This window comes from Periplaneta americana, chromosome 8 (assembly GCF_040183065.1).
Source record: "Periplaneta americana isolate PAMFEO1 chromosome 8, P.americana_PAMFEO1_priV1, whole genome shotgun sequence".
In the NCBI taxonomy this organism is placed as follows: domain Eukaryota; kingdom Metazoa; phylum Arthropoda; class Insecta; order Blattodea; family Blattidae; genus Periplaneta; species Periplaneta americana.
The window spans coordinates 75,687,297-75,759,385 of NC_091124.1; the positions used below are offsets into that span (position 1 = coordinate 75,687,297).

The 72,089-nt window shown below is 35.1% G+C and overlaps 1 protein-coding gene and 1 long non-coding RNA gene across 2 annotated transcripts; both read right to left on the reverse strand.

Moving 5' to 3' along the window:
• Positions 1–26,491: 26,491 nt before the first annotated feature.
• LOC138704303 (uncharacterized) lies at positions 26,492–36,122 on the reverse strand. The gene is made up of 3 exons (XR_011333306.1): positions 35,831–36,122; positions 34,124–34,406; positions 26,492–26,738 (listed from the first exon to the last, which is right to left on the reverse strand). It is a non-coding gene; the product is annotated as an uncharacterized lncRNA (long non-coding RNA).
• A 20,264-nt stretch (positions 36,123–56,386) lies between these two features.
• LOC138704224 (odorant receptor 10-like) lies at positions 56,387–63,791 on the reverse strand. Its single transcript, XM_069832105.1, has 3 exons — positions 63,708–63,791; positions 59,817–59,972; positions 56,387–57,160 (listed from the first exon to the last, which is right to left on the reverse strand). The coding sequence occupies exons 1-3, from the start codon at positions 63,789–63,791 to the stop codon at positions 57,092–57,094; spliced, it is 309 nt and encodes a 102-aa protein (XP_069688206.1). The 3' UTR covers positions 56,387–57,091.
• Positions 63,792–72,089: the final 8,298 nt, after the last annotated feature.

Here is a 72,089-nt window from a genome sequence, read left to right on the forward strand (position 1 = left end):
AATGATAATACAATTATTAACAATTAATTAGTTGGATAATTTCAAGGGAAACATTGTTCCGGGGCCGGGTATCGATCCCGGGACCTGTGGTTGAACGTACCAGCGCTGTGCCAATTGAGCTACCCGGGAACTCTACCCGACACCGTCTCAACTTTTCCCTTTATATCCACACAACTCGCGTGGGCTGACGAAACGCCAGAGACCCACATCGAGTGCACACAAACTCTGTGTGACTTGAAATTATTCAAATCTGCTTTACAGGAAGCTTTACCTGAAAGATTAGATTTGCATAATTAATTAGTTACAAATCTCAATCATAAAGTTAATGATTATGTCTTTTAATAGTTATTTACGTTATTTTCGTTACAAGACTGAGAATGGAATTTAACTAAACGAGCGACAGCGTGTTTAGTTATCCATATGAGTATGTTGAGTTCTTATAACATTTGTGTATTGTACAATGTTTTATAATATTTTGAGTCATACAATATATCTTAAGGGAAAATAAATTAATAATTATATTTTCCATGTTGTTTCAACAGAAATGATTGAGAATTTATAGCTAAAATAATAATTGAGGAAGATCTTATTTAGTTACTATGATAAGAAAAATTTCATAATCTATTACTGTGGTAGGAATATAAAACAAAAGAGTTAACTACAAAAGGTTTTGTTTGAGATTAATTTGTAGAAATGGATTGCATTGAAATTCCTAACGAAATATTGATACAAGCAGAACAAGCAAGCCAAAGAGCTATACTAGGAAAATCGCGAGATCGATAATATAAGGAGCTGTCACTATTTAACGAATGGCGAAAAAAGAAGGCGGTGAGTGGGATGTTGAAAGAAACTGTTGTGTAGCCCGTTAAGTCGTACTTTGGTTAACAGAGATGCATCTATGTAAGTAATCTTTACGATTCAAAATACCATAAAATGTAATAAGTAGGCTACATAGTGAATAGTATAATATTGTGTGAACGGAGCTTCAATTTCCAATTGAGTTCCGATTTAATCGCTGTTAGGCCTACATAAATATATTTTCTCACATTTAAAAATAATATAATTTGAAATATGTGCATTACAGTGAATTATTATTATTATTATTATTATTATTATTATTATTATTATTATTATTATTATTATTATTATTATTATTATTTTCTTTCGTCTTGCAGGAGCACTGTTTCCAATTTATTTCTATTACTCAATAATCCTAATACTAAAATCTAATGTCTCCTAAAAATTGAAAGTTTACTTCCAAATTTATGGCGAATAAATTTGAAGGAAAAAGGAGTGTAGGACGACCAAGACTGCGATGGATGGATGGATGGATGGAGTGTTGGAGGATTTAAAGAAAGTGGGAATTAAAGGATGGTGGTTGGTTGCCAGGGACAGAGATACATGGAAGAGAGTTCTAAGGGAGGCCGAGGCCCAAATTGGGCTGTTGCGCCGACGACGACGACGACGACGATGATGATGATGATGATGACTTCCAAATAGCCATTTTGTTAACTACCTTCACAATAAAGGACAAAGTGCAAGTAAAATAATTTTATGCTCGACCATGCCGAAATGTAGTAATTATACATCTGGTAGCAGTCCTTTAATGCATGTCATTAAAGTACACCTATTCATTAAAGTACAGGTGTTTTCAGCCAATGACAACTCAGCTTACAGGTGTTCAGCCAATGACAAGTTAGCTTTGTACCATTATAAAACCGCAAGTATCGATTATTCTCGGATATTCAATCGAAAGAGAATTAGCGAAAAGTCACGGAGGCTGGAAATCCAATACTGTCGCAGAAGGTTATGTTCTGTTACTCTAATAATTAGCGTTAATTGTAAATAATATTCAAATAAATTCAATTTGTCATCTCGTTTTTCAATGTCGAATTCAATAATCACGGTTATACCAAATTTAACGGGATTACATCAAGGTCAATGACATTATTGTTCCTCGGAAAAAATCAATACCTTCGCGTCTGCGCATATCTCACAATTCACGACCTAGAACAAGGTCACTTCCGATCTTGTCAGATACAAATAAAATGTATACATCTGAATAATTTCAAGTTAGAAATATGGTCGAGCATAAAAAGTCGTATGAAACTCGCCTATAATGGTAATTAAGAAGCTCGTATGAAAATTATGAAACTCGCTTGCGCTCGTTTCATAAACATCCATACTCGCTTCTTAATTACTATCATTATAGGCTCGTTGCATAATATACTATTATAGTATTACATTTCATGATATAAATGAGAAAAGAAATCACACAGTATTACATCCCATAGATAGAATAGAACAGAGAGTGATATAAATATACAAATGTGATATAAAGTGATACAAATGTCCCTGCAGATAATACAGTAAGCGAAACACAATAGTACACAACAAACCTGTTAATATGACTTCAGTAAATCCCTACTCGGAATAAAACTCGTCACAATTTAAAATATTGTAGCAGAGAATATAAAATATTCGAACGTGTGAGAAAATGGTGATATACGTGTGTAAGCATTATCTTTTCCTAGAATTGATGCATACAGTTTTCAGCTCTCCGCGTCTTTCTCTCTCACTTGAAGAACAAATATGAAGAGGGAGATTGATTCTTGTATCATCTACAAAAGAAAGGAAAAGTGTTGATTCCATGATCACCATTAAAGGATATTTTTCTGTTTATATACACCTAACGTTTAAGTACTAATGTATTAATGTCATGCTGCTACTATACCATTACACGAAAAACATATACTCAATGACATTTATACCACGATTCTCTAAGAAATTTTATAGAAATTTCTGCACAAATATTTGGAATATTATTCAGGAGATTCAACAATTGAGACACGGAAATCAAAAACTCACTAATTCCAATCAACCAAATTTTAAAGGGAGAGAGAAAAAACTTGTTATCTATCTTGTTAACTTTAAATATTGTACATTTACTCATTGATATTGTGTAAAATTATATTCTTTATCAATTAAATACTTCAAAACCTAAATTTTTACATTATCTTAAGCTACAATTTGAAATAAACACTGCTGGAGTTAATGGTTTTCTGACTTCCACAGTGTATGAATTAAGAAAAGTGAATAAATATAAGCCATGTCAAGAAAAAAATAAGTATATCATAATTCCGTTATAAAATATTGGAATGTACGAGAAAATGGACGTTTATTATTAATATATATTATTTTAATGTACCGAAGTACATATGATATTTCCATGCAGATATTCTGCGTCATCATACGATGAAAGAGTAATGAAACGGCGAAAAATTCTCTCCGACGCGGGATTTGAACCCGGGTTTTCAGCTCTACGTGCTGATGCTTTATCTACTAAGCCACACCGGATACCCACCCCGGCGTCGGACAGAATCGTCTCAGTTTCAAGTTACAACTCTTGGGTTCCCTCTAGTGGCCGCCCTCTGCACTACGTCATAGATGTCTATGAACGTAGGACCGAAGTCCACACATGTGCTGAGGTGCACTCGTTATGAGTGACTAGTTGGCCGGGATCCGACGGAATAAACGCCGTCTTAAATCACGAAGTGATTTACGCATATCACATATATTATTTTAATGTACCGAAGTACATATGATATTTACATGCAGATATTCTGCATCATCATACGATGAAAGAGTAATGGAACGGAGTGGATAAAGCATCATCACGTAGAGCTGAAAACCCGGGTTCAAATCCCGGCGCCGTTCCGTTCCATTACTCTTTCTTCGTTTATTATTAAGATTAACATTGCTACATTTTTTTTTTAAATTTCAAATATATACTTCTTGATTACACAACTTTTAATACTATATCACTTCGGAAAACGTATTTTGTGTCTTTCACGTGTTAAATTTTATATTACCTTGTTAACATGTTTCGGCCTGCTATTGCCCATCAGACAGAAAATCGCAAATTACCATAAAGCAATCAAAATACACAAATAAAACCACTAACAGTATTAAAATGTTAACACAGTCTGATTCATGTTACAGACTCTGTTTTTTCTCTCACTCTCATGTTCTTCCTGTCAATCTATATTCTAGATTATTACTGTCCGCAAGCAGAGATTGGTAATATACCCACTTTCCTCATAAATAACTGCATTACATTTTTCAAGTCCTTTTACTTTCTTCTTTCAATGGCAATGCTGAATTGTACTTTGGTTGAATGAGGAATGATGCATCTATATTGCGTTTCTAGAAGTTAAACCGACTCCTTATTGTGCCTTTCATAGTCTTACTTACATGGATTTCATAGATTTTTGTGATATTCTGAATACTGTATCACTTTACTCAGCTGGTTGAGCGATAGTGTTGCCACCTACCGAAAAATTAAGCTTGAGATGCAAAAACTCTCTTATTCCACGGAGTAAGTGGAGTTCTGACTTCCAAGATTTCTAAACACCCCCAGAATGCAGATGGATGTCGAAATTAGTGTATTCTTGCCTTCCACGCATACGGGGCAAACTAAAAAGCACCATCCGGCCCATAATTCAATTTTGTCCAAAATTGGGGTTAGTGGGTTTTTTATCTCCCTGTCTCAATTTTATTCATAATATAGGTTCACAGGTTGGTTATTTCTGGACAAATCTAATTTGATACAAATTGGAGTTTGAATAGGTATATTAACTTATTTCTTCATATCCTATTCATATATGCATATAGAGCATTCCAAATTAAAAAAAAATCATAAGTTTTATGGGCCTTGCCAAGTACGTTGTAGAAGCTATGTGGTAGGTAGGCATTTCTGTAACAACTGGTCATTTGTTGGAACAGCCCCATATGCACAATGATTTTTTCTTAACGTGAATTCCTCTATAAAAACTATTTCAGTCTTATTATTAAATTTAGAATGAATTGTACTCGTAGATTGGTTGTTATAAGATACGGAGTTCATTTTGAATTATCTTTCTCTTTTCATAAATACAGGAACGAAGATGTTACTTAAAATTTCAAAAGTTATACAGTATGTATGTATATATATCTCCGACATAGGCCTAAGCTGAAATATATCCGGCTCTTAATGAAACCACATTTTATTATCAATTGTGAAAGTTGAAAGGTCAAATATTTCTAGAATTATCATATCATTCAAAAGTCACTTTAATGAGAAAACACACATGTTAGGTCAATAATACAATGTTCATTGATTTGATGAAAGACATTAAAGGTGATATGTGTCAGTAGTATGAACACTAATATTATTAGTGTTCGTACAACTGTAACCTATCACCTTTAATGTATTTCACTTCAAACCGTTGTAAATATTATAATATTTCAGGCAGAATAAAAAAATGATTGTTTTCATCATTTTTATCTTCAAATTTCCGTTGTTTTAACTTTTTAAAATAAAATACTAACGATTTTGTTACTACTGCTACAAGAATTTTGTCTTTTCAGGCCATGGTTTTATAATTAAATGTCAGACTCAGCTCGTATGATGCTATTTTGAAAACAATAGGAGTTTTTCTCAAGATTTGATAAAATATAGAAAATTTAACAATTTTAAGAGAAGGCCCATGTACCATTCGTAAATATGTGCATTTAATCCGGGGGTTTGAGGAAAATGCCTCTTTTTCTCATTTGAAGATATTTCTAAGTCTGAAGGTAATCAATGATGTCACTGCTGCTGAGGTACATTATATAGGTTATGAAATAAGTACCGTAAACTGGGGTAAAGAGGATCATATGTGGTAAAGTGGATCATATGTGTATTGTTAGATAAGTCAGTGCCACATGGTTCACACATGCAAAGAAAACTATTTTTAGTGGCACTTATAGAAGAAAGGTTTTCTTTTCATGTGTGATCCATGTGGTGCTGCCTTATCTAGGCAATACACATATGATCCACTTTACCACATGTGATCCTCTTTACCCCAGTTTACGGTATAGGTGATTATTGTGGAATTAGTATAGTTAGTCAGGTGTTCACACATATTAAAATGAGTTCTAGCACAGTTTGAAGAATTATTAGGGAACATGTTATTCTGTACTCGTATAAACTGAAACCAATGTTACCACTCAAAATAGTGACAAGCAGAAAATTATGAGTATAATTTATTTGTGCTAGCAGAGATTCTGCTTATAATCATTAGCTGGACAAAATTATCTGAATGGAAGAATTACACTTCCTTCTTAATGGCGGAGTTAACACACGCAATTGGAGAATTTGGTCTTGAAACTGACTCCCAGATTTTAATTCAACATTATTTAATAGTCACTGTATGGTGTTAGCTTCACTTCACAATTAACCATTTTGTCCATATTTCTTCGAAGAAGATAATAATGGAATATTAGAACTGTTCCAAATGGAACTTGCTACAGAACTTTGTCAACCCTAGACTGAGAAATCTCGACCTCAAAACCGTAATATTCAGGTCTATACAACATAGCTTACCGTCTCACATCCACAGCCCCGCAAAACAATTAAATTTCTTTGGCGATCGAATCAACAGGAGGACTTTCCAACAATAAGGTCTTCATGATCTCAAGATCTCAACCCCGTAGATATCTGGTGTGGAGTTATTTTAGAAAACTTATTTTCGTTACACACCAAACAACACTACAGAAATTTTATCTCGAAAAAATTTGGAATATTTCAAGATATTATTTGTAGAATGCTGTCGATTGTGAGGCAGAAAAATGGTGGTGGTTGAACAAGGGAAAGGCTATTATAAGCCCAATATTTTGTGACACTGAAACCCCATTATTTGTCCAGGACCATGATTTTTTTTGGGAAGCGGAATTCTCGTCACCGGAACTCTCATTGTACCATCTAGTCACTGCAATTTTGTCACCCGGTGTTTTGGTCACTTCGAATTTTTGATCACTCGATATTTCGGTCACCAGTACACATTTTCTTAAAAATAAGAATTTATTTTGACAAGTAAAATATAAAAATGTTATGTGATTAATGTTTCAAAATTGTCACACGTGTCCTTTCTATTTCACTCTGCAGTAACTGCTGGACAATATAAGGAAAGATGAGTCTTTCCCATGAGAGTGTTCATGAGCCTATGCCATGTCTCACATATATGGTTCGAGGAAGATTCTCTAACAGTTCCATACTGCGTGGTCGGGGGAAACATTGCTGTCTGTCTATCTCTACCGCGTCTACGGCCCTTCACATAGTTGTCTTCCACATACAGTAGTTAAGGACTGAAATTAGTTCCTAGATAGTAGTGATTTTGAAATCTCCAAAAGCAACGACAGCTTACTCGTTAACAACTGCCAGGACTATACACGAATAAAATTGCGCTCTAAGCTCAGTATTATCTTCTTCCGAGTATTGTTCTGTCAGTTCTTCGGCCTGTAAACAACTCCAAAAAACTTAGCCTAGATGGAACAGACAATCGGGTAAGTGAACTCGTGGAAAATCATTTTGTTTAACTTTGAAAAACAACCTAACAATTGTATTACGTTTAAAAATAATATAATAATAATAATAATAATATTATTATTATTATTATTTTATTATTTTTAAAAGTAATATAATTTTTAGGTTGTAATAATAATAATAATAATAATAATAATAATAATAATAATAATAATAATAATAAAAAGGTAAAAAGGTAAAGGTATCCCCGTAACATGCCATGAAGGCACTTGGGGGGCATGGAGGTAGAGCCCCATGCTTTCCATGACCTCGGCACTAGAATGAGGTGGTGTGGTCGGCACCACGCTCTGACCGCCTTTTACCCCCGGGAAAGACCCGGTACTCAATTTTATAGGAGGCTGAGTGAACCTCGGGGCCGTTCTGAAAGTTTGGCAACGAGAAAAAATCCTGTCACCACCTGGGATCTAACCCCGGACCTTCCAGTCCGTAGCCAGCTGCTCTACCAACTGAGCTACCCGGCCGCCAATAATAATAATAATAATAATAATAATAATAATAATAATATTATTATTATTATTATTATTATTATTATTATTATTGCTAGTGACTAAAATTTAATCATTGACGAAATAGTGCAATGACATCTCCAGGAACGTGAATTCCTAGACCCGATTTTTTCCTAGTTCATTTATTAATATTTACAACGATTTAATGTCTAAAGTGACTTCTGAATGACCTCACACACGGTCAAAGTGAATTTGATAGTGAAATAGTTATAAAAACTGATCGATTACATTTAACCAAGTCTGAGTAATACAGTAGTATATCACCGCAAATTACGGGATCCATACAGCGTAATATAAAATTGAGCAAGTGTAGTAGTTTCTTCTAAGGATTAAAGAGAGAATACATTTATTTATTGATGTGACAAAATGTAAATTTTTAATTTGTTACTATAATTCCGAAACTTACACTCAGCATTGTTTGCTTGGATATAGGCACACATTTTCCAGCCGTCAATATGATCTCCTTGTTGGCGCAGGCAATCATGAATAAGAGAGATCGCTGAAACGATACAGGGGCACCGACCCAGTCACAGGCAAAGGCCGCATCTCGAACTCTTTGAGCCTGAAACAAATGACTCTGAAAAGTGATAGAACGGAGAATATAGGGCATACGAGAGCATGCCAGCAAAAGTTTTAGATATTCCCTATACAGTACACACGCACTATTTTTTTAAAATAGTTTCTCACAGCACAAAATATTTTTCACGAATACATATACACTTTTTCTTCCTGAGAAATCACTTGGAAAACGTTTCTTTCACATCTTTTCTTCAGTGTTACTCACAGCTTCCTTATAAGCCACCAATAGCTTGACCATCCGAAAAAAATTTGCGACCCTCCAGTTGTTCCTTTCCTTTAGGACTGACGTCTCAGTAGGGCCTTCTCGGAGCAACTTCCTCATTTCTCTTTTTTTAATGTAAGAATGGAACAAGATGCGGGAGGAGTTCGTGTATCTCCAGATAATGTCATTGACTGTGATATTTGAATATTCATCTCTAACAGCTGCGATGTAACGGTCAGTCACTGTGTTCATCTCCGAGGAAAAAACCGTCCTTATTACCGCAAATGTATGAACAAATAAAAGCTTTCATATGGAAAGTAAAATTGTTTCAGTGGATAACTGTTACCACTAACTTCATTAATCTAAAATTGTTACCTAATTGAATCAAGACCAGTGTAACAAATATAGTGAAGTAGGCCTACTGAAGGACATGAAAAAAGATTATCTAATTTTATTGTAATGAATATTTATTATTGACATCATAACAATAGGCTACGTACTTTAACAACCAACAAATTTCAACGTAATATTATTATTGTTATTGTTATTATCTCTTATTATTATTATTATTATTATTACTTTTATTATTTTTATTATTATTACTATTATTATTATTACTATTATTATTATTATTATTATTATTATTATTATTATTATTATTATTATTATATCTATTACTATTATTAGTTTTTAATTCAATTTTGTTTTACTTACTTACTTACTAATGGCTTTTAAGGAACCCGAAGGTTCATTGCCGCCCTCACATAAGCCCGCCATCGGTCCCTATCCTGTGCAAGATTAATCCAGTCTCTATCATCATATCCCACCTCCATCAAATCCATTGTAATATTATCCTACCATCTACGTCTTGGCCTCCCCAAAGGTATTTTTCCCTCCGGTCTCCCAACTAACACTCTATATGCATTTCTGGATTCGCCCATATGAGCTACATGCCCTGCCCATCTCAAACGTCTGGATTTAATGTTCCTAATTGTGTCAGGTGAAGAATACAATGCGTGCAGTTCTGCGTTGTGTAATTTTCTCCATTCTCCTGTAACTTTATCCCTCTTAGCCCCAAATATTTTCCTAAGCACCTTATTCTCAAACATCTTTAACCTATGTTCCTCTCTCATAGTGAGAGTCCAAGTTTCACAACCATACAGAACAACCGGTAATATAGGCCTAACTGTTTTATAAATTCTAACTTTCAGATTTTTTGGCAGTAGACTGGATGATAAAAGCTTCTCAACTGAATAATAACACGCATTTCCCATATTTATTCTGCTTTTAATTTCCTCTCGATTGTCTTTTATATTTGTTACTGTTGCTCCAAAATATTTGAAATTTTCAACCTCTTCGAAGGATAAATCTCCAATTTTTATATTTCCATTTCGTACAATATTCTGGTCACGAGACATAATCATATACTTAGTCTTTTCGGGATATACTTCCAAACCGATCGCTTTACTTGCTTCAAGTAAAATTTCCGTGTTTTCCCTAATCGTTTGTGTATTTTCTCCTAACATATTCACGTCATCCGTATAGACAAAAAGCTGATGTAACCCGTTCAATTACAAACCCTGCCTGTCATCCTGAACTTTCCTAATGGCATATTCTAAAGTGAAGTTAAAAAGTAAAAGTGATAGTGCATCTCCCTGCTTTAGCCCGCAGTGAATTGGAAAAGCATCACATAGAAACTGACCTATACGGACTCTGCTGTATGTTTCACTGAGACACATTTTAATTAATCGAACTAGTTTCTTGGGAATACCAAATTCAATAAGAATATCATATAATACTTCCCTCTTAACCGAGTCATATGCCTTTTTGAAATCTATGAATAACTGATGTACTGTACCCTTATACTCCCATTTTTTCTCCATTATCTGTCGAATTGATTTTTTTTATTAAACTAACATATACAAACTTGAAAGACAAGAGAGATACCTAAAATAATTTACTAGAAATGAAGTAGGCTATTGTGCTTAAATAGTGACGTAACATATATTGGTTTTCCATGCTTTAGATTTTTTCTTTCTAATCACCGACATACCATTAGAAAATGAATTACTACTACTACTACTACTACTACTACTACTACTACTACTACTACCACCACCACTACTACTGATTTATTGCAAATACTTAAATTCCTTTCGAAAACTACCGCCTATTTTGCCTTGCATATTAAGTGTTGCACCATTTCTTCCGTAACAGTTACATCTTAGCTCGCTCGCGCTTGTAACATGAATCAACGATCGGCTATCTTCGAGTATTGAACTTTTCTGAGCTGACTACGCTATTTAAACTTGTTTTCTGTAACAACTTCTATGCGTTGGCCTGGAGATGATTGTTTTAGGAAATATAAGAATGTTGCACGGAGCCATATCTGTACAGTACAGTAGGTTTGTGTGACCTTTTTTTTTTGGCTAAAATCAATTAAAAGACCTCGCAACACTGTGTACAGATAATACGTCATCAGAAGTCCCTTCCTGAACATTGGGTATTGCAATAATTTCCAGTAATTAATGAAGATCTTAAGAAAGTAGGACTTTCTGATCTGGCAGTACGTTTATTTTCAAGACGAATGTTTAAATGTGACTCTTTCTCGAGCTGAAAACTACGTAACCATATTCTTTTCTGACAATTGACCCCTTCTTAATTTTGTTGACGGTCCTTTACCTCATAAATACTTGCAGTAAAAATTTCATCCAGATTGATTAATACTTGGCATAAGAAAGTTGGTGTTGAATCAACAAAAATGAACACAGAAAAATTGATTTGAAAATAAAATGAATATTTATGTAAATTAATATTCTCCCCCTCTACATTCATCTAGTAACTTCAGGGAGCCAAGAAAAAGTTACAAAGTAGATTTGTAATCAGAAATTTTAAAAAAGAATTCTTCGATGAAAAACAATTTTGACAACTCTTTAAATTCCATGCCCCCTTCCAGCCTTAATTTAAAAAGTGTAAACATACAAGAATTTTTAATCAGAATTGAGCTGAATCCATTTGGGGTATGAAAATATAAATTCTGGATAAGTGAAATAGCTAAAAAAATTTAGAAAAATTTTCATGATTTTCAGTGGAGTCTTCCTTTAAAAGCCAAGTATCGAGAGATCCATGTTGCACAACACACTGATTGATGCATGACTAAACATCTTGCTCTCTGTAGACTCAAAGATTAAGGCTAGAGCTCCACTAGCTGTGTTTGACGGCTGCTGTGAGCTGCATTCTACTGCCTAGATTTGTACTGCAAGAAGGTGGCTCCACTAAATGTAAATTTTCTGCGTGTGAAAGCCGTAACCTACTGCTCCGCTCGGCTTCACTCCTGTTGTTCAGCTGAAAACAGCGTTGTGATGTTCTTTGTGCACTACAAGATCAAACAAAAATTGCACTGAAAATGAGCACACTATTTATCAAGGTGATTGTATGCTTGCTAGTGGTTCGCAGTCGTTGAAAATTACAAAGAAAATGGCGGACACATCCTATGTATATTTTTAGTAGGCTATTTTACGATGCTTTATCAACATCTCAGGTTATTTAGCGTCTGAATGAGATAAAGGTGACAATGTCGGTGAAATGAGTCCAGGGTCCAGCACCTAAAGTTACCCAGCATTTGCTCATATTGGGTTGAGGGAAAACCCCGGAAAAAACCTCAACAAGGTAACTTGCCCCGACCGGGAATCGAACCCGGGCCACCTGGTTTCGCGGCCAGACGCTCTAGCCGTTAATCCACAGGTGTGGACCATCCAATATTAAGTAACAGAAAACATGAATGTATCTTTGCTGCAATGCATCACAAACTTAGGGAATATCCAGGTAAATTCTTTTAGTTCTACTGGATGTCGAAATTTTGTTCTAAGCATACGAAGTAATTGTTCTGTATGGTTGTGAATCTTGGACTCTCACTTTGAGAGAAGAACAGAGATTAAGGGTGTTTGAGAATAAGGTTCTTAGGAAAATATTTGGGTTTAAGAGGAATGAAATTACAGGAGAATGGTGAAAGTTACACAACGCAGAACTGCACGCATTGTATTCTTCACCTGACATAATTAGGAACATTAAATCCAGACGTTTGAGATGGGCAGGGCATCTAGCACGTATGGGCGAATCCAGAAATGCATATAGAGTGTTAGTTGGAAGACCGGAAGGAAAAAGACCTTTGTGGACGCCGAGACGTAGATGAGAGGAAAATATTAAAATGAATTTGAGGGAGATGGGATATTATGATAGAGACTGGATTAATCTTGCACAGGATAGGGACCGATGGCGGGCTTATGTGAGGGCGGCAATGAACCTGCAGGTTTTTTAAAAGCCATTTGTAAGTAAGTAAGTAAGCATACCAAGTAATAATGCTCATACATAGGGGGTGTTTCGCCTCATGGACAATTGGACAGACGTTCGAAACAGGAGCACGACACATCTAATCAAATCAGAGCTGAAAACTGCAGTCGACTTTAACGATTACGCGAGAAAAATCTGTCTCAAAATACTTGTAATTTAAGCCTAGTTGGCGAAGTGTAGAATAAAGTTGTTTTTAGTAGCTAACTGAACGGAATATTTGTCAATTTTATATGCGAAATTTTGTCGATTTCTTAATCTGACGTATTTTCTTCAAAAGAAGTTTGCAACCCAAATTTGCAGTACAGGATACTTCTCAATTTCAATAATTTATTTGCCCACTATCAAGCTGCATTTTACAAATTGCAAACAATCAATCAACAATACTATTGTGACACAACTGCAAACACTGCGAAACGTAGACTGTTTTACTACAGCTGCCAGCTGACTACTACGGCCAGTGGAGCCAGGCTTCGGCGACAGATAACGGCACGAAAATGGAAATGTTCTATTCCTCCGGCAGTAGACCTTGGCACTGCCGCCGTAATTCTGTTAGGCGCAGTGAAGTACTGCTCATATAGCCACCTACATTGTTTTGCGTATATTCCATTTTCAGGCAGTAGTCTGCAGCTCACAACAGCTGTCAAACACAGCTAGTGGAGCCCTAGCCTAAGTCCAACGACTCCTAGCAGCACAATACTAATTTAACATCGAGCTGTAGGTTACATGATGCATTAAGTAGTAACTAAATATTTTCGGCTTTCTTTTCGTAGTTCTGCTTCTATGATCAACTAATGCCTGAATTCGATGAACGCACATTTACAAAATTTAAAACGAAAGTTAAACTACCCATATAATACATCTCTTCATGATAAGAGTAGCAAAATTAGAATATTGTAGTGAATTGTAAAGATTTTAGTATAAGTATTGATAGTTATTTTACCTGATCATTGAGTTCACTTGGAAACCAGCAGAGCATAAAGATGATTATCAGAAATACGACGTACGTTGCTATGGCTTGCAACATGTTAACTGCATTTCCCCAACGCTGAAATGTAGTTACAAAAGAATTACTAAGCAAGGGAACTGAAGGTAACTCTGTAAATTATATAAATTGCACATGCTATATAGAAAATGTTACACCCATATGTGCAGGGCAACAAAGAATTTGAAAGATTCTTCACTTTGTATGCCCCTTGTTTAATTAGATCCAAACTATCTAATTATTCATATCAATTATCTGAGTCATGTGTTCACAGAAGTCTACTCTTCTATCAAAATCGTCTTATGTTCATTTGTAGCACTTTGTGTATGGAACCAACTGAAAATATTTGTTACAGCAGTTACATTTCGAATTGAGATAGTGGCTTCGTTAATGAAATGGCCTAGTATTTCAATCTGCGAAATTTGATCCAGTTTTCTATTTTGATTATTTGTTTTGTTGCATACAGAAACGGTTTCTTTAAATTTTCATACTAGATTTATGACATATCAGTGACGTTTTTCTCAGGATGCCTCTGGTTGAAAACTCTAGCCGTTCTGCGAGCACAACGATATTCAGCTGCATAATGAAATATGACTTGTGTTTTCTCTTCAATAGTGTACACCATTTTAAATTCATTTAATACACAAACATTACAAATACATGAAATGCCCTATAGTCATAGTAGCTTTATTCTCTTCAGTTATAATCAACAACACCAACAATCCAGTGTAATGTCTGCGATATATGCAATGGAGGGGGAAAGGAATTGGCCATCCTACTTCATTATCTCCTGGTCTAGTTGTCTCCTAAGTTGTACCTTGTTAGTATTACTTGTGAGGTTCAGACCTGTCTTCGAACATTTGATTAAACAGCAACAATAATCCAGGTTTCCAGGCGATTTACAGTGTGCAATAACGCAGATCTAGCAGGACAAATTTAATAACTTCTCTACATTCCAACGGATTGTTATCAATAGACTTCGTTGAATTGCCACACGCAGCATGCAATCAGGTTGCCGACGTATGGTAGTATAGAAGAGGTTAACGACCTCCCGGTCTCGTAGTATCAGCAGTTCATGTTAAGAATTGTGACCGGTCCAAATAGATAGAGCAGCTACAGCTAATGTATATCTATGTAAGCACTTGTTTTTGCATTATTGTGGTTGGAATAGTCAAAGCTTAACATTTGTTCAGTGCAGACAAGAATTAAATCAAACATACTGCAATGAGAGTGTTGATGTTCCAAACAATTGCCCCTGGAATATCCTTACTCCCGCAGCCAGTCGTGACCCGTTGGGGAACGTGGTTGGATGCTGTTAATTACTATGCAAAACATTACGGCAAAATAATGGAGGTAATTGATGCATTGGATAGCACAGACAGTTCCGCTGTTGCAGCTATAAAACCATTGCCTTCTGAACAGCTATTGGAAGATATTCTGTTTATTGATTATAATTTTAAAATCGTGTCCAAAAGTATCATCTTGTTAGAATCGTCTAAGCTACAACTCTCATAAGCTCTTAATATAGTGGATAAAGTATCACAAACCGTTATCCAAAATAACAATTCACTAATTTCAGAAAAAGTGAAATGTAAGTTGAGAAACATTATTGCTAAAAATTCTGCCTATTCACAACTTCGTATTATAAATGATGTACCATCAGGTCACGACAAGACATCTGAAGTTGGTGTACTAAAAAGTAGTGATTTCCGTTCTTCAAATATGTACGTATTACATCGTGTGATGTTGAACGTACATTTTCCAGTGGCGTAGCGTCAATGTAAGCTAAAAAGCTTAGCTTCCCCAGTTAATAATGATTTCATAATAAACCTGTAGTTTATGGAGAAAATTATTTATAAATTTTAATACAATTTATATTTACGCTTTAAATGTTGTGATGCGGCAGCTCAGGATGATTTGAGATGCAGCAGTAAACAAGAAGCCTGAACACACCAGCTTCCAAGCAGACCGGTTTCTTCTGTGTAATCCACCCCGCAGATTTTCCATCCCTTTCTAACTAAACTACCGGTACCCTAGTCGCAAGGCTTCCAAGAAGCTAGCTTTAACATTTAAAATAAGTAGTTTTCCGAGTTATCCCTTTTCGTCAGTTGTGTTCAGTTGAAGTGTTAGTGTGCATTGTGGCTGATATAATAAATAATGAGCGAAATAACAGTTCCTGACACTAATTTACTTGAATTTTTTAGGACAATTTTATTATCAAGACTGACTTACGAACAAAAGTGTGATTAAAAAAACAAATGACCGACTCCCTTGCTGTCAATGAAGGACACAACCAAAAGACAGACGCATACTTAAGTAATGATACTAATATTGTGATTTCTCTAAGTATGACAGGGAGTGAGCTAATTTTATACGTATACGTGTCTATTTGTTAAGAGATATGTGTAAACCGTGAAATCATATTTTATTACGTCTCATTTCAGGTCATGCCTTATTGGTGTTACTTACGATGTTCCAACCAATCTTCGACTGCTGACTTGACATTGACTACTATTTATTTTAAGACTGTATTTTTGTAATACGTTTTCTCATATTGCATGAAAGACAACTTTAGTTAGCTTCCCCTGCTCAAAATTTCATGCTACGCCACTGACATTTTCCCAAAATAAAAAATTTGAGTGACCATCGGAGGAGGTTACTTTGCAGTCGCTCAAAATGAATGTAACACTTCACTGCAATGCACATATTCAAGGATGATGTGAGTACTGTCTCTTACATTAAATTTTAAGAGTTAATATATCTCACTGTAAAATAATTGTGTATTTACATGTTTAGACATTTCCTACTTCAAAGATCATTCATTATATTTCTTGAATGCAGGATACAGGTTTTATCGTAATCGCAGTACACTGCTCAGTGTTTACATCAGAAGTATACTCCATTCTTTGCACGCCCTATTCTCATACAGTCTATACGGCGTGCGCAGTAAACCTTGCGATTCTCGCGGCAATTCCTAGAAATCTAATTATTAAACTTTGTACAGACCTTATGAATAGCACATATTTTCTGTGTACAAACTGTGACTACGTTTGTGTACGAGGAACTACCCATTTATAAGTGATGGTTTTAGACTAAAATAATAACTTGTCTCCTATATAACAGATTTTTATGAAACACTGTACGGAAGTTACAGGTAGAATAAGTTGGTTTGTGTACAAACTATATTTACAGTTCCATAAGAGGAAGTAACTTCTGATTACATCTGTATGCTACCTGTAGGCCTAAATGTTGTACAAAGTTTCATAACAAATGAAAATATATTGTAATAGGAGAGAAGTTATTGATTTCACTATAAAGGGGCAGTTCCACTTATAAAACATAATCAGCCTTTGTAGACAAAAATATAATTTTGTACTTATAACTTCTGTATAAAGTTTCTTAAAACTCTGTTAGATAGGAGAGAAGTTATAAATGCACCCGCTATAAAGGGATAGTTTTTCTTGTGCAAACGGAATCAGAGTTTGTACACAAAACATATGTGCCATCTATAAAGCATGTACAAAGTTTCATAACAATCCGTTAGAATGGAGAGAAGTTATTAATTTTGTCTAGCTAGTGATTTGCGTTTGTTAAGGTTAGATAAAGATGTATCCAATGTATTCTAACCTGTTGTTCGATGTCATATGAATAATGTTGCAGGCCTAAAACACTCACAAGAGATTAAAAACTTCTTTATTCCATGATTCTTTTCTGCTGTTAAGCCAAAAATGGAACAATTACCATATGCCCCACAACTGAAAAAAATTAATTACTGATAAATGCGCAAAAACGCGCAAACTTTAAAACAGGGATTCAACACACTAAATGATGTTGTATTAAATGGTAAAAGAATTGTTGTCACCGGACGTGACAGACTATACCAAAACTCACATTATATTTGGGGAACTTTAAAATAATATTATTTTCGAGGAAGAGGAAAAATACTTTGTGCGAGATCGTGCGTAATTGCTTGCTTTCCGCACAAAACCAATACGCGGTAAATGTGAAATACCACATTCAGTATTCCCAACGTAACACACATATCAATTTCCCTATTCTTACCGCTTAAGCGTCATATTCATTTTACTGCTTTAGGCTTTTAACATATTATTTTCAAAGACGTTCAATATAGTAATAATTATAAATTGGAAACTTACCACTGCAATTTCACCTAAATTGCACTGTTAATTACTGTTTTTAAATATTTGCAAAAATTAAGTAAACTCTACAACTCCACTAAAGTTATTGCATTTCGTGATGCATGTAACATTAAGGAAGCCGTTTGTTTTAAGTTCGCATTTATAGACTGGGGGGAAAAAAAAGACAGACGTATATCACGGCCTGCTGGAGTATAGTAAACACAGAAAACATTTTATAGGAACAATGTTGAAGATAGATATATTTGTTTTCCAAAGTTGCCGTTATTGAACAGAAACCAAGATGGAGATTTCATTGCAACTAATTAGAAATTCCTCTTTCAGGTATGTAATAAACGATCTTCGCACAAAATAATGTACGATACACGAGCGGTATGCTTGTTTTCATGTTCTCGGAAATTAAAAAAGCTCAACTACGTTTCGCTTTTTCAATCTTTTCCTCGAACATGAAAACGTCAACATACCGCTCTTGTATCGCATATTACTATTACAAACTTGTAATTGAAGTTACATTAGTAAAAACATACGTATCTTAACAGATTCCAAGTCTCACAACACAACATATCACTAACAATTCGCTCTTCTTCATCCACATTGTAAGCCCCTCTGCCTACGGCTGAACAGGAGCGAGAAGTATTAGGAAGAACTCATTGTTCATACCCTTCTAAATGTAGCTTGCCGCTGATAAAACAGTAAAAGCTATTTCTTACAATATTCTTCAAATGTTAAAGAACATGAATTCATATTCACCTATGCTTAACTACACAAGTCGAAATTTGGTTTTTGTCCACCTAGATTGGGAAAATTCCACACTGTGCTATGATAGCAAACAAAAGATGCGAACAAATTAATGAATGAAATGTATAAACAATTGAATGATCTTTCAAATTTAAGTTTCACAAAATAGGGGTTCCACTAAAAATTTCAAAGAGTGGGTATGGGGTCAAGAGGTGAAACCTAATATTCAATTAAGACTGTTTTTGAACTTTTTCCTCATTATCTAAATTGGTGTGTTTTTAATTAAATTCAATTGAAAATATTTAGTTACATAGACTGGGAAATTTTGCACTGGAAGCCCTATGTTTATTTTAAGAGCATTATAGGTAAAATATTATGAAGAATAAAAAATAAAACTCACACGGTCATGAAATATTGAACTTCATATCTTCATATACAGTAAATCTATGAAAACATTGTGAATAAATAAATGCTCATTGACGAAATAATCTTGCGAAATTGAACTACATACAATAAGTCTAAGGTTATTATTGTAAATAATATTCTCGATTAATGTAAGTAATAGCTTTCACTTACGCTTTACGTGATCCTACCTACAGAATAAAGGGCTAAAAATAAATATTTCGCTAAATATGTGAATTTCACTCTATTCCACAGAGATAGGTCAGTGTCTATTTTCTATTCCTCTGTTATTCTTTCCATAATATTTCCTCTTCAGAGATCTCTATACGGGTTTATGTAATAATTGTGAACGGGGCAAAACAATACGAATAAAATATTGTAGTTCATGATAATGTTGATAGTGAATTTTGTAGTCTATCATGTATATCAATATGATAATATTCAAAACCTAACAATCCTGCAAATTCGACGCTTTAAGTTTTAAGATAAGAAATTTTTCCTAAAACGTATATGTTCGGATTCTTTTATCACTCCATAAACTTCCATACTTGTACTTACTTACTGGCTTTTAAGGAACCCGGAGGTTCATTGCCGCCCTCACATAAGCTCACCATTGGTCCCTATCCTGAGCAAGATTAATCCAGTCTCTATCATAATATATCACCTCCCTCAAATCCATTTTAATATTATCCTACCATCTACGTCTCGGCCTCCCTGAAGGTCTTTTTCCCTCCGCCCTCCCAACTAACACTCTATATGCATTTCTGGATTCGCCCATACTTGCTACATGCCCTGCCCATCTCAAACGTCTGGATTTAATGTTCCTAATTATGTCAGGTGAAGAATACAATGCGTGCAGTTCTGCGTTGTGTAACTTTCTCCATTCTCCTGTAACTTCATCCCTCTTAGTCCCAAATATTTTCCTAAGCACCTTATTCTCAAACACCTTTAACCTATGTTCCTCTCTCAAAGTGAGAGTCCAAGTTTCACAACCATACAGAACAACCGGTAATATAGGCCTAACTGTTTTATAAATTCTAACTTTCAGATTTTTTGACAGCAGACTGGATGATAAAAGTTTCTCAACCGAATAATAACACGCATTTCCCATATTTATTCTGTGTTTAATTTCTTCCCGAGTATCATTTATATTTGTTACTGTTGCTCCCAGATATTTGAATTTCTCCACCTCTTCAAAAGATAAATTTCCAATTTTTATATTTCCATTTCGTACAATATTCTGGTCACGAGACATAATCATATACTTTGTATTTTCGGGATTTACTTCCAAACCGATCGCTTTACTTGCTTCAATTGAAATTTCCGTGTTTTCCCTAATCGTTTGTGGATTTTCTCCTAACATATTGACGTCATCTGCATGGACAAGCAGCTGATGTAACCCGTTCAATTCCAAACCCTCTCTGTTATCTTGGACTTTCCTAATGGCATACTCTAGAGCAAAGTTAAAAAGTAAAGGTGATAGTGCATCTCCTTGCTTCAGCACACAGTGAATTGGAAACGCATCTGACAGAAACTGAACGTGCTTTTTTTTTATCTAATTTACGAAATAGATTTCAGAAGATAGTATGGCATCAAATAAGTTTTCAAAAATATTTCTTTATAGCATGTTGAACCATATTGCTTTTGTACTGTACGTTTTATCTCTATGAGGGCGGGAGGGAAACATCCCTATGCACCGCTACCTGAGCGCCCTCAGATGAGTTGCATGCCCACCGACTCCACCTATCTGTTAACACCCTGACGACCAGTCTCGCTATCCTTCCAAATCCGTGCACTATTTTACGCCAACAACCCTCTCACATTTCCACCCTCAAACGGTCTGACGTGTAAGCTCCCGCTCCCATCGGGAGAGAGGGTTCCGCTGTTGGTTGCCAACTACCATAGCCTGACACATCCACTGAGACCAGCCGATTTAAATCCTAATCCCTTTTGCTATAAAATGGTAATTTTAGACAATTTATTTCTCATTATTATGACAAAATAAGTAATTACACTTACCAGCACAGCAGATAAAGCAGAGAAGCAAAGCGAGAGCAATATTATTAACAGAACACCAACAAACAAGCTACTGAATTCATCTTCTAGTTCCTTTATAAACCTGCGAAAGTAAAGAACAAATTTGTAGAGGCATATACCCGTAACACTTTGGGTGGATTTCTAAAACACGAAAGAAATCCTTGTTTCGATCTTCGGCTTTTCAACCGCTATCGAAGTCTGAACCCTTATGCGATTTTTAAAACGAAATCACCACGCGGCTTGAGAAGAACCGAGTTTCGCGGATTTTATATATGGGAATGCTGCTAATAAACTATTTTTATTCCAGATAAACAACCGATATTAGAAATAAATGAACATCGGGGTTAATATTTTTTATTGAATTGCTGTAGACTACATTCTCTTGTTCTCAGCTATGTTATTGATATATCGATCGTCCAGTTCAAAAGTGCGACAACTCAAAAATTGCCTTTTTTTAGTTGTTTATACTACTGAAATCCCCTTTCGGAGACTTTCAGATTCAGTATTGAGATAAGTCATATTTACAACCGAAAAGAAAAAAAAACTGCTTTAGAAATGATTATAACTATGGACTTTACTAATCACTATTAGTACATTTCGAAATGTCTTAAAAAAAAGCTGGAAGATTTGATATACTCGTCCTGAATACTGACTCATTTCTAATTCTCGTGGTTATGAACCAGAACTCTGCTCCTTTCTAAGTGATTTATTTGAAACTTTCAACTGAAGATATCTCAAAACTTGTTTTTTTGAGTTGTCGCACTTTCGAACTAGACGATCGACATATTATTTACTAATTTACAGAATATTATTTGTGCGTATAAAATAGTAACATTACTTAGTATTAAATATTGAACGGATTTTTAGATGCGAGAATAAAATTAAAATAATATTGAGCAAATAATTAACACAAATGTAGCGTTTGATGTTCCAGTTTATCTTTTATTCATAACTACTACTAACATTGACTATCTGAAAATCTGGTTCTAAGATATTAATAACCTAAATATTAAGTGGATTAAAAGTTGAATCGAAACTAAAATGTAGTATGATTCTAGAATTACATCAAAATCTTTTTCCTTACATTTTTATTTTACCTTTTTTTTTACTGTACCATGCAGGCTTTGCTTAATGGTAAGTTTTTAGTTGCTATGGTAATATTTTACACTGCATAGGTACAATCAGGAGATTGTTAAAAATGGAAGGAAAAAGTTTCTGATGTCACTTTATTTTCAAATGTAATACTACGTGGGCAGCCACATTACCATAAAATCTAAAATAAGAAGACAAAATCGCGTTTGCTTCATTTGTTGTAAGCCTGCATCAATTTCGAGTTTCAAATAAACTGTCGAAAACTATTGTAAAGCCTAAGACTTAAGTTTTATCGTCTTATAGGCATAAAGGTATAATTAATGTAAAATATTATATCTTACTTCCCTTTCCTTTGAAAACCGAAATATTCGCCTAAAATTATTTTCGTCATATAGTTATAAATGATTATTCCTGTCTCTCATCACTCTAATCAGGAGTTTAATACTCGTAGACACAAATTTTCTTTTGAAAATCACCCAGATGATTAACTACCTCCATCTTATATACATGAAGTCGTGAGTGTTTAAACACTAGCCATGGTATCTGCTTCAGATCATGGTTTCGAGTCTCGTTTTATAAATCTAAACACGGTTTAAAGCCATGGTGGTGGTCTGTACCTCGTTTTAGAAATATAATCTTTAAGTAGTTATTTTATGTTTAAAGTGCATGTTACAGAGAAAACTTAATTTAGCCAATGGAGTAGTTAATCTTTTGTGTTATTACAAAACCAGCACCACGTTGCAGGCATAATCGTCACAATTTGATATTCTTAATCGATAATTTCGAAATTGCAGGTTCTGTATAGTAGAGAGAAATTCTGTGTTGTAGTCTGACGTTGTTGTACAGTATATTCACCACAAGAAAGTCATATATATGATACATTTGTCAATTGTGAAACATATTTCTTTTTGTTTCCTGAAAAGTTGCCAAATTTCTACCTACAGCATTCTTCCAGCCAGGTGTTCAGTTGTTCAAATAGCCGCAATACAATCTAAGAATACAAAAATTATATTGCAACATCGCACATTTAATAATAATAATTATTCCCATTTTCATAATTATTATGAGCACAGTAGCGATATTTTTATAATGATATATATCAGACAGTGAGCTATGTTTTCTTGAGTGAATTATGCAACAAAATAGTACATAAAATATAATATTAGTACTGAACATGACATCCTGGGTAAACACCTCAATCGTCTTGGCATCCTTCCATCAGCATCCTGCATTTTGTGCCATCAACAGGAAGACATGGATAGACAACATCTTGCAAAATGCCCTGCTCTGAAATCCTCCACGGAAGTCGACCGCTACTGGGAAGCCAGAGCCCGAATGTTTTTAATTACTTAATCTGTAGTTTTGTTCACAACTTTCTTGTTTTTCCCTCAGTCTATGATAGTAAATATCATGTACTAGCCATTAGACAAATCTATACTAATAATAAATCTGTAGCCGAAATTTTTCTGGTAATTTTCGATTTTCCTAAAATAATTGGTCCTAACATATATAATTAACCACCCTGAAACCGAAAATCGCATTTTTTAAATTTTTGTTTGTATGTCTGTCTGTATGTTTGTTACCTTTTCACGCGATAGTGGCTGAACCGATTTATATGAAAATTGGAATATAAATTAAGTTCGTTGGAACTTAGATTTTAGGCTATATGGTATTCAAAATACTTCATTTAAAAGGGGGGTTATAAGGGGTCCTGAATTAAATGAATCGAAATATCTCGCTTATTATTGATTTTCGTGAAAAATGTTACATGACAAAAGTTTCTTTAAAAATGATTTTCGATAAGTTTTATTCTTTACAAAATTTTGATAGGACTGATATTTAATGAGATAAATGAGTTTTAAAATTAAAATAACGCCATCTAAGACGGTGCAATGAATTAAGAACAAATGACTTCGTCTATAAGGGGCCTTGGACAACAACAATCGAAACAGGGGCCTTGGACATCAACAATCGAAAGCTATTATACATAGTCTACAGAGAATGTTTCTGTGTTTCTATGAAGTAATATCAGAAGCTAAATTAACCGATTTGTATAATTAATTATTATTTCACCACTGGAAAGTGTAGTTTCTCTAGATGGACATAATGCTACAATATTATTACAGTAACGTCTGAGTAAATAGAGGACAGGTAAGATTAAAATAGCTTCTTATGCACAGAAAATTTGATAGGCTATTTTGTACATTCGTTTCCTGTATTTCTAAAAATAATATTTATTTACACTTATTTTAATCTCAGAGAATTAACGAACAACGAGAGTGTATTGATTTAGTATGTAGTAATAGTACGTTAGCTTAGCAATCCATTATTTTATAATTCAAATTTTAACTATGCTCAATCGAATCGTGTTAAAATACACAAAATATATATGCAATACATGCAATGCAAAAAAAAAAAATTGGGTAATGAGCGAAGCAGATTATCTTGCTCTGTTGTAAAAGTTGTTCCCTGGATCAAACGTCCTATTTTAATTATGTAATTACTTTATATTTATTTCTAACAGGTGCAGCGGAGTGCACGGATACGGCTAGTAAATAAATATAATAGTAGTGACTTAATAAGTAGTCTAATTCTAAATTTCATTGGAAGATAAAGGGTACATGCATATATATATATAGGTAATTGATAGAGTCCTGTGTTTGGTTACTTTGAATACAAGTTAATTATACATCGATCATACTAGCTTGATACGGAAAGCACGTTGCGAGTCAACATTTCACACTTCTAGTCTCCCCGCAATCTCCGCTGTATTTATATCTGTTTATTCGTGTATCTGTGTATATTAGTCGGTGAACACCAGAAATAATATTCATTGTACAAAATACCACATGGAGTTAATAACTAAAATAATGTATTTACTGAAAGACAGCTTGTATGAAATACAAAATAAATTTTACCGGGGTAGACAAAACTAAAAATAAAAATTCAGGAGTCAATCCCTTTATTTTCAGGAGTCGCCACATTTTGTCCATATATGCAACGAGTAAACTATCCGCATCAAGCTAAAGATGTATCTAGTGAAATATATTAATCAATATTAAATATCTATACAATAGTAACACACTATCTGAGAGACGCAATGAAGATACGTATGTAGAATAATATCTTGAGATACGCAACAAACACAATAGAATTTCTCCCTACAACCGCTTTTGTTAACATTATATATATTAGCCGTAGTGACATGAAAGAAGTCGAAGTCTTAAAATGTTTTGAACTCATTAAACAATATTTAGGCGCCACATAAGATTTTTTAATCACCATGGCTACTTGGCTCCCGAAATTTATTTTCTCCTGCTTTTACAAAAAGTATTACGCATCGAGATACTTTGGATCTAATTAAAGTTTCGAATTAATAAATATCAGCACAAACTTAAAATAAAATAAATTATGAGTCCGCATTTTACGAATCCCTACATATTACAATCAATGACTGTAAAAATTGTGTTTTATGTTAAACAATATTTCTTCTTTCTGATAAAATACATTTTCTTCTTTCTTAATAACGTGCTCGCTGCCAAATTCTTCTATTGGAACATTCATTTCCAACCTCCTAGCTTTGATTTGTTTGCGTATGTTCTCTGATCAGCAGACCTGAACGAAGTAACATTGGACTCCGCCGAGCTGTACTCCATACATATCTACACTGTTGCGGGTTGCTTGGAGACTTTAGGTAACCAAACGCAGAACTCTAGTATTTGAAATCAATAAATACAGGAAAGTGAAGAGAAAATAATTTGTGCAGTGTACTGTGTATTCGGAACACGAGGTAGTTACACCTATATAGCTACTTTGGAGATAGTGAGAAAATATAATAAAATGAAACAGAAAAGTAATCACAAATTAGAAAGATTTGAAAATATAGATAAAAATAAAGAGAAACTAAATTAGCAGAAGGTATTGGTTAAATGGATATAGAAAGAAGGATCAGAATGGCTTGAAGAAATAACGAACGAGGAGTATGACACATTTGTTGACATGGCGATTGGATTGATATAGTTACAAAATAAATGTACCTGATTGTCTCTTGATGAAGTCGAATACAGTCGATCAATTGTTCCATCATCTGTGCAAAAATCTCATTATAAGTTGTGACTTTGTTTTCGCCGTCGACTGCAACCAAAGCTTCAGACAAATTAAGTTGCTGTTTAATATTCGACAATTTACTCCTTACTTTTTCTAGCTGAGTGCACGCAATGAGCACCAACGTGGCGTAAAGCGGTGGAAATACGTACAGAATTGTTGCCAAACCAATAGTGTTAATAATCTGTAACATTAATATTAAATTTGTTACTTCTGCTACAAATTCACAGTTGATTGGCATTGTACACGTTATTACGTGCAGCATTAAGTGATTTAAAATTATCCATAATTAGTCTGTAGAATTCACATTGTTATCCTCCTGACAGAATATCTAAATTATATTAAACATAGCATTTACATTTAAGTATTATTATCAAGTCAGTTTTACTTCACTTAATAAAGTTGAAAAAACAATTTAGGAACGAATTGAACGGGATGGTCACTCCAATTACATTACGTTTTATACAGTAAATGTGTTCTGATAGCAATATATATATATATATATATATATATATATATATATATATATATATATACATTTCCTTGTTCAGAATGCTAACAAAAATAGTTATAAAGCAAAAATAAAAAATGTTATTTTTTACATTTTGACGCTTCCCAGGATCCTTATTTGATTTCGTTGCGTCTGTTACAGCGTTATGTGAATAACGAAAGATATGTCAACTTTCGTACTGAACTATACACTTGTTGAAGAATTAATATTTAGTTTCAATTACCATTTCACACTAAATTGATTACACGATTACCAGATTATGACAAAAATAACATCGCTACCATGAATATAATGCATTTCATATAAGATGATGATGTTCATAAAGTAAGATCGTGGATTAATCACTTGTCATCGATGAACTGTACTCGTTTTGGAGGATTCTAATTCAGCTACATTCTACTCTGGAAAGTGGAGTACAGAAGCCCTGCTTCGTCATAGACGCAACAAATTGTTAAATTTCTCTGTAATAAAATACATTTATTAACTACAAGCTGTTCATTATTTTATAACATTAAACGAACTTCAAATAAAATTCTTCTTATTTTATATGCACTTATTTATATACTATACTTCTAGGGGGACACAACACAAAAATTGGAACAGAGTGTATTATTGATTCGAGTAGATGACCAAATTCTAAGACGCGTTGTGAAATTCTCATGTTTATATTTTTAACGATAAGAATGTTATCCTGCTGAATCTGCACACGCTGTGACGTCATTCTGCTCGTCATAACTAGGCTACTGTATAGTACAGTGCATCGCTTGCGTGTTATTCATCACTCATCACAACAGCGATAAATAATGTTTTCAGGTGGCATTCTACAGGGACATCATTTTATTTTTACTAACATTTTTAATATTAACCTGGCTATACCTTTAGAGAACCGGAAACATAGTTTGCTATCCCCTTCCACGACTGCAGTTCGATGATACTGGCGTAAAACACAAACAAATCACTTTACTAGGTATAGGAGGGAAGAAAAGTAGTTCATCCATTTACGTAAACTAGGAAATATCGCGATTTTGAGTTCGATAATTTTCATTAGGTTTTTGTTTAATAAAAATGCAGTACTGTATTAAGAATAAGCGTTTTTACTCACGAGCTGAGTTATCCATGCGAGCGCATTCATTATGCAATGTATATTATAGGCTACTGTCTACAGCACATTAGCGTACAATATAGAGAAAAAAATTAGATTGAAAAATAATCATAATATGGATATTTAAATACATTTTTTAAATTCATTTCGATACAGGTTTCAGTCCTTTTGCGCATATTATCGCACTATATACTATTGCATCTAATTCCAATTGCCAGTTTCGTCCTTCGTACTAGTAACTCACGGTGAAATAATTCTATACCTGCTCTATAAAAGAGTACCTTACGTACCGTAAATTCAATCTTCACTTCTGCCCGACCCGCACAGATAAAATTACTCACACATGCTATCTACTGTCCGTCCAAGTGGTTATGCCACAGGATCGTAGAAAGGGGGGAAATCACGTGACAGTTAATTACTTAACGAGGCCCTTTTATTTAAGTTATTTTAAGCAGTTGTATAATATTACTTAGACGTCCAATTCCTAACAGAAATTAATGTTTTCAGAAAAGAGCTAAGACAGCCCAGCCACAAAGGGACGGGCAGAAGTGGGTGGGCGAAACCGGGATGCGACATAGGCAACGGACGACATTACCTGTGCGAGAATATGATTCAATATTGAAAGCGAACATATTTCTGGAACGTAACTATACTTACTAACTCAGTAATGTTTGTGTTTACTATGACTGTAAGGCGCCTTTGACTGTATACGCTTGGTTCTGTGTGAAGAACGGTTGGAAGTTTACTAGTAGAGGGGGTGGGAGTGAAGTACATTCAAAAACTCAGGTACAATAAAAATTGAAGTAAAAATAAAATGATGTCCCTGTACCTTACCTATCAAAAACTGTCCTCGATACCATAACCACATGCACTATTCTACAAAATGATTGGAAAGCTCTATACACTGTACTGTAGGCCTACCTGAGAGTAACAAAGCTGATGCGATTTGTACATTTCCTTACGACCGCTTTCCGAAGATAGGCTGAGAATTCCAAGAAGAAACATCACCACAATCACAAACACACACACGCACACACACACGCGCACACTGTGCCATATGTATAACGTTTTATTTCTTTCACTTTTCCGATTCATGCACGGAAAATTTGAAACAGCAGTAGCAGACTACTCCATGCCACGAAGTAGTACTCATGCAACATTTTATTTTCTGTTTCACATTTGGTAACATCATCTTCAGTGTCAATGACATTGTCACTGTCCGAACTTAGATAATATAGTGTCATTATTTTTTTTCACTTTGTTCAGAAAGCATTTCCGATTGTCAGCCATTCATACGGGTGGAAAGTCTGAACAGTTTTTAAGAAGTTCACCACACTTTGTGCTACATTTAAGTGCGTTAAAACAGAGATATCTTCATGATCTTTATTATTATTATTATTATTATTATTATTATTATTATTATTATTATTACAAACTGCTGAGTCATTTATACCCGAACCCACGCTTTCAGAAGTCGAAATTGCGATAGAAAATCTGAAAAAGTACAAGTCTCCAGGTATCGATCAAATTCCAGCAGAATTAATACAAGAGGGTGGGAGTGCATTATATAACGAAATTTATAAACTTGTACTTGCTATTTGGGAAAAGGAAATTGTACCAGAACAATGGAAGGAGTCCATAATTGTACCTGTTTTTAAAAAGGGGGACAAAACCAACTGTGGTAACTTTCGAGGAATATCACTTTTGTTGACGTCGTACAAAATGTTGTCCAATATTCTTTTGAGAAGATTAACTCCGTACGTAGATGAAATTATTGGGGATCATCAGTGCGGTTTTCGGCGTAATAGATCGACTATTGATCAGATTTTTTGTATTCGACAGATAATGGAGAAAAAATGGGAGTATAAGGGTACAGTACATCAGTTATTCATAGATTTCAAAAAGGCTTATGACTCTGTTAAGAGGGAAGTATTATATGATATTCTTATTGAATTTGGTATTCCCAAGAAACTAGTTCGATTAATTAAAATGTGTCTCAGTGAAACATACAGCAGAGTCCGTATAGGTCAGTTTCTATCTGATGCTTTTCCAATTCACTGCGGGCTAAAGCAGGGAGATGCACTATCACCTTTACTTTTTAACTTCGCTCTAGAATATGCCATTAGGAAAGTTCAGGATAACAGGCAGGGTTTGGAATTGAACGAGTTACATCAGCTTCTTGTCTATGCGGATGACGTGAATATGTTAGGAGAAAATACACAAACGATTAGGGAAAACACGGAAATTTTACTTGAAGCAAGTAGAGCGATCGGTTTGGAAGTAAATCCCGAAAAGACAAAGTATATGATTATGTCTCGTGACCAGAATATTGTACGAAATGGAAATATAAAAATTGGAGATTTATCCTTCGAAGAGGTGGAAAAATTCAAATATCTTGGAGCAACAGTAACAAATATAAATGACACTCGGGAGGAAATTAAACGCAGAATAAATATGGGAAATGCGTGTTATTATTCGGTTGAGAAGCTCTTATCATCCAGTCTGCTGTCGAAAAATCTGAAAGTTAGAATTTATAAAACAGTTATATTACCGGTTGTTCTGTATGGTTGTGAAACTTGGACTCTCACTCTGAGAGAGGAACATAGGTTCAGGGTGTTTGAGAATAAGGTGCTAAGGAAAATATTTGGGGCTAAGCGGGATGAAGTTACAGGAGAATGGAGAAAGTTACACAACACAGAACTGCACGCATTGTATTCTTCACCTGACATAATTAGGAACGTTAAATCCAGACGTTTGAGATGGGCAGGGCATGTAGCACGTATGGGCGAATCCAGAAATGCATATAGAGTGTTAGTTGGGAGACCGGAGGGAAAAAGACCTTTAGGGAGGCCGAGACGTAGATGGGAGGATAATATTAAAATGGATTTGAGGGAGGTGGGATATAATGATAGAGACTGGATTAATCTTGCACAGGATAGGGACCGCTGGCGGGCTTATGCGAGAGCGGCAATGAACCTTCGGGTTCCTTAAAAGCCATTTGTAAGTAAGTATTATTATTATTATTATTATTATTATTATTATTATTATTATTATTATTATTATTATTATTATTATTATTATTGGTACCGAAAATTTTTCACTCACTTCTTCCTTGCGTTCTTTAATTCAATCCTAACTGATCGCGAACTATCATATTCGTCAAAACTACAACCATGAAAGTTGAAGTAGAACTACCGATACTGATACTCGACACTTTATTCAATTGTATGATGAGAACCGTGTTTGATTTTAGCTTAGGTCCACGCAGTTTTTCTTTTTTCATTAAATTTAACTTTAAACACTATGATTCGTCGAAATCTTTAGCAGTGAAATGCAATGAATGTAATGTTGCTCCTGGTCAGGGATTAAAACCTTTTCTTAACCCAGTAAAACATTAACTATGTAAAAATACTGTACACCACTCGTTAGGACTAGGCAGTACACTTATTACAAGTACACCGCGCGACTCTGTTTATCGCTATGTCAGGCAAGCAGAAGGACGTCACGCTTGAATCTTTCCCAAGCGATCACTATCGAACGAAGCCATGTAGAACAAAAATAAAAACACTGAGCATATTCCGAATGTGAAAGGTAATTAATCAGATGGCATCATGGTGTTCCGAGTTTCAGCGATAACGTCATTGATGTTCCAGCGCTGTAGCAGAACTTTCATCAGCGTGTAGAGGCGGTGGCAGTGTCCATCAGCCGCCATCAGTGAATCTGATTGATTCTTGTGAAGGGCGGGAATTGGCATACAAATGACATCGTGCACTGTTGTGTCATAGTGATGTCTTCTCTTGTGTTGTTTGTAATGAGCACAACGTAAAAAATATGTAAATGGCTTATAAACGAGCATGTCAACCACTGGTTCAAGAAATAAATTCTTTCTGCTCTCTCTCTCTCTCTCTCTTTTTTTTTTTTTTTTGAGCGAGACAACAGTATGACAATTTCGCAAAATCTTGCTAGCATAGCGCAGGCAACAACTCGTACAGCCGCCATGTTATCCTTTTAACCTGTCAGCAGGTTTTTTTTTTCCTATTTCGTTGCAGCGTGACGTCATTGATGTCCACCAGTCCGCTGAGATTAGAAATACACTGACTGTTATGCATATCTTCAAATACTTTAATATGAAAGAAACTTAATTTTTGTTTTGTATTCCCCTTTATAAGTATCTACCAGTATTCCGTTTGTCAACCGTCTTAATAGGCCTACTATTTTCGATATAATTAATCATAAAATTTCCAAAACGTAATTGGATAAATATATGTAAACCGAATGAAAATTGGAATTGTTTTGTTGTAAATAAAATTTATGAAAAATGCTTTTATTTCTCTCCTGTAGTCCTTTGAATATATTTAAGGCTAGATTTTCAAGTAAAATTTCGTTCTTTTAAAGATATTTTTGGCTTGTTTACATGTGTTTTATAATTACAAGTAATTTCGTATTAATAAATTTCGTTGCTGCTGTATTAATAATTATTAATTTCACAATAAAGCAGCTAAAACAATGTCTCAGTTTTGTATTTTTATTGCTTAAACTTCTTAAAGCAAGTTAAATGTAACTAATAATTTTAGCAATTATTAATTTCAGAAAGTTTTCTTCGACCACAAATTCTTTCGTATAATTAGGGTAACATCATAATCCATTTAGGAAATGTAAAGTTACGAGAAAGTTTAGGGTAATAATATTCTAATTCATAAATAGATTAAATGAATGTTATTGAACTCTTTGCCACCGTGGTATTAAATTAAAAGTTTCCCAGTAGCATCGGATAAATTCACTGTTGCGTTGGGGTTCACAGCAAGGACAATAGTATATTTTGAAGAATCATGTCATGAAAAGCAACACAATCTTCACTACAAAAAGCATTTTACAACGAACATTGATTTTACTGTTTTTAAAGACAATTTATTTTTATTTTCAGTCCATAGAGCGTTCATGCGAGAAAGTTATATTTTCACACACGCATTTGTTCCAGGGATACACATAATGAACTCCACTAACCTCTTCAAATTTGAGAGTTCTCCTTCGGTACTTTTAAAAAGGTCCACCGAGGCTTCATTTAAACGTTTGGTGTTACCATCACTCACCTCGAGAAATTAATGACTCACAATAATATTGTTTCATAATAGTTTATCTACATTCACCTGCAATGGTAAAGTGCGGTGTTTGTAATTTGTAATATAGAATATACAGCGTAACTGTTCCGTTTTTTCTCAATTTAGAACTTAACTCTAAAATACTGGACGGAAAGCTGTCCCGAAGACTTTTCTCGGGACAGCGGGACGCATTAGCAAAAAACGGCACGATCCCGTATTTTACGGAACGCCTGAGAATCCTAGTTCTTTATCAGATGATAACTATATACAGATAAACAATTTATCGTGTTCTAGAACAGACACTTAAGATTTGGCCTCATAACTGGAGTGTGATTTTATTCATAGTCCATCGCTAAGAGTAAGCAACATAGATACATTTCGAAGTAATCACAGCTGTGTCATTGAAATGTCTGATAATTATTTGGTCAAACAACAATGTTGTCTGCAATAGCAATAACGTGAATATTGATTCTATTTAAACTTCAAGAAACAAAATATTTAATATCACATGGAATTCGACGCAATTTTGTGTGTATAAATTTACAAATTTTAATTTTCACTGTGCAAAATATTTATAAAAATTCAGACTAATAGAAAGCAAATAAAATTTAAAAATATGTATAAAGTTTTCATAGCCTATGATTAGACGTTGCCAATCATCGTAATAGTCACAAATACAAATGATTCCCGGAACATTGAATAATAACACTACTATATCTTTTCCATGAGAAGTAAATTCATTATAAAAATAATCTTAATAATTTTTATATATAAAATATTGATCTGAGAATTAAGAGTGCCGTATGAATGTACTTATTTTGAAATATATAGTAGCCAACTTTAATTGAGAATTCTACCTGAGCGATGAAGGTTATTTCATAAGCCGGACTCTTTTTCCAATCATACGGATACCAGCCATCTACTGTCAGGAAACGTTCTTCTGATGTGAATATTCGTGCTACACTTAGAATCAAATAATATCCGATGCAAAAGACTGTGATCATAACTGTTGCATTCTTGATTCGAGGTATCATTGCTGTCATACTTGTGCTCCCAGTAACTGGATCCTTCAGAGGTAAATCTTCCCAGGTGAAACAATCAGCAGAAATCAGCAAACTCACTAAACGTCTCCTTTGAATTCTGGAAAGAATATAGGATTTTAGTAAACCACATAGTTGTGTGGATTTATCCAAACCTGATATTCACTATATTGTTCAAATTAAAAGCACTTAATTTAAATTTAAATTATTATAGGAATAAGCTCTACGTTATACTGTGATGTGTTACGTTCAAATAAAATGTACAAAGATATAAATACAGTGCATCATTTATACGTATAGAGTGAGAACAAAAAATAACTGAAATTACATTTTATAATGTCTAACATAAAAACTGAAGACTATACTGTATAAGTAGAAATAGTGAAGTCAGTTAATAAAAGTTTAAGAGACAAATGTAAACTTTATAGTTAAGTCACTTTTGAGTCTGTAATACAGTATCCAAATTATAGCAAATATTATTTAAGAATGTAAGATAATTTGTATGTCAACGCCAAAGCTGGCTGATATGTCACATTTTAAACTCCATTGCAGAAAATTGTATGAAATTGTCTTCATGATTAATAAGCACTTTTTTTCTTCCTATGTGTTCATTATTGAATAACATATGATTATTTTGCAAAAATTGTCGTTTATTTTGGATTGCTTCATGTGTTAGCTTCCAAGCAATGAACTATACCCAGAAACAGTGATAAGTGTTCACGTTCTTACAATCTCAGTCTATCCCTAATTATAACCAAATTGATTTAAAACATATAAAATCCCCTGTGGTTTAACTTTTAAAGTACGATCTTGTAATAAAGAGAACGAATAAACGAAAAATTTGTATCTGAAATAAATTCATATGGAAAGGTTAGGAATTTTTCCGGAACATAATAATAATAATAATAATAATAATAATAATAATAATAATAATAATAATAATAATAATAATAATAAAGTAATTAGAAAAACCGCGTAAGTTCGAAACATATAAAAAGTATTTTACTGTATTATGCGCAGATTTTAAAATATATTTAATTTATCACCCAGTATATGTGCGATTTTCCTAAAACAAATTTCAAAATAGTATATAAAACCTTATCCAATAATACATTTTAAAATTGAAATTAATATCTGTATACGGTGTTGCAACTTAATCGCAGTATCTAATTATCAGTATTACTGTTGTTATTAATAATATTATTCTTTATAATTTTTTGTTTTCTGTCGCAAATTGACTCAACTTTCTATTTTACAATTTTGGAGCAGATGTTGCACATACGATTTCTCCTTTACAACGTCAGAAATTTTGAAAACCAAAACATATTTTTTTTTTCTGTTCTGATACTGTTAATACGAATTTCTTCATACTTCCTATTTTTTGCTTAAGCGGTAATGCAGGTTTAATTTACAGGATATAAGTTTTCATGCATCACATTCTCAGATGCTCATTTTACCGATTTTATAATTAATATCGTTACAGTATTATTATAGTATTACATAAATATAAGAAAAATCAGTTACCTCAAATAAATGTGTATCCAAATGCACAATGAAAATGCAGGCAAAAGAGCTACGGAACCGGCGGCTTCATCCAAATCGTCGAAATGAACATATATATCTGTTATTATAGCAGATATTGTGGACAAGTAAGAAAATATCACAATTACTCCGAAGAATGTGTACAGAAATGAGTTGGGTACATTGTATATAGGAACACCACCAATACCCAAGATAAAGTTGAAAACTAGAAACGTCTTCTTGTTTCTGAACGTCGTCATGTTGAAGTGTGGAGCACGAAGTATCTCGATGTACACCAGCGTGCGCACCCTGCTCGAATGATTTTATGTATTGCCGTCGTGTGGGGGATAAGACTTCCTTACATCCCTCCATTCTGAAATGGATGTTGTCCTCATCATTATTTAATTATTGGAGTCTTGAATTAATTATTTATGCTTGAGTTCTTTCTAATACGAATTATATTTAAGTTAAAACATGTTCAGAACACAAGTAAGAATTATTTATTATGAAGCCACATTTACTAAGAGAAATATAGAAGGCTATTACATAAAATAATTATCTTTGCTAGTTCAAGGATAACTATTCCTAGTTCATATTTTCGCTTACTTAGAATCGTCCGGCAAATTGGATTATGGAAAACGAAAATTGGAGGTTTTCGACTTGAAGTAGATGACAGAACTCCGAAAAGTAGAGTATAACAAATTAGACTTTTAGTAATATGCAGTATTTTATCCAAACAGCCTGATTTAAAATATTACATTGAAGTAAAAATTGCAGTTTTGGAACTTGTCAGCCTACATCGCATAACCAGATTCGCATAAAGTTGCAAAATTAAAAAAAGAACTAAATTTATATGAAATATAAGTAGGTAGTTCCACTGTTTGTTTGCGATTGCAAATTATAGTCCCATTCAAGAGAATATAGTCTCCATGTATTGGCAGCAGGAATAAAATTTATTGTATTAGTAACAGGTTATGAGGAGCTCCGAAACAAAATCCATTAAGTCCACTTTCAGCCGTAATTGACTTAGAAACCGAACGAGACTCTTGGAAGAGTTCTACATCTGGCTGAAAGCTATATTCAAATTAAAATAACTGAATTAGAAGTTTCATGTAATGTTCCAGAGTGTGAATCCATTGGGGTGGACTTAACGGGATTTGAAAGATCCTCATACATTATCGCAATATAATTGATTTACAATTTAGGATGGAAGTTAAACTTTATTTAAAACGGCCATATAATAGTAATAAGTAGAGGACAGAGGATTGTGCGTAATCGTGAAACGATCGGTCCCGAGTTCAAATTCTGGTTGGGACAAGTTACCTGGTAGAGGCTTTTTCCGGGGTTTTCCCTGAACCCATTAAGAGCAAATGCTAGGACACTCTCGGCGCTGGACTCTGGACTCATTTCGCTGACATTATCACCTTCATCTCATTCAGACGCTAGATCAGGGCTGGGCATCGAGAGCGTATCCAGACTCTAAACGGGGACGCTTAATATTCATCCGTCACTGAATCAACGCTGCGCGGTATTCGGCGGGGAAGAAAGCGGATGAAGAGAAATCATATGGCTCCCCGTGAGAGAGTAAAATCCGCTCTTGCTGCCCAGCCCTGCGTAAGATAGACGTAGCAGTTTATAAAGCGTCGTAAAATAACCAATTAAAAAAAAAAGAAAAGGATTGTGCTGTTGCATACGATACAGATTGGTTTAGTATGGAGTATGGATGACGTTACAGGGATATCCGAGACATCGAAAATGCTGTATGAGAGAGAGGCAAAAGAGCAGCGTTATCTTATACTCGTGCGGAGAAAGGAAGACAGGACTAATTAGTGTTGTCTGTCGTGATGAGTAAATGTGCAGTGGTACCGTAGAGGTAGTTTGTATTCAAACTATTTTAAATGCCGAAACGTAAGGATTAATAATTAAATAAATATGGAATAGATATTTGGTGTGTTCAAGGCAGACCTGCAGAACTGTAGCTCCCCAGAGCGACTTCCTTCGTACCCCTTCTACCCCACCCACCTTTTCTACCAGTGTGGTCATAGCATTCTTGTTGCGCTCGGCTATATCAACATTCATTCTTGCGGCGGCAGGTAGTAGTAGTGGTGGTGGTGGTGGTGGTGGTGGTGGTGGTGGTGGTGGTGGTGGTGGTGGTGGTAGGTTTATTTTGCCTGGCAGAGTTAAGGCCATGAGGCCTTCTCTTCCACTCAACCAGGTTTCAATAATGTACATGAAATACAAAATTAGATTACAAAACAAGTACACAACACGGTATAAAGAATTACAAATGAACAAATAATAAAATCCTTACGAACATACCTTTGGAAAGTAAGAGAAAAGAGGAATGAGGGAAATAAATAAGTTTAAAGACATATTCAAATTTCAAATTTAGTTATTTATTACATCACACTTGAGCTACATTAGGCTTTGTAGACCGAAAGGGCAGAAGCTCCTGCTCGGACGCAGTTCAGATCAGTTATACAAAATATTTCACAAAATTAAGAGAGTTCATTGAGCATAATAACATTAAGATATGGTAAAATACATACATCAAGTAATAATATATACAACTATAAATTACAAAAGTACATGAGCATTAGATTATCGATTTTTAACTCAATTGTCTTAAAAGAAATGCAAAACAATTAAATAATTAATCTAATATGATTCCTAAATATATGAGTGTTAAGTGTACTTAGATACTTGATAATCTCTAATTAATGCATTATATATTCTGGGTCCAAAATTTCTGCTGTGTTTTAATCCAGCAGTTGTGTGGCATTTGGGTGTGTTTAGAAGGAAACTGTAGTTTTGTCTCGTACAGTATTCATGAGGATCAAATTTGAGTTTGTGATTTTTATGGAAGTAAATCATCAATGTTTGTTCATAAATTTGTTCCAGATTTAATACACTAAATTCCCGAAAAATTAATTTTTTTGGGTAGTCTAAAGATTTATACAGACAAATTTTGATCATTCTTTTTTGGAACAAATTAAAAGGTGGAGTGTCGATTTGGCCATTCCTCCCCATCTAATATACTATACTGAATTATTGATTGAAACAGAGCTATGTACACAGTACGCAGAACATAAATAGATAAATAGAACGTAGAATGGAAAATTTGTGGATTGTTTTACGCAATCTTTTACACAGTAAGGAGATATGCTTGTCCTATTTTAAATAATGGTCAATAATAATAGCTAAATATTTAACTTGTGAGGATACACTCAGGGCAATTATGTAGGTTAAACTCGTGTATTGTTATATTTCTATTATTAAATATTTTCAGTTGTTCAAGGCCATGTGACTTTAATGAAAATGATATTAATTTTGTTTTAGAAACGTTCAAAGAATGTAAGTGAGCATCCAGTCATTCTTTAATAATGTTAATACCACTATTAGAATATTGAAAAGTTTCATTTCAACTCGAACCGCTAAATATAACCACAGTATCATCAGCATAAGAATACAGAGTACTAGAATATTTCTCAATGTCAATTTTAAGTAAATCGTTGATATATATTACAATTAGCTATATAAAAATTAAAAGAATTTGGTTTAGAAATGTCCAGGGGAATAAATGAAATAGAGTATATGTCTAATACCATTTTGGAATACTTGATGTCGACCTAAGTTAATTACTTTTAACATATATTTAGTAGTGAAAGTAAAATTTACAATTCATTTCTTAATTGTCATGGCAACAATTCTTGAACTGGTCTGAAATACTTACAGTACTAGTTTGACAGGTATGAAATACTTACTGTATGATTTGGAAATGACGTAGCATTTTTGCAATATTTTAGTCAAATTTTACTACTTTATAACTATTAAACATTAAAATATTAAATTGCTAAACATAAACAGTAACATAGCAACCAAGTCGTGTGTTACTTGAATTAATGAATATTTCGAAATTTAGATATGCAAGATCATGGACCCAAGAAGTCGATACCCCACAAGCGTAAGAAACCGAACCAGCGCAAGAAGCCACGAGACAACGAGCACTTCGCTGACGTCCTGGAAACGTACGATAACAAGTGAATTCAGAGAAGTTAGAGTGGGATTACTTATTGTGACGTTGGTACTGTACTCCAACCACGAGAAAGTCTCAGGGGAATGGGACGCAGCGGGGTAATGCTGTGAATAAATGTTGATGTCAAATGATGTCAAATAATGTCATATGATGTCATAAGGTCACACACGTGGGTACACATATCTCTATTGACTAACTCTCACAGCACAAACGATAACATTGATACATACATACATACTTATACTACCCTAGTTACAAAATTAGATCACTGTTAATCTCCTGGTATTTTAATCCCTCCATACAGGAAATAACATATGCAGGAGAGCGCATAGTTTTTAAACTGACGTTACAACGGTAATATTATCTATCTACTTCGCTCTAATAGATGACGCAATAGTAAGCACATTCCTTTCACGGTTAATCTCCTGGTTGAACAGTAGAGGAGACTTATGCTGTTGACTGAACACGAAGACCGGTAGACAATGCGGAAGTACACAGTTTGGTATTGTGTGCGACTAAAATGATGACGAAAGGGTGTATGTTGTATCATGTATAATTGATGGCACTCTTATATATATTTCATATAATGACCTTGCTCAATGCTATAATGTTTTGTATGTAAAATTCTATTTATGTAGTCTGCTCTGCCTCTATGTTTTATAAATTACTTTCTATTAAACCCAACTATTGTCAACCATAGAGATAAAAAATTGATTTATTATTACTTTTTACATTTTTTCAGGTATTGTAAAACGTCATTCACTAACCACAAAGTGTAAGGGACTTATTTGGTCTCGAATACTTGGAAACCTCGGCCATTCGGGGCTCGTATTCCCAAACAGCATTATCGACCAGATGTCTTACTCGGTACGTAACATACTATAATATAGCACAGTCCAGTAGTACCAAGAATCGAAAAGGCAAAGTATAAAAGAGATATTACGTAAAATTCTAATTCTATTAACAAAAAGTTTGTCATTTGTAACATTCTGAATTGAGTCAGACGATAAAACGTCACTGTTTTCAATCGCACTTATAACATCTTGTGACGTCGAAAGTTGTTTCTCACTGTTTAACCCTTTGCAGCACAAATTTAATTTTTTGTGTTTTTCATGTCGTGGATCACGACAAAGCTTCGATCAATTTTTCTTTGTTCAAAATTTTAACTCTGCACACAATTTTAAACTCAGATGGCATCTCTATGTATCCTCAAGGGATGGTAGCATGGTGAAACATCTGTGCTATAATAGTGAAGCTTGTTTCCAAATGTACCAAATCCACAATTTTCGAAATATGAGTTACAGATGGCAGCACAATCTTAGCCACCTCTAGAACGGAAACACTAACTATTTTTCTCGAAAAAATACCAAATCCAGTCTCCACAGGTTACCGAAAACAGTGCTTCATAACAGAAAATACCACATCTATGCTCAGTTTGATGCCAAAACATACCAAATCTCAAGAACGTTCCTATTGGTTCTCGACTTTGCGTCACTGATACGTGTCGCGTCGTGCAGCAATTTCATTGGTTATTGTGGTGATGTGTTAGTTGTTTATGTAATGGCTGAGACTAAGTTTATTGCGTGAATGTTTTACAACTTTTTTTCATTTCAAAGCAAGTATATAGTGTACATAATGGACAGCGACATATCAGATGAATATGGACATGAATCTGTGATAAAACTAAGAATACGTGCAGAGGAGAGGAAGATTTGGAAAAAAAAATAAAAAGAAGATAGGTACACACAGTATGAATGCTTCCAAAAAATGTAAGATTGACTGTAAGCATTGTACAACATTTTACATGACTCTTAAGCTGACTAACTACCAAATCAATAATTTCAACATGCAATATTGGAATAATAAGGGTGCTGTAAGTCAAAGAAATTGTTAATGTCTCATATTGGTGTTAAATCTCCAGAAAGAAGAAGACGAAATCAAAGTAATATGGAAGGTTCTAGTAAAACGAAAACAATCTGTCAACTTCATTTTTGTCTATACTGATTGTTGGTAGATGTTATGATGTATGACAATTAGTATAAACATAGCCTCCATTTTATGATATTTAATGAAGAATGTTTAATATTATGTATTTAATATTATAGTGCTAGTAATTCCTGTACATCCCCATTCATTATGTATTCCATGCCAATAACGAAGTCATGCTCAGGAGGCCAAGAAAAAAGATTTGAAGGCTTTGCTAGCATCCAAGGACTATTGTGGCATTAACACACTTCCATTGTACAGTAATATTATAAATTTTGAGTCTGTTGTTAGAACAGAGGATGAGGATAACATTGATGTTAAATATGATGATTAAAACAGCTAACATAGCCTAAATTTGTGAAATGAAAAATGTTTCATTATGTATTCACTTTTACAGTGATAGTAAATGGGCCTAACAAGCAATCCGTCTCCTCCCCGTCTGAAATATGTTTCGTTAATCCAGGAACCCGTCTCGTCCCCGGCTGAAATATATTTCCAATTCCGGCAATCATAGACCTTTGTAGTAAACATAATTCGTCTTTGAAACCTACCACAGTGGTAGTGGATTTTGAAAAGGCTATTCACAATTGTTAACAAAGTATAACCTTATGCAAAAATAAATGGCTATAGGTTTCATTTGACGAAGGTTCGGTGGGCGAAAATTCAAAATCTTGGTATGTCAAAGGACTATACCATACCTGCACAAACAGCGCTCAACGAGCGCGCGCGCTCCTTCGGAGCGGGAGAGCTGTGTTTACTGCTCGCCGAAACGGAGAGGAAGATACGTCAGAATGACATAGACTTGCTATAGGTAGAGGAGAGGGAAACGACCACTCAGTTATTCTAGTGAAGTGCAGTGTGTAGGCCTATTCTCAGTAACTGTTTCACGTTGCTTACCTACTGCTACAGTACAGTATGGAGGAACCTAAAAGACGGAACATAACATTTAACATTTAACGATTTACAGCTCGAACTTATTGATCTTCAATGTGACCTAAAGGCTAAAGATCGTTTGAATAATACTACTAGCCTGGTTGAGTTTTACAAGACTAACATTAGCAATAATATCCGCGACTACACAGGCTGGCTGTGAAAATGATTGCTATGTTTGGCTCAACATTTATATTTGTGAGCAACTGTTTTCTATACTCAACTTCAATAAAGACAGGCATCGAACATCTGTAACTGATGTTTCATTACGATCAATAGGCTACTGTTCCTTTCAGCTGCCAACAGCATAAAACCCCGTTTTGATGTTTAATGATAAATAAAAATATAACAAAATGATATTGTACATTTGAGTAGCTATAGAATTTCTATTATTTCTGTAAAATATATATTTCTTTATTAATTAATAATAGTCCAAGATAGCTTTGCAAACACCGAACAGGAATTCATTTCATAAACACTCTTACTAGTACTGTATTTCCTTTTGTGTATATTTTGTACGAGACCTTCCAGTCCACCCTTATACAGAGCGCAGCCAATATCTGCATTCCGCTCGTGAGCTGTGAGCCGGCTTGGAGAGCGCAAACCTTGTGCAGGCCTTGACTATACAGTAAAGAATGAAATTGAGGCATGACTGAGGTGGTGTTTGGCCTTGTGTACTTAGATCCATCTTAGGTCGAAGAATGTTTCGTCTTCGATATGCTGCTAATCGCGCTGAATGATCAACGTTCGGCAAAATTTGAAGAGTGTTTGACGAACATTTATTTGTTTTTGTTTTCTTCATTCCAACCGACAATATGGGCTGATTTTTCTGCTGCACTGACCAAACTACAAATGCTTGTGAATCCTATCACTCACACTTTGCCACAACCTTCCATAGTCACTTTTATAAAAGTTCTACTTGACTTTCAATGAGATACCTGTGTTAAGTGTAACAGCATAAATGATTCTTTTAAAATCCGCTTCATATCCGCAAAAAGTCAGATTTATCAGAAAAGCACCTGGTTAAGTATAAAGGCCCATTCACAATGAAAATTAAACATAACCGTAACATAACACAGAAGTTTGCGCTCAGGCTACCAAATGGGATCATTCACAATGATTCACATAAGCATTGACATAAACATTACCGTAAGACGTTAACATGAAAATTTGTAAACTCCAAACTTTCATGCTTATGCTTACGTGATTTGCAAACAGAACACAATAGTGGAGCGCCGAAGTATACGACAGAATATGAGGAAACGGCGTCGTTGTTATGTTTCCATGGTTACCAAGTATGTTTGCTGTTATGTTTATGTTCCCATCGTGAATGATGGTATGTCTTCTTGATTTTACTGTAACGTTAAGTTAACGCTTACGTTATGTTTAATTTTCATTGTGAACGAGCCTTAAGAATGGGGAATACTAACGCCTGCAATTTGTACGGATTATGTCGCATAATTACAGTTAAAATGAGACCTTGTTTACTTTTAAGCATCTGACGTTTATTTATATTTAAGTAATTTCATTATTTGATAAAATTTTAATAAAAATGGTTACTATTTTACTCATGAAAGACAAAGTTTTTAACCACACCAACCTGCAAAACATTTGCACAGTCCCAAGTCTGAACAAAGTGGAGAGAATGCTTCATCTATAACTGGTTTCACCTCTTCTAACACACCCGAGACGACTTCGGTTATACTGTAGGATTAACGCGCCGAGAATTAGGTGGGGACGAGTTCGGCTATTGTATTAACGCACTGAAAATTACGTGGGAACGAGTCGGTCGATTCTGGGTCGAGCCGGACTATGCGCTTTGTCCAACGAGTTAGAAAGAGAGAGATATAGAGTGGCCATTGCGCCGCCATGTTTGAAGAAAATTGAACGACCGTCCGCCATTAACTTAAGCACCCAAAACAAAGTGGGCGTGGCGATAAGTAACTTTGCAATCGCCATATGTCAAAATTTTGTTTGCATAAATCAGTTAAACTGAAGTGGAAAAACCTAGTATTTTGTAAAATATGTGCTAGTAACTTAATCTAAAATAAAGACCTTATGTACGCTAAATTCAAAACACTTGAGCTATTCCTAGAAGGAAAGCGTAAAAGAATAACCTAAGCAAAATTGTCATGTACGTATGACAAGAAGTCCTAGCAAATATACTGAAGAAAATGTTAATATTCCTAGGTTCTTTTAAATGCGACCCGCAAGATTGCCTATAAGATGAACGAGTATGATTCGGATGATTTTATTAAATCGTTTTCCCAGTCTCTACACGTTGCAAAACTATTTATTATACCATAAGATAGAGAATGAAAGTAGCCCCTAACTCTAACTGTAGTAAACAACCTTTACCTCCAAGCTTGTAACTTGGGTAAAGCATGACCAAACACGCATTCAGTTATTTTTTTTTTTTTGTTACAGTAGAGTATACTTATCGAAATGTGAACGTGAGGCCAACAGCCGGCTGGTCTGTCTGAGCCTTTCAAGAGCTGTGGCACCACAGATTATTATTAGTGTATAATTGAGCACCTACGTGCAATAATGGGGTAAGTAGTTACGAAATATATTCATACTTACCCCATTATTGCATGTAGATGCTCAATTATATTCTTTCATGTCCTTCCAGTCAAAATACTAACAACAATACGGCCTACCCAAAAGTTATACGTTATTTTGGATGCGAGTGTCGAAATACAATTTTAATATTTTATTGCTAGCGGTTTTATCCGTATTTAGTTTAACTTTATTACTAGTGAACCATTGATTTGATTAATAGTTTGTCTTTGAAATAGGCCTACTTTTTATAAGCTACAGCTCATCGTCTTCTCTATAAGCAGGACGGACACAAGGAACAGAAATAAAGGATATTACATAATTTTGTTCATTAATAAAGCACTCAACGCTTAAAGATTTTTTTTCAGAAAATATATTAATTACATATTAAATGTAAGAGAAAACCACTTTTCAATAATTACAAATATAATAATAAAAATAATACACTGCAATTACTTACGCATTAGGTATATACAACAGAGAAACCTACACTTTTCCTTTAGAAAACAAAGATTTGTTAAATCAGTGGGTAAAAAACACGACAAGGGTTAAATGGCTTACCACGAATCACAGCTTCCTATCCAGAGAAACACAGAGAAACCTACACTTTTCCTTTAGAAAACAAAGATTTGTTAAATCAGTGGATACAAACACGACAAGGGTTAAATGGCATCCCACGAAACACAGCTTCCTATGCTCTCCACATTCAGAAGACAAATATAATATGTACATGACAAGGAGTAGGAGACAGTTGTTGACAAGGCAGTACAAACAATTGCTGGTTTTCCTTCACATTTACAGAGCAACAGGAACTCCAGATCCTCACCTATGAAACGTAAAGCTTATGATATAATGAAGACGGTGTTAATTTCATTTTTTTTTTCAAGAAAATGCAGTTCACCAGAACTACAGTAAATAATTTAGGGACTTGAACAATAGGTTGTGTGAAACTGCATCATAAATTATAAACAAGTGTTTCGACGGAGTACTGAAAGAACTTCTAGAAATTAACAGCTCGGAGAGACACCATTTGTCTCGTTGCATATTTATTATCCATTGTTTCAACAGTTCCTTTTTTTTTTCAAAGGAAATCTACAAGAAAAGAAAAATACTATACACATCACATGTTATGCCGGGCGTTGTTACACCTTTATGCATGAGAAAAAATGCTGCTAATTAACAAAACTATGGACTTAAATAAAATTCACATGAAATATGATATATGATATATCAGTTGTCTTTTTCCTTTTGACATTGCAGTTATATGCAGCACATATAACAGGCATATTTTTTCTTTTTTTTTTTCGTAGTTCTTGCCTCCGTATACACAACATTGTAAGCAGACGAATTTTTACAACGGTGGGCGTTTAGTTCATATCTGCCGTGTTTCGCGGTGGCATCGCAAAGAGCGCTGTACAGGACAACATGGCCACTCTATATTCTTCTCTTTCTAACTCGTTTGCTTTGTCCCATTTATAATACTGAACTATTTCGTGCCAATATGTACCACATCCAACTTTGTTGCCAAAATGGGCCAAATCCAAACTAAAACCATTAATAATTTCTTGTAAATGTGTGAAATATCTTAAATATATGCCAAAATATGCGACATGAAGCCATACAATATATAATATTTTTTTTACAGCTATGAGCAATTTTTATATTTCCTATAAAATAAGGTCTGTTGGATTTGGTACATTTTGGAAACAGGCTCCACAATTGTAGAGGAAGAAAGTAAACTATGGTTCTTCTGATTAACCACTATGCTGCAAAGGGTTAAACTGTTGACTGATAGTCGACTGCGACTCTCTTTTGAAAATTAAGGACTGTACATTACAGGCCAGTTTAATTTATCGTTTTACGATAATATTGGAGACGTCAGTAATATTGGAGACGACGGGCACTTCACATATTAAATTTAACTTAATATCAATTACAGTTACAACATTCTTTTCCATGTTCACATTTTCGTTTAATTCTATTCTAATTTTTATTAAATTTATTTTATGTGTACACTTATTGAAATTTAAAGTCTTGAATATACAAATTAATTTGATGTTGTCTTTATAAACAAAGAATTTTACTACTAAATACATCTTTCTTGTTCAGATTATTATTATTTTTTTTTCGATTTTCTGATTATAGGAAAGTTAAGTTTTTGTTGTTGCCTACCTCTTAGTAAATAGTTTTGTTCAGTACTTCTATTATTAACTGTATTTGATTGTTCATAATGTTTTCTGTATGGCCTTTTACCTCTAATTAAGTGATCGACCTCAACTACATCTTCCTCGGTAGAATCCGCTAACCTCATCGGTGTTGACGGTGTTTCACTTCCTCTAGCGCGCCTCGAACTACCCAAGGACTGTTGCACTATTTGTACACGATTTTCACTTTAACTGCACTTGTTGGATGAACCATAGATGCTTCTCTCTGTAGCACTTTCACTCGATCGCCTCTCAGTCTGTGTTACCGCCCCGCAAGCCGCCTCTTCTCTGGTTCCCGCAGCGTCTTCCATGCACGGTCTTCTTCCTTCACTCTTGTTTCTTCTTGAGGGATTTTTGAAAGAATCGTTTTCAGTTTTTCTAAGGTAGTGAAGTTCACATTTGTAAATTCACCAGTTTTAACATTTATCTTATCGGATTGCTCATGCTTTCTTGCTCCGCTGCCATTCCGATTTGTACTCTCTAAGCTTCTATCTTTTCTGTTTCGTGTTATACTACTTCTTCTGTTTCCCTGCAGTGGGGATGCTGCTCTATTACTATTTGTATCACTTTGTTTATTATTGTTTTTGTTGCAGCTACTAAGTATGTCCTCAATGTTATAATTATTCAAGTATTTTAAATTTGCTCTAAATCCTTTGCTTCGAGCTCCTTTTAACAGTAGAATTAATTTTTTTCTTTTCTCTGTTATATCTTTTGCGTAATCATTTTCTATGTAGATATTTGTGCCTATAAGTTGTCTCCTGTTTGCAATAATATGCTCTTTAATGAAGTAACAGTTGAATTTAACTAGTATTGATCTATTCTTTCAATTCCCGACTCTATATGCGTTGTTTATTGCACCTATATCCACGTATATTTAGTTAATAATTGTAGCACTACTGCGTGTTCAGTTCAAAGTATGTCATGGCTCGCTGTATGCCGTCATGTGGTTAGTCAATGAGCCTAGAAAATTCAATCTTCCTACACTTCTGCAAAGGGGTATTACCTATGTGCCAGAGTAGTTGCCTAACAAGTACGGCGTTCATTCTGAAGAGTACTTACCGATACGTACGGTAACGCCTGTAGTGGCAGGAATGTGAACTGTTTGGAAACACGTACTGAGGTGAGTATTTTCTTACTGTCGGGATATGGGGAGAGAGTTAAGACGATTACTTACGTATTTGTTGACATTAACTTCGACGGTCAACATGGACACGGAGCATTTGATTTGTATTGTGGAATGCCGTACGCTACCGATGACAACAAATACCCTGCGTACGACTTGCCCGCGCAAAACACAATTCGAAAGAGGTTATGGTAGCACACAGACTTTACAGACCGCCATCTGTTGTTACGACGTTCAAGTTATACCATACACGTTCTCAAGTGCAGATTGAACGCCTTGATTAATAGGCAACTTCTCTGACATAAAAGCTGAAACTCGCTTAAATCGCTGACTCACAACAGTGACGTCATGACACACTTTGAAATGAACACCCAGTAGTAACCACTTGTCCATTCCTGTTTCTTTGGTATCCTCTTCAGCCCCGTAGATTACAATGTCATTGAGTCTACTATCACTTTCCCATTTTCTAATCATTGATTTTAACGTAGCCTGCTCCTGGATAACCTCTTTTATCTTATTTTCCACATCCATCTATCTATTGACTAATTCCTCTAAGTATGTCATTAGAAACTTTATTTAGGAGAACACTTCCCTTTTGTCTATATTCCCTTGTTTCCTTCATGTAGTTTATCCATTCGCTTTGAAACATCTTCTCATTAAAGTCTGCTCTTCTCTATTGCCAGGTCCCGGGTTTAGCTCCATATTACCAATTATTAATAATATTGATATAACCGCTGCTGTCATAAATATGATGTTTCTGTCGGATACTGCTTCCTTTCCATTTTTTGTACTTCTTCGGATCTTCACTGCATTATATCTACCTATACGCGACCTGTATGAAGTTAGTTCGTCGCCCATATTTTCTTCACAATACTGACCTACTTTTAACGCTGCTCATAACTCGACTGGTCGCTTCGACTGCACTTTTAAAGCAGGGGAGCAACAGTAACACATGTAAATGACACTAGGTGGAAATTAAACTCAGAAAAAATATGGAAAATTCCTGTTATTATTCGGTTGAGAAGCTTTTGTCATCTACTCTGCTGTCAAAAAATCTTAAAGTTAGATTTTATAAAACTGTTATATTACCGATTGTTCTGTATGGTTGTGAAACTTGGACTCTCAGTTTGAAAGAGGAACAGAGATTAAAGGTATTTGAGAATAAGGTGCTAAGGAAAATATTTGGAGTTAAAAGGGATGAAGTTACAGGAGAATGGAGAAAGTAACACAACGCAGAACTGCACGCATTGTATTCTTCACCTGACATAATTAGGAACATTAAATCCAGACGTTTGATATGGGCAGGGTATGTAGCACGTATGGGCGAATCCAGAAGTGCATATAGAGTGTTAATTGGAAGACCGGAGGGAAAAAGACCTTCGGGGAGACCGAGACGTAGATAGGAGGATAAAATGGATTTGAGGGAGGTGGGATATAATGATAGAGACTGGATTAAATTTTCACAGGATAGGGACCGATGACGGGCTTATGTGAGGGCGGCAATGAACCTGCGGGATCCTTACATGCCATTTGTATTGTATTGTATTGTATTGTAATAACTTGATAATCCTTAGTTAAATTTCGTTGCAATCGATAAACAACGTTTTATAATTAGATGAACTCTTACGTCTTATCTTCTACTAACAAATTTGAAAAGAAATTGTACTTTAAACCTTATGTAATTCACCTTCAATTAAGCTTCCAATTATTCGCTATTACAACTTCTACTTCTTTAAAAATTCTTAAGGCGAGACCAACTTACCTGTACGTAATTATCTATTAATATATTTGTAGGTTTTATTAAGTAACAGACGGATCAATAACTCATTTGGCGGAGCAATTAACAAGAGACTGAAAAGTTCGATCTCGTTCCCTTAATGCGAAGATAATTCTCTTTTCCAAACATCTAGGACGGTTCCTGGTTACACTCAGCTGCGTATAACATGGAGTATGGGTATGAAGGAAGGCTAGACCGATGTCCTGACCACACCACTCATTCTAATGTCGATGCTTTTAAATAATGGAACACTAATCCTATGATTTCCTTTGGCCTGTAAATGCGTCACCTTTACCTTTGTAAATAACTGAAATTAAATTAATTCTGAAACATAGGCTTTACTTTTTATTCACAATAGTAGAAACCAGTAAATTTCTTTAACATATAGTACAATACTCACTATCTTGCAGTTTATTGTACAGTAAGGTCCTAAAGTCGTGTCACCCCCTCCCCCCTCATTTGTATGTTGATGGGCATCTATTTTGAACATGTCATAGCAGATGTGTGACAATGGTTGATACTTTACGTACCAGCTTGATTAGTGGTCCAGAACATCAGTATGCACCATCATTGTCGCGACACAAAATGATGCGGCGCCATGTCCTGTGAGAAATTTCCCATAGCAAAGGCGCTGTGAAATGAAGAGGAAATCAGTTTCTAGAATATTCGTACCATCATAGACAGTTTATCCTACCTAGAGATCTATAATGTTCTGTCCCAGTAATTTTTAACCTTATACTATGACAAAATTCGGAGGAATAGAAATGATGTGCCATTAGTAATTATTAAATTACAGTAGTATTTTTTTCTTTATGATCTCGCTAAAGAATACTTTAAAATTAGAACTCTGTGGTATGACTTAAGCTCGACGTCGAACCTATACACGAAACAAAATTAAACTCCAGAGAATTTGTACCTCGACTTCCATTTACTGTCAAAGCCAAAACTTTGTGCTCTGTATATACGTCACCTGTGACGTCAGAAATGGTTCTACTACTCTCTGTGCTAAAAAAAGAAGTAAGTACATTATATGTTGAATTTTGTTTACGAAAATTATGACTAAGAGTTGTAAATCTGTTACAGACTATATTAATGCACAGTTTGAGTTTTGAAGTGAAATACATGACCCGAATAATTTTGTTATACGATAATTTGTTCCAGGCATCGCCAATGCAGTCGATATATTCACAGGGTCCCGTTATAAATGTTTTGCAACAGATTGTGTAGTCCTATATCTTCGAGTCCATTTTGACTGAGCATATAAATAAAATGGACCAAAGTTAGCGCTGTTAGTAATATAGGAGATTACTAAGCTTAGTATTCCTGCTACCAAAAGACTCAAGTTGAGGGTAAATAGTCTATATAGTAGGTGGAACCCAGGTGATGCAGCAGAGAAAGAGACAAACATGTTCTTACTGCATGTTCGTAGAGTACATCGAACCTGAAATAAAAATAGAGTAACTACTGACTTTATAATCTAACGGCGCAACAGCCCGAAGTTGGCCAGGGCCTATCTGCGTGACAAACATTCTTTCTTCATAAAGTATGGGTACAAATTGCTGACGGAGTTGTGGCTCACTTGGAATATGTTCCTTCGTGTACTTTTCTAGAAATTCTCTAAAGTGTTTATTGTTCAATTTATTAAGCGGTATATTGGCATTGACCATCATGGCACATATCCCTGCAAAACATGGATTTCTTATCGTACTCTCTCTCAGAGTTTGATGGTACTGCTTGTTTTGAGTTACGTTCAACCATGTTTCTATGCCTTTTTGTATTGCAATGTCTTTCAAGGCACTGTTTTCTTGTAACTTTTATATCTACTTTGCAGAACTTACATGTAATCTAAATTGTCATTGGCTCCGAACTCCTGAATTAAGTCCTCCAGCCTTTCATACTTCGAACGTTTTGTCTTCGGCATTTTACCTCGACACAAATACAAATATTACGTTAAGTAAATAATACGACTTTAACATTTCACTGGATTAAATCGCTCACTATGATCGTGTTCCGGCTTCAACACAAACTAGAGCCAGCGTGAGTAAGATGCGGTTCTATGTTGTATTAGAGGAGACGTATCCCTGGGCTGTGACGTCAGGTACAGTATGAGAGTAGGGAACTGTTTTCTAGCTTAGGCGTAGCTGAAATACTAAGCCTAGAGACTACAAACTGAAATATTCCACATCCAACATTAGTAGAAGGGTAATTCTTTCTCTCATTTTAACTTACTGAACAGCCACTGCTTTCAGACAGTCTCCGTTGAAATTGAGAACCGAGTCTCTTCCTGGACCATAAGACGGTCTCAAAGTGTAAGTGCGGTCGTCACCTCAACTTCTAACGTTCTTGTAGTCGAGAAAGAATGGAAACGCAATCGTCCTGCTCCCAAAGCGTCATAATGAAAATATATCTGAAGTTGAATTCATTATTTATATATTCTGTGCATATATATGTATACATGAATATTTTACATAAGTCTACATTAATTATTCTTCCACGGTTAATGAGTTTTCTTCGTCCCCTTAGCATTATTAATCAGAACATTTATTTATGTGTAATTGGCTCTTTATGTATTCCATTTTAGATTCTATGTTGTAGAAACTAAATTATGTCAAGATTCTTAAACAATAAAATTTACTTTAAATCTGAATACAGACTTGAAAACCTCGTGTTTGACTACGTATTTTACTTCAATCATGGCAAGCGATTGGACATGTGAAGTGAACGAAAACTCTTGTATGTTTTCAGTAATAATTATGTAACGATGTATAAACTATTAATTGTAGGAAAATAAAATCACACATACGAGTGGGAAGATCTTCACTACTCTTCAATATACCCTACGTGTTTTTGATCTTGTTAGTGTTTTTGTTCGTTTGATTTTTCATTTCATTTCATTGCTTGTGTATTTTATGACCTGGTGGAGTGTAAGAAATAAACCTATGGCCTTAACTCCTCCAGTATGAAATGGATTGATGGATGGAATGAAGAGATGGATGGATGGATGGATGGAATGAATGTGACTTAATGGAATTAATGGACGGAATAAAATAGATGTGCATAGGTTTGTGTTGTCTATCTTTTATAGTTACTGAGTCACTTACATTTCACTTTAATGCCTGCTTAGGTGAGTAACATTTTTGTGTAACTTAGGCTTGCGGATAAACTGTATTCAGCGTTAAACTCTTTTCGTACCACTCACTATAATCTTAAGTACTAATATTGTATTTCATAAGAAATTAAAACTATGATAATTATCTTTCTAAAGAAATCATTACTTTAATTTAAATAATGTTTTCGACACACACCACTATACAATTTTAAATGTAGTATTTGTTAATAAAGATTTGTTGGTAAAGAAAACACGTAATTAGCTGAAATGTCACCTATATAAAGGGATGAAGCAAGTGTGCCGAGTTCGTGTTTTTTTATAGTGCAATATTTTGTGTGTGTTGTAGGATTTTCTATAGTCTATAATAAAAAAAAACGATCGTTGTACCACAAGGTTGTTACACGTTATAAATTGAATTTCCTTTCTAAATTTAGATATTTGAAGCAAAGTAAATATACCACCGCTTATGATATTGTACTGTGTATTATTGGTCATCATTATTGGTTCATGTGTTTTGTAATAATTAACACTTCGCGTTTCATGTGAAATTTTAGCCTATTCAGGGTGGAATTGGCATAATTCTATAGATTGAAGGAATCAGTAGGATATAATATTGAAGTAAATAAATTATGTGTTTTCTAATTAAGTGAGTGGTTAATTGGAAACTTTAGTTGAAATTATTCGTAATTCGGCAACAGCGCATCTCCTGGTCACCTACGTATACACACACGAACTCAGATGTGAATAGCAAAATTTCTTCCCTTAGTTACTACAGCAGGGTTGCCAGACACCCTAATGGTATAAAATAACTATAGGTGTTGAGATTTTTTATTTAATTGTAAGAAAACCGTCCATTTAATTCTAAAACTGTAAAGGGAATAATATTTCCTTGTCTGTCTCACTAATGATAAGAGTAAAATTCAGAACGGTAAGGATAGTACTTATCGAGTAAAACAATATGAATATTAGGAGAGAATATTACTATTGTTTTATGAAAATATTAATTTGGAATTAATAAATTATAGAATTTTGCGTTATATCCCGTTCAAGGAATGAGCTATTAAAATCTGTTATTAATACCAATCTATATAATATGTAATTTAATATAATCCGTGACACAACAATTTATGAAGGGCCAAGATTGATTAGCCGACTGCTGACCTCAAGTCAACATGTCTCGGCAGACGTGAACGATAATGCAACCAGTACGAGAGTAACGTTTGAGCGGCACGATATTCCCCCAAGTCGTGTAAGCTAGTTTCCGAAAACTAATTTCGTTGTCTAACTTAGTTTTCCAAATTCATCATGATGCTGAAAGGTTACCGGTCCCATACACAGGCCGAAATTTCGTGAGAGAATTCCTTTCCTATGAGGACTCAACTAACGTTCATTCCGTTATGCGAATCCAGGCGTGATGTCTTACAAGCGAACATTCTCAATGAGGCAGATAAAATGTTAATTTTTTTTCTTCACCATGTTAATGATGTCAAAACAACTGCTTATACAAATTTTGGCCATTCGAGCGCAATTACGAGGGCCTTAAAAATAAGTTTCCTTGCGCCGTTTTTCAGAAAGAACACATTTCCATGGATAAATTAATTGGAACACATAGAGCAACAGTTGAGTTATTTTTAAACCTATTCCCCACCGGAATTGAGACATTTTTCATACCATGGTATCGATAGGGAGATGCAGACGGCTATCACACACTGGTTCCGATCCCAGGCAGCAGACTTCTATGGCACAGATGTACTAAAGGTGATCCCGAGACATGAAGAATGTCTCAATTTCTGTGGGGAAAATGTTGGAAAATAGCTCAACAATTGCTACATCTGTACCAATAAATCTTTCCAGGAAATTATGTTTTCTTTCTTCTTGATGGCTCTCGTAATTGAGCTCTAGTGGCCAAAATTTTTTGATCACTTGTTTCGCATTATTAATATGGTGGAAAAAAAGGTTTATGCCGTTCTAGAATTACAAACAGGTTGTTACTAACATCCAATATCGTGCGTAATCGGCTTATTATGGCACGCGTGCCAATAATAGCAATGACGTATTCGCTATGACGTAATACCGGAACGTTTGGGTGAAGATGCATGCAACTCTTCTGGCTATGTTGCTTACCGCTTCTACGCGCCACGAAACAAGAAATGAAATGCAGGACAGAAGGTAACCTTCCTTTTACTTCCACTCATTAAAAATTTAGCATCATGTTTGTAATATCACATAACACAGTTCTGTGGTTAAGAAAAAATAAATTAATAAAATAAAAGAACATTTGTAACATAAAATCAGATACCTAAAGTATAACTAGAGTTTGTAATACCTGCAAGGTCATCCATTTCTCTTTATTCAATGCCAATGCCAGGCACAACTAATCGATGCGAATATATGAAGGCTTTGTCAGCTATGGATGCCGAATTGATGCCGAAATATTTCATAATTTATTTCCTACAATTTATTATGCTAAGATCCCATAAAGTGTTGTATCCAACTCGTGGATAATCTTATTATGACACTCGTAAAAATTGTAGCAGTCAATATCGATCGTGCGCAAACATTCATTGGCGCCAAAGGCTAATCATCAAGAATATCCACTTGTTGAATAAATAACTACTTATCTGCCCCATGAGAATGTTTTCTTTTTAGCCTTAGACCATGTTACCGTGGCGCTTGGCTGAGACTACACATGAAGAATAAGAATTAAATAAATATTCTTTCATAATTTTAATAGAAAATCTGTTTATTTCATTTAATAGTCTTCAAATTATCAGAATTGTCGTTGAACGATTGTATTACTTTCTTACATTTACATAAAGTAATTGTTAATGATAATGTAATTATTAAAAATTAAGTACAAATTTTAACAAAATAATAATAATTCTTTCTTTAAAACTTATTTAATATATTTATAATCAATAGTATTACCCTGTGCGAATCCTGCTTAAATTTAAAATTGAGTTACGATTTAATATCTCTTATATAAATATACTTTCTCACATTTAAAATTACTTCATGAAATATGTAGAACACAGTGAATTATTGTTAAGTATCTTCTTTCATCTTGCAGGAGAACTGCTTCCAATTTATTTTTGTTATTTAATTTATATGTTAGTACTAAAATGTAATGTCTTCAGAAATGATGCAAAGTAGATTTCCAAATGCTCATTTTGTTAATCGCCTTCACAGTGAAAGACGAAATCCAAGCCATTTTATGGTGATACATTTTATTTTGTAAATGAGACAAGAAAACTCAATATTACATCTCGTCGGTTAGAACAAACAGTGATATAAATGTGATGTAAATATACAGATGTAACTTAATGTGATACAAATGTCGCCTACAGAAAATTCAGTAAGCGATACACAACAAACTTCTTAATATGTATTCAGTAAATTCCCAATTAAGATCCACACTCCGACTAAAACTTGTCAACATTTAAATTTCGTGGTAGAGAATGTAATATATTGGAACGTGTGAGAAAATTGTGATAAATGAATATTATAATTATCTTGCCTTTGCATTCATGAATATAATTTTCAGTTCTCTGAGTCTTTGTCTCTCACTTGAAGAAGAAACATGAAGAGGGAGATTGACTCTTGTATCATCTGCAAAAGAAAAGAAAAGAAAAATGTTCATTTCATAATCATTTTAGCAACATTATACAGTTTATATACAGCTTAAATTTAAGTACTAATGTATTAGTGAAGCGACTAGAAGCATTCGAAATTTGGATATGGAGAGGAATGGAGCGTGTGAAATGTACAGAAAAAATAAGAAATGAAGCTGTATTGGAAAGAGTGGATAAAGAAGTAATTATTCTCAAACTGATGAGAAAGAGGAAATTTTATACAGATTTCTGCAGAAATTTTTGCAATATTATTCAGGGAATTGCACAATTTTATTGACAATATAGTCTCAGAGGTTTTTTAATTCTGCTGAAATAAGTTGATACAATTTGGAGTTTGACTAGGTGTAATAACTTATTCCTTCATACCCTCTTCATATATGCATAGAAAGTGATTTCAGTCTGTCCATTTACGAGTAGAATGAACTGAACTCGTAGGTCAGTTGTAATAAGATACAGAGTTCATTCTGAATTGTCTTCCTGTGTCCAAAGATACGGGACGGAAGGTGTTATTTATTATATGAGAAGTTATGTAGTATGTATATACACATCAGACGTACAGACCGATTATTTAGTCCTGACTGCTCAGCGACGCGAAAGAGGGGAAGTAATAGGATGAGTGGGGTGTGTTCCGGAGTAGAGATAAGGGCGAGCGGTCGGTAAAGGCAAGCGAGTGAATAACCCAAACACCCCTTGGCGAAACTAAATGGACTCGCCTGTCCCACGCGCACATCTCCGGTGACTGTCAGGGCTAAATAATCGTACTGCACGGTGAAATACTTCCTTCCTTTAACGAAAAAAACATTTTATTATCAATTGTGAAAGTTCAAAGGTCATTTACATCTACAAATATCATATCATTCGAAAGTCACTTCAAAGCGTTATGAAATAGTATTGGCCTAATATTTCAGGCAGAATAAAAAGTGACTGTGTTGAGCAAATAATATGCTTTATCGTTCGTTACATTAAAATTTACGTAGTTATCACTTTTCAAATAAAACATTAATGACTTTATTAAACTGGTATAAAGATTTCGAAGTTTCAGGCCATGGTTTTATAATTACATGTCAGGACACAGCTGGTCTAATGCGGCTTTGAAAGCAATAGGAGTTTTCCTCAAGATTTGTTAAAATTTAGAAAATTTATAAATTTTAAGAGAAGGTCCACGTGCTATTCGTAATTACGGGCATTTAATCTGGGGGTTTGAGAAAAGTGCCTCTATTTCTGATTTGTAGAAATGTCTAAGAGTGAAGTTAATCAATTATGTCTCTGCTGCTAAGGTGTTTAATACAATCGATGAAACTACGAGGTTATTTAGCGTCGACGGACTTGATGGGAGTGAGATGATATTTGGGGAGATGAGGCCGAGGATTCGCCATAGATTACATGACATTTTCCTTACGATTAGGGAAAACCTCGGAAAAAACCCAACCAGGTAATCAGCCCAAGCGGGAATCGAACCCGCGCCCGAGCGCAAATCTGGATCGGCAGGCAAGCGTCTTAGCCGACAGAGCTACGTCGGTGGAATTAGTACTGTTAATTAGATGTTTAGACATCAAAACATGTTCTAGCACAGTCTGGAGAATTATTAGGGAACATGTTATTCTGTACTCATATAAACTGAAACCAATGTGCCTACTCAAAATAGTGACAAGCAGAAAAGTTATGAGTATCATTTATTTGTGCTAGCAGAGGTTCTACTTACAATAATTAGCTGGACATAGTTTTCTGAATGGAAGAATCACATTTCTTTCTTAATGGCGGAGTTAACACACTGGAGAATTTGGTCTGAAACTGACTCCAAGATTTTAATTGAACGTGGTCTCCATTATTTAATATTCACTGCATTGTGTAGCTTCACTGCACAATTAACCATTTGTCCATATTTCTTCTAAGAAGATAACAATAGAGTATTAGAATTGATTCAAATGGAAGAGGAACACCACTGAAATTTGCTACACAACTTCGTCAACCCTAGAATGAGAAATCACGAGCTGAAAAACGTTAAATTCAGGTCTATACAAGATACTTCACTTAATTCCTTTGACAATGGAATCTACAGAAAGCACTTTTGAACAATATGGCCTCCATGATAACCAGATCTCAAACTTGGCCGATATCTGGTGTGGAGTTTCTTTAGCGAATTTATTTTCGTGGCATACCAAACAATACTAAAGAAACTGAAATATGCTGTATGGTAAGGAATTTGGAATATTTCAAGACATTATCTGTGATATGCTGTGGATTGTGTCGTACAAAAATGGTGTTTATTGATCAAGAGAAAAGTGGTTATTAGCCCAATAGTTTGTGAAACTTAAACCCACTATTTGCCCAAGATATGATTTTTTCCTAGCTCAAATATTATATTATGCACAGCGATAGCATGTTTAAAATAGCTTCTGAATGACCTCATATATGGTCAAAATTAGTTTGTTACTGAATTGTTGCATGAAGCTTATCGAGTATTATGAACCAAGTGTAATACACTATTTAACCACAAATTACGGGACCCATATTGCGTAAAATAAAATTCAGTAATTCTATCGGGATGTTTGTGAGGATTAAAGACAGAGTAAATTGATACGTATAATTATGTGGCAAAATGTACATATTCTTATTATAATTCCAAAACTTACACTCAGCATTGTTTGCTTGGATACAGGCACACATTTTCCAGCCGTCAGTATGATCTCCTTGTTGGCGCAGGCAATCATGAATAAGAGAGATTGCTGAAACGATGCAGGAGCACCGACCCAGTCACAGGCAAAGGCCGCATCTCGAACTCTTTGAGCCTGAAACAAATGACTCTGGAAAGTGATCGGACGAAGTATACTCGTGTATACGAGAGCATGTCACCACACGCACGCACTCACTCACTCACTCACTCACTCACTCACTCACTCACTCACTCTCACTCTCTCTCACTCACTCACTCATTCACACTCACTCATTCACTCACTCACTCTCTCACACTCACTCACTCATTCACTCACTCACTCTCACTCACTCACTCTCACTCACTCTATCACACTCACTCACTCATTCGCTCACACTCACTCATTCACTCACACTCACTCACTCTCTCACACTCACTCACTTATTCACTCACACTCACTCTTATTCTCACTCAATCTCTCACACTCACTTACTCTCTCACACTCACTCTCATACTCTCACACTCACTGTCACTCTCACTCACGCTCTCTCTCTCTCTCTCTCTCTCTCTCTCTCTCTCACACACACAACCACACATACACCCATACACAAACACTCACACTCTCTCACACACGAATGTTTTTCAAATAACTTATCATAGTACAAAATACTTTCCATCTAATACATTATACACTTCTTTTTCCTGAGAAGTCACTTGGAAAATGTCTCTTGCACACCTTTTCTTCATTGTTATTCACAGCTTCCATATAAGCCATATTGTCTTGTTGATTTATCGCTTGCCTGTTAGCAATTAGTTGTTTGAAATCCTTCTTACGCTAGTAGATTTCCATGTCTCTGTTAAATAGTGCCCATTATAAATAATGGAAAACTGGTTTCGATCCGATTCTTTGAAAAGAAAGGAACATGAAGGTACGTTTCATTTAGGTACTGCTAATATCGAAAGCTATGTATGAAGAAATATATTAATTATAGTGCCAGTAAAGAAGTATCTAGTCCTAGTGGTAGCTATTCAAAGAAAAAATACTTTCGTAAATATGACAAAAGTTACTTTGAACTTAGATTTACTTGGTGTGGCAATGAGATTGAACCAAAACCTCTGTGCGTTGTTTGTTATGAAATGCTTTAAGCGAGTGCATGAAACCCGCGAAATTGAAACTGCACTTAGAGACGAAACACGCAAGTGTAAAAAGTAAACCTGCCGGATTGTAAAATAGGTGGAATCTAAAATTTCTTATATCATCATCTGAAACAATAAATAAAAAAATTATGCAGAAACATACCCGATTTACAACAAGTAAAGATGCAATTTGGCACGTTCTATTATTGGTGTACAACGTACAGTACGTGCACATTTCAATGCGCATATTGAGTGTCGGCAAAACTAATAAGAAAGTCATCAATACATTTAAAGGTTCCTCTGTTACTTTGGTCCTCTGTTATGAATTCGGGTGATCCCTGGCTGGGTTACAGGCTCGGCGCCAGATATGCATGACAAGATGGCGAGAAACGCCACGTTCATATTGCTTTAAACCCGTCTTTTGTTGCTGAGAGTAGAGTGGGAAGTGAGTAGACGGGTAGGGTAAGAAATTTCATAAGATATTAGTACTGGCAGAAAAAATGAAAGGCGATTGCCATGTGTCATTTTCAAACTCTGAGATTTTAAGCTAGCTTATAGTGTGATACGCAATTCGTTTGAATTTTATTTTTTCTTTGTCTTTTTTGAAGGACGACAAGGATAGAACTCGAGGACCACAGGTGGTCCGCGAACCATAGTTTGAGAAGCGCTGCTTTAGGGAATATAACATTGTCGCACGGAACCAGGTCTGTACAGTAGGTTGGTGTGGTGAGACTCTGATTCCTTTCGGGCTAGAATAAATCAATAGACCTCGCAGCATTATGTAAACATTATTTCTTCAATGTGGTTTCAAAAATCCCTTCTTGGACATTGGGTCTTGCAATAATTTCCAAGAATTGAAGGTCTCAGGAAAGTGGGACTTCATGTACCGACAGTACGTAGATATTCATGACGATCGTGTTATAATATGACACTCTCTCGACGAACACTACGTAATAATCTTATGTTCTGACAATAGGCCCCTTCTCCGTTTTGTTGACGGTCCGACATGTTTATTGCTGTTGCTTAGTTTCGGGTTGATAGTGATAGAAGCACGTTTCTTCACCTGTGACGATGGTGTGTACATCGCGAATTTCCACCTCGATTAAATTTCTGAACTAGAATTTGGCGCCAATCGATTTGGAAGTCTCTCTGATAATCTGTGAGGGGAATGTGACACCCATTGTATATTTGATTCTTTACCTTCAGATAAGCATGCCATCATTAATTGTGCTATTATTGATCTAATGTTGATAGTTGCCGCTATCTCAGAAATGGGTGATGTGGTAATTTGTCTTCATTAGTTTCACCAAATCCGCAATGTTTTTGGGCATCATTGCAGTGTGAAATGGTTCGAATTCCAGAGAATCCGACCTCTTTAAATTCACGATGCTAATTCCCGACTAAGACCTATCTTGTGAATTAGGAGATTTCTAGAAAGTTATTGCCAAATTTGTCACGAAACCGATTAGATTTGACCTCTTCATCGCTTCAAAACCAAGTAACGAGAGATCCACGTTTCACAATGTACTAACAATTAGACATATGGCACAACATCTCATTTTCTCTAAACTCCAGCAATGAGAACAACAAGCTATTTCTTGCATTACGCATTAAATAGTAGTTAAATACTTGTGGCTTTCTTTTCGTAGTTTTGCTTCTATGATCGACTATTGCCTCAATTCGATGAACGCGCATTTACAAAATAACAACCGAAAATTAGACTATAACACGTCTCTTCATGATACGAATAGTAAAATTGGAATATTCTAGTGAAATATACTATCACCTTTACTTTTTAACTTCCCCATTAGGAAAGTTCAGGATAAAAGAGAGAGTTTTGAATTGAAGGGTTTACATCAGCTTCTTGTCTATGCGGATGACGTGAATATGATATGAGAAAATCCAAAAAATAATTAGGCAAAACACGGAAATTTTACTTGAAGCAAGAAAGGCGATAGGTTTGGAAGTTAATCCCGAAGAGAAAAAGTATATGATTATGTCTCGTAACCGGAATATTGTACGAAATGGATAAATAAAAATTGGAGATTTATACTTCGATGAGGTTGAAAAATTCAAATATCTTGGAGCAGCAGTAACAAATATAATTGATACTTGGGGGAAAATTAAAAGCAGAATAAATATGAGAAATGCGTGTTATTTTTCGGTTGAGAAGCTTTCGTCATCTAGTCTCCTGTCAAAAAGGCTGAAAGTTAGAATTTATAAAACAGTTATATTACCAGTTGTTCTGTATGGATGTGAAACTAGGAATCTCACTTTGAGAGAGAAACGGAGATTAAGGATGTTTGAGAATAAAATTTCTAGCAAAATATTTGGGGTTAAGTGGGATGAAGTTACAGGAGAAGATAAAGTTTCACAATGCAAGGCTGCACGCATTGTATTCTTCATCTCACATAATTAGGAACATTAAATCCAGACGTTCGAGATGGGCAGGGCATGTAGCAAGTATGGGTGAATCCAGAAATGCATATGGAGTGTTAGTTGGAAGAACGGAGGAAAAAATCTTTGGGGAGGCCGAGACGTAGATGAGAGGATAATATTAAAATTATTTTGAGGGAGATGGAATATGATGATAGAGAACAGGATCAATATTGCACAGGATAGGGAACATTGGCGGGCTTATGTGAGGGTGGCAATGAACCTGCGGATTCCCTAAAAGCCATTTGTAAATAATTGAATTATACAGATTTTAGTTAAAGTATAGGTATTTTTTTACCTGTTCATTGAGTTCACTTGGAAACCAGCAGAACATGAAGATGATTATCAAAAATAAGAGGTACGATGCCACGGGTTGCGACATGTTAACTACATCGCCCCAGCACTGAAATGTAGTTACAAACACATAAATTAGTCAAGAGAATTGAAGATAACTGTAGGCCTATAACTAATATAAATGACACGTGCTAAGTTGGAACGTTTACACCGAAACAAGCAGGGAAACGAATTGGATATATTTTTCACTTTGTATGCCTCGTGTTCAATTAGCAAGAAACTATCTATTAATTCATAATCCGATGATGATAACTGGACTTAGGATATATAATCCTAAAATAATAAGTGCATAAAAACTTACAAATACACGTTCCATTGAAAACTGTACATAAAATTGGTACTACAGTATTGTGACAGCTGCACCGGGGTTCGAACGCGTGTCCGACATGGCGCGCGGCAGACGAAACGCTGGTACGGGGAGCATCTGCATGTATTACGGCAACTCGGCGAGGGGAGGCTGCGCGCGCATCTGCTACTTGCCGAGTGAAGAAGGAAGCAAACTGTTACGTGCGGAGTGAAGGGGGGGACGGACCCTCCCGAATCGTCCAGAAGTCCGTCGAAGTGGAGATATCCAGATAATTCGAGAGAGCTATCTCTGGACACCCGTAGAAATTTATCGTAACTATGGTTTAGTTATAAAAGAAGAAACGCGAATGAACTTGAGCAGTTTTGGACAGTAAGCGAGTTAGTCTTGTGTAGCAGTGAAGCCAGCTTCGAGACCAGAGCGTGACTTGAGTTGTGTCCGTAACTGTGGAGCCTGAAGCCCGGAGTTCGAGTGCAGTGGACCGCAGTTGGGGGACCTGAGTTCGAAGTGCAGCGGATCGTCTCCGAAGGTCTGGGGTTCGAGATTCTGTGAACTCGAGTGACTGAGCTAGAAGAACTAGCCAAGACAAACGAGCTGTGAACTGAGAACTGACAGTTCTGTGTTGTAAATAGTGCTTTGTGAATATTAGTTAAGATTAACAGTTCATTGTTGTCCGTAATAGTACAAGTAAATTGTCATTGTCGTTTGTGGAGTGCAATAACGAACGCTGTGTTACTGTGTGGAGAGCAAATCCCATTGTTGACGGGAGTGAAATTAAATTGTAGAGAGTGAAGAGTTATTGTTGAGATAATAAAATTACATTGTTGTCTAGTTTAAAAAAGTTACAGTATATAATCTAAAATGCCTCTTTTGAAGATAGAGATTAATTTAAAAATTAAAATTGTTTAGTCGACACGTTGAAAAGTGTTAAAATTTATTTAAAAAAAAACTTTATATATCTTGGACAGACGGCCCGTTTCTATGCGATATTGCGTCTTCTTCAATGTCCCACAAACTACTGTTGATCTTGAATTCTGCCATTTGCATTCTTCAGTTGTACGGATGGGGATATGTTGCTCTTATGGTGGGGAGTGGTTGTTTGTGTGTTATGTATCATGATATCGAACAATATTTTTGTATTGAACTGTAATTGTGTATTAAGTATATTCTGTGGGTGTGTTATTGTATGTTTATATATTTCGAATTGTTCTAACATGTTTAACTGTGAACTTTTTGGTGTGATGTGTATAATTTCCATATCTGTTTCTATATTATTGCAGTCTATTTATTGTTGAAAATGTGTTCCCTAAAATGATAGACACACTAATAAAAAAGACAAAAAAAAAACAGAACAAAGCAATACAAACACCACGTAAGAATAAATAGTCTACATAACACTAACATATCACAATACCAATACTTCAAAATTACAACTTCATTCAGAAAACTAAAATACAAGATAGCATACAAAACAAATAACACAGCACAGAAATATCTAAATAATTACAATAAACATTAAAATAAATAGAATTCAACTGGCGTTTACAAACTAAAACGCAAGAGTTGCCCACATTTTTACATAGGACAGACAGGAAGATCCTTTCAAACAAGGTATAATGACCATATTAAAGCTATAACCAAACCCTACATCACATATAATTACGCAGGACATATTATAAACAATAATCATGATTACAATAATATAGAAACAGATATGGAAATTCTACACATCACATCAAGAAGTTCACAGTTAAACATCTTAGAACAATACGAAATATATAAACACACAATAACATACCCACAACATATACTTAATACACAATAAAATTACAGTTCAATACCCACACATAGTTCGATATCATGATACATAACACACAAACAACCACCTCCCACCATAAGTGCAACGCACCCCACCCCTACAACTGAAGAATGCAAATTGCAGAATTCAAGATAACAGTAGTTCGTGCGACACTGATGAAGACGCAATACCGCGTCGAAACGGTCCGTCTGTCCAAGGTATACAAACTTCTTAAATAAATTTTAACACTTTTTAACATATCGACTAAACTATTTTAAGTTTTTAAACAAAGAGTTAACGTGAACTAGAATCAAAGAGATTAATTATGCCTAATTAGCATGTTTTGTCCTCAAAAGAACAAAACGCCTAGATTTTCAAAAATTTGATAGAAAATTCCAAAATTTATATTTCAGTGGGAATTAATTTTTAAACTGCGAGCACACATACCTTGCATAATTGGTGGCCTGATCGGGGATTGATTTATTAGTTCGTAGCGTTCGAGATACTGCGACGAGTACACATACCAAGCACATTTGGTGGCCTGATCGAGGATTGCTTTATTAGTTCGTTGCGTTGAAGATACTGCGACGAGTACACATACCTAGAACATTTGGTGGCCTGATCGGGAATTACTTTATTAGTTCGTTGCGTTGAAGATACTGCGACGAGTACACATACCAAGCACATTTGGTGGCCTGATCGGGGATTACTTTATTAGTTCGTTGCGTTGAAGATACTGCGACGAGTTCACATACCTAGAACATTTGGTGGCCTGATCGGGGATTACTTTATTAGTTCGTTGCGTTGAAGATACTGCGACGAGTACACATACCTAGAACATTTGGTGGCCTGATCGGGGATTACTTTATTAGTTCGTTGCGTTGAAGATACTGCGACGAGTACACATACCTAGAACATTTGGTGGCCTGATCGGGGATTACTTTATTAGTTCGTTGCGTTGAAGATACTGCGACGAGTACACATACCTAGAACATTTGGTGGCCTGATCGGGGATTACTTTATTAGTTCGTTGCGTTGAAGATACTGCGACGAGTACACATACCTAGAACATTTGGTGGCCTGATCGGGGATTACTTTATTAGTTCGTTGCGTTGAAGATACTGCGACGAGTACACATACCTAGAACATTTGGTGGCCTGATCGGGGATTACTTTATTAGTTCGTTGCGTTGAAGATACTGCGACGAGTACACATATCTAGAACATTTGGTGGCCTGATCGGGGATTGCTTTATTAGTTCGTTGCGTTGAAGATACTGCGACGAGTACACATACCTAGAACATTTGGTGGCCTGATCGGGGATTACTTTATTAGTTCGTTGCGTTGAAGATACTGCGACGAGTACACATACCTAGAACATTTGGTGGCCTGATCGGGGATTGCTTTATTAGTTCGTTGCGTTGAAGATACTGCGACGAGTACACATACCTAGAACATTTGGTGGCCTGATCGGGGATTACTTTATTAGTTCGTTGCGTTGAAGATACTGCGACGAGTACACATACCTAGAACATTTGGTGGCCTGATCGGGGATTGCTTTATTAGTTCGTTGCGTTGAAGATACTGCGACGAGTACACATACCTAGAACATTTGGTGGCCTGATCGGGGATTACTTTATTAGTTCGTTGCGTTGAAGATACTGCGACGAGTACACATACCTAGAACATTTGGTGGCCTGATCGGGGATTGCTTTATTAGTTCGTTGCGTTGAAGATACTGCGACGAGTACACATACCTAGCATATTTGGTGGACTGATCTGGGATTGCTTTATTAGTTCATAGCGTTCGAGACACTCCGACGAGTACACATACCTGGCATATGTGGTGGCCTGATCTGGGATTGCTTTATTATTTCATAGCGTTCGAGACACTCCGACGAGTACACATACCTAGCATATTTGGTGGCCTGATCTGGGATTGCTTTATTAGTTCATAGCGTTCGAGACACTCCGACGAGTACACATACCTAGCATATTTGGTGGCCTGATCTGGGATTGCTTTATTAGTTGCGTTCGAGACACTCCGACGATTACACATACCTAGCATATTTGGTGGCCTGATCGGGGATTGCTTTATTAGTTGGTAGCGTTCTGGATACTCCGACGAGTACACATACCTAGCATATTTGGTGGCCTGATCTGGGATTGCTTTATTAGTTCATAGCGTTCGAGATACTCCGACAATTACACATACCTAGCATATTTGGTGGCCTGATCGGGGATTGCTTTATTAGTTCGTAGCGTTCTAGATACTCCGACGAGTACACATACCTAGCATATTTGGTGGCCTGATCGGGGATTGCTTTATTAGTTCGTAGCGTTCTAGATACTCCGACGAGTACACATACCTAGCATATTTGGTGGCCTGATCGGGGATTGCTTTATTAGTTCATAGCGTTCTAGATACTGCGACGAGTACACACACCTACCATATGTGGTGTCCTGATCGGGGATTGCCTTTTTAGTTCATAGCGTTCGAGATACTGCGACGCACAATCAATAAGGGCCACAGAACAGTTTCTCAGAAAAAGAGAAAGAGCACCCAATTATCTCCACCTCCTCTTTGTCGATTATTTCGTTCAAGTATTGCCCCCCACGGGTACGATAAAACCTGGAGCAGCACTGCCGGTATCACAAACCCTCTTATAGGCTGCGATAAGTGTCTCTGGATTTGGAATAATCTTCTCAGGATATCACTATCTATAAACCACTTCAGCTGCACGGGAACTACATCGTGTTTCGCCGTAAATTAATATAATATCAAGATATTCGCTGTTTGAAAATCGTGGCATTATGTGATACGCACAAACACTAAACAACAACCCACCATCTCTGAAATGTAGGAACTGATACAATAAGAAAACGAACTCAGTTTTGTCTCCCAATTGAACGACCCTCATTAACCACCCCCTTAGGTTACAGTGTTGCAACGTCTTGAATTTTAAAATGTTTAAATTATTCTTACGTTTACATTAAATTTACTCGAAAACCGTCCATCTATTAAAATAGACGAAAGGGGAAAAATCTTTATTAGATGCTCTATTAACATAGACATAAGTTACATTACCACTCGTAATAGTTATCGAAATAATAGGTGTTAAAATTTTGGGAACGTGATTTTTTTCTGTAAAAAACTATAAACCTTACACCAATATCATTCTAGACTTTTTTTTGTTATATGCAATATGCGCTATTCATCCTGATAATTTGAGTGGTTATTTTACTCCACCTATAGACGCAAGAGACCGGATGTCTTAATCCCATCTACTATATGATGGTAATTTTATAGAATTTATCTTGCAGTATTATGAAAAAATAAGCAATTCACTTACCAGTACAGCAGAAAAAGAAGACATGCAAAGCGAGAGCAATATTATTAGGAAAACACCAACAAACAAGGTACTGAAGTTGTCTTCTATTTCCTTTGTAAACCTGCAAAAGTAAATAATAAATCTGTAGATGCAAATACCCGTAACATTTTAAGAGTAAATTACTTCTTTCTAAGGCATATTGGAGATACAATTAAATTTTGCCAATAGGATAGTTAAAATTTTGTACATTACAAAACTAGCAACACGTTACATGTAAAATCATGAGAATTTAATGTCCTTAATCGATAATTTCGAAATTGCATGTTCTCATCATTAGACGTCTGAGATTGATATATATTGGCCACAAGTATTAGCCGACCGAGACCAGTGGAGTCCTGGAATCTCGGAGCGCCACTTGCACTTCTCTTGCGTTCTTATAGCGTCATCGCGATAGTTCACATTACGCCCATGTCTCCACTCGCGTCTGTCGAGTAATAAGTCATAGCAAATTTTTACTTGTTACGCCTCACTCATCCGTCACTACCTTAACTTGAATTGAATTTTATGCTAGTCAGTCAGTTGTAAATACGTTATTTTTTAGGCAATATCCGTTCAACAGACGGAATATTTTAGTCTTATTGGGAAAATAATACCAGAAGTCAATGTATTGGCTTGTTATCGATAATCCTATCATACAAATAAGCACATGTTACAGTCCCTTGAAATTAGAATTTACATTGTGCTACGTCTACACATTCTACTTGTGAATGTAATATCTGGTATATTGGAGCGTGACATAGGCATCGCAAAGTTATGTAATATATTTATGGCACATGATAAAAGTCACAATAATAGGGGTAATATAATGACTATTGAAGAAAATGAATTTAATATATTTTTATATGTGTTATGATAAATTAATAACATTTGGTAATTAAACAATTTTATTTTAGAGTAGGCATAGTTAATTTTAATCTAATTTAATACCTTCCTGAAGAAATGTGTAATAACTAATGGTTTAACAGTAATTAAAAATGATTTGTTACAAGTTTGTTTGTTTTTAAATTAAAATTTATTGTCAAATATTATGAAGTAAGCTTTAGTCTTTTTTTCTGTAACCAGTGAATGTATCTGGGAATAAAAGTAATGCATAATGTCAATTCTGAAACGTCTTTCTTTTTTTGTTTCCTGAAGAGGTGACTAATCGCTACATAGACCAACAGCGTTCTTGCAAGCAGGTATTTAGCTGTTAAAATAGCCGCGGTATACATATAAGAATACAAAAATTATACTTCAATATTCGTACATTTAAGAATAATAAATGAGGAGACTGCGGTGCAGGGTACTGAAACGCATTAAGTTACGAGCGCACTGACTACTGTGTAGTGTAGATCGAGGGGAATGGGAGAGTAAGAGTGCAGTTACTTCTTGTCTCAACATGTAAACATTCAGTCACAGTAAGACACAAAATAAATGTCCACGTTTACGAATATGTATTCATATTTCTAGTACAAAAATAATTGTCTAACATTACATGTTTCAATTTACATTTATACTGTACCAGTTTTAATAATATAAATATTCATTTGTGTGTGAACAGAAAAGAAAAAAATATACAGTACTTACTTAAAATACATTTCTTCACAATTCAGTTAACCGAATTATAAGGTACATTCGCAACGTACCAAAAGAAAACTTTTTTCATGAAACGCTTTGAAATATTGTTGAAAGAGATGTTGGCACGTACCAACATTAATCACCAATCTCGATGAAATTCATTTTCATGTTTTATGTCTGATTTTGATGTTGAAGGCCAGTTTTGACTGTATAATTAAATATGTTTCCTGTATCTTTTCCTAATACACTATTTATGAAAGAATCCATTCCTCTACTTTTTTTTTTTTTACAATTTACAAAATTCATTTTTTTCCCTTTAATAAAAAATACTCCTTTCCGAACTTCTCTATAAGTTCGTTCTGGAGGGAACTCTTGGTGCTTTTAATTTTCGACGTGTTACTTAGTAGTGTGAATTGTAAACCAGCGAAATTAGCACTAACACAAATCGACCCTCCCAAATATTAACATTGTAACTCAATTTTTAATGGTTTTCAATTATGGTAGTTAATATGGTCTTAATTTGTTTCTTTTTCTTCCAGTACTATAATTGTAGCTCTAAACCTTCCCAGTCGTATGTAAAATCTTATTGTTACTATCTGTATACACTGATTTACACGATCATTTTAAAACTTTATTTGCTTCTCCTGAAAAATGGAAGAAAGTGAGTTACAATGTTAATACTTGTGAGTGTCGAAATATGCATGAATAAATATTCAAATAAATGGAAATAAATAAAATATAACTTACTTGAATAGTCACACGAACTCAATTACGTCTGCTGATTACGAGGCCCCACGCCAAGTAGAATTAGAAAAGTGGTCATGTAATTTCTTACGAAACCTACTATAGAGCGTATTCCGAATCTCAGCGCTGAGCAAACTGATGGCATCACGGTGTTCCGAATTTCAACGATCACGTCACTGATGTTCCACCGGTGTCGCACCGGTCCCATCAGCTTGCAGAGTTGTGGCAATATCCAATTGTGAATCTGGTTGTTACATGTATAGGGCTGGAATTAGCAGACGAATGACATCGTGCACTGTTGTGTCATGGCGGTGTGCTCTGCTTTGGTTCTGCTGTGTTGTTTTTAATGAGCACAATGTAAAGACAATATGTTAATGCTTATGAGCGAACATGTCAACGGACCAGTTACTACTACTGATTCAAGGATGCTTTTCTTTGAACGAGATGACAGTAGGGAAATTTCGCAAAATTTTGATAGCGTAGCACAGACAAAAACTTGTACACCCGCCATGTTAGCCATTGAACCTTCCAG

Coding starts and splice junctions, on each gene's coding strand:
- LOC138704224 (XM_069832105.1), bottom strand. CDS start 63,791: ATGTCGCAACCCGTGGCATCGTACCTCTTATTTTTGATAATCATCTTC. Junction 59,973..63,707: donor CAAGTGAACTCAATGAACAG/GTAAAAAAATAC, acceptor CATTTGTTTCAG/GCTCAAAGAGTTCGAGATGC. Junction 57,161..59,816: donor CCAAGCAAACAATGCTGAGT/GTAAGTTTTGGA, acceptor TTTCTTTTGCAG/ATGATACAAGAGTCAATCTC.